Source organism: Natrix helvetica (genome assembly GCF_964273705.1).
Source record: "Natrix helvetica genome assembly, chromosome: 6".
Lineage (NCBI taxonomy): Eukaryota > Metazoa > Chordata > Lepidosauria > Squamata > Natricidae > Natrix > Natrix helvetica.
Window position 1 is genome coordinate 10,297,392 of NC_138553.1, and position 60,948 is coordinate 10,358,339.

Consider the following 60,948-nt stretch of genomic DNA (forward strand, 5'->3'; position numbering starts at 1 on the left):
CAGAATTCCCCAGCCAGCCTGGCTGGGGAATTCTGGGAGTTGAAGTCCACAAGTCTTAAAGTTCCCAAGTTTGGACACCCCTGGTCTACACCATTGAATAGGTTCACACAACACACTGAAACCATAACCTGTGATCTGCAGAGAGATTTCACCATCCTTGGCCATTATCTGAATATTAAATTGTTCTTATTGTCAAGAGGCTCCCCTAAGATTCATTTGAAATATACATTTCTGCAACTTAAATTCTTCTGATCTTTTCACATCAGCAGTTTGGGGTATTGAAAACTCCAGCAAGGTTGAATTGGAAGTTGATGCTTCCTTTCTATTGCATGTTAGTGTTTCTGAGAGGGGGAAATTGAATGGAAGGCAAGATTGTTTTAAATAGATTTCATGAGAGAAAGGAAATATATTATGGGGAAAGGCAAACCTGGAAACTTGCTAACTAGATCTTAAAAGAAGAAGGGTCCGAGATAACGTGGCCCGTGTTGTTGTGGCAAAGCTGACAGCAGAGTCAGGTAGTGAGGAGGTTGGGGAGGAGGCCGAGACCGTCTGGCAGTGATCAGGGGCCTACGTGGCTAGACAGCAGTGAGGCAGAGGAAAAGCTAGAGCATGTTCCCAATGCGCGCATGCGCAGAGTTGCCAGAAGAAAAGAACAACTCAGAAATCAGGGTAGACTTGGGAGTAAAGTCACAGGTGGAAGGTGATTGGCTCCTCCCATAGGAAATAAAATAAGAGCGAAAAGGGAGTGGGCTTTTGCAGGAAACAATTTGTTCATTCATTCGGTCGTTAGATTCGATTCAGGAGTGTGAAGATCTGTCCATGAAACTCAGAGACTCTGTGCCCAGTCTTTCCTGGCGCAGCACTTCATTTGGAAAATATTTACGTGGCAGCTTTCCAAGATAGATAAGGTCTGTAGTCACAAATATTCCTTTGAAAGACTGTTTGCCGGGCCTTTGCTGAATGTGAATGAGAGGAATTCACATTCGTTTAATAAAAGCGGTTTTGTCGGGACCAGGACTCTGCCTCGTGCTTTTTGGAGAAGCCTAGGTCAGAACACGTGAATGTCTCTCAGATACACATAGGTTGGGGATGGACAAAGAAGGGACAGGGAGAAAATCTTTCATTCTTCCTTCCTACCAGTCACCTGAACAAGTGAATGCGTAACTGTAGACCAAAAGCTCTGATATAAACCCTTATGAGAGATCAAGAATACAATCTTTCCAAATTTGGTCAGAGATCGCAAATCGGGTCCTGACCCAAAGTTCAAACCATTGCTGATGAGGTCAAAACTTCATGTACTTGCTCATTTCCTTCATATATATTATTTATAATAAGAAAGCCAAAGGCAACAAGGACTACATTTTTCCCGAGAGGTCTGCCTAAGGGCAGTATCTAAAAATCACGCATAGAGGGCAATCCACTGACAAAACAGCAGAAAGTTGAGGGAAATATCATGTTATAAAATAGCTGAAAGAAATCTGCGTGCACAACTTTCCAAGGGGCTTCTCACTAATGCTTAATTTCCTCGTTTTATCTCTTCTAGCTCTTCGAGGTAGCACAGTGGTTAGAGTGCACTACTACAGGCTACTTCTGCTGACTTCTAGCTGCAGTTCGGCAGTTCAAATCTCATCAGGTTCAAAGTTGACTCAGCCTTCCATCCTTCTGAGGTGGGTAAAATCAGGACCCGGATTGTTGGGGGCAATAGGCTGACTCTGTAAAGCACTTAGAGAGGGCTGTAAAAGCACTATAAAGTGGTATATAAGTCTAAGTGTTATTGCTAACATCATACAAACAGATATTCCATTTCACATATTTTTTTCACTGTCCTTTTCACGTATCCTTTTCCACTCAAGATTTGAGAGTCTGCACTTGATTCTTTGCCTTGAAGGCAAATGAGAGTTTTGAAGAATCTGTTTTCGCGAAGCCAATGGAATCCAGATACCAGCCTCCATTAACTGCTTTTTAAATTTTCTAAAGGCTTGTGAATAACATTCGCATGTTTAACGTTGCATGTTGACGGCCCATTTCCTCTGAGAATTTACCCTACGTTACAGTCTGCTTATATTTTATTCCAAAAATTGTGTTCTGACCTAGGCTTCCCAAGCAAACTCCTTGTCTCGACAAAAACCCCTTTTATTTACTGTGAATTCTGCTCATTCACATCCAACAAAGTCTTTCAAGGGAGGATTTATAGTCACAGACCTTATCTGGCTTGGAGAGCTGCCAGGCCAATATCTGCAAAACTTGGCAAGGTGTCTCGGAGAGTCACAAACCAATTAAGCAAACTAATTGTCTCCTGCAAACTCCCCTTTTGCTTCTCTTTTATTTCCTCTAGAAGGGGCCATTCAATGTCCACCTGTGACCTTACTCCCAAGTCGACCCCTGTTCTTTAGCTGTTCCCTTCATCTGGCAACTTTGTGCATGCGCACACTGGGAACAGGCTCCAGCTGTTCGTTTGCCTCACTGATGTCTGACTCTGAAGGCAGCTGATAACTGGCATACGGCTCTGGACCTATCTCTGCCTCTGACATAGAGCCCTCATCAGAGCCTTCCCCAGACTCCAGGACTGGCCCATGTTCCTCCCCAACCTCCTCACTGTCCGAATCTGCTGCCAGCTCTGCTGGCTGCTGGCAGGCAACAACAAATTGAACACAAAATACTGAACTTGCTTAGCCTAGCTTTGTGGACTGTAACCATTTCAGATCAGTCAATTGCAGAAGAGGTTAATTATGAATTAGTCATGTTAAGTAGGCTTCTTGTTTTTGTTGGTGGTGGCAAGAATATCAGTATTTGTTTAAACTATTTGGAGAAGTAGGGCAAGGTGGACTATTCTTGCTTAATTTTGTTGTACACGTTTCAATTCCCGATCTATCTCATTGCACCAAGCTATCTATTGTAAATCTTGATGTTATCATATATTTATTTTAGAATTTAGGATATTTAGCACACAGGCCTTTGAGTCATTGTTGACTCCTAGTGACTGGCTGCCTGAACAAATTCTTGTGGTTTGCTTGGCAAGATTGCAGAAGTGGTTTGCCACTGCTTTCTTCCTAGGACTGAGAGTGAGTGACTGTCCCATGATCATCCAGAAGATTAGGAAGAATGGTTACAGGAATCGATATGTCATTTAATTTAATAAAAAGGTCATAGTAGTAGCAGTTCCAAAATCTAAGGGGCTGCCACAAAGAAGAGCAGGTCAACTTGTTCTTAAAAGCACCTGAAGCCACAACAATAAGCAATGGTTGGAAATTAAACAAGGAGAGAACCAACCTAGAACTAAGGAGGAATTTCCTGACTGTGAGAACAATTAATCAGTGGAACGACTTGCCTCCAGAAGTTGTGATGCTCCATTACTACAGGGTTTTAAAGAAGAAATTGAACAACCGTTTGTCTGAAATAGCAATAGCACTTAAATCGATATACCATTCCACGGTGCTTTATAGGACTCTCTGAGTGGTTTACAATGTCAACATATTGCCCCCAACAATCTAGGTCCAGGGGCGTCAAACTGGCGGCTCACGGGCCACGCTCACCCCAGCTACGCGAATGGGAAAAACATCATGAAACGTTGCATGATGGCAATGTGACTCAGCGAGTTTGACACCCATGATCTAGGTCTGTGATGGTGAATCTATGGCATGAGTGCCACAGGTGGTACGTGGAGCCATATTGGTGGCACACTGAGCCAGCTGATTTTGGGGCCTTCTGGGCCCACCAGAAGTCAGGAAACAGTCCGTTTCCGGCCTCCGGAGGGCCTCCAGGGAGGTGGGGAAGGCAATTTTTGCCTCCCCGGGCTCCTAGAAAGGCTCTGGAGCCTGGGGAAGACCGAAAAATGGATCCACCATGCCATCACGTGCCAAAAGCATGGGGACCGTGGGGGGAGGGTGCATAGAATTATGGGTGTGGGCATACGCACGTACGACTCCCCGCGTTCCCCCCGCTTTTGGCACACAATGTCAAAAAGGTTAGCCATCTCTGAACTAGGTCCTTATTTTACAGGATGGAAGGCTGAGTCAACCTTGAGCTAGTCAGGATTGAATTCCTGGCTGTGGGCAGAATTAGCCTGCAATACTCCATTTGAACCCCTGTGCCACAACGGCTCTGGTACAGAGTTTCGTGCTTCAGGAAGGGGTTGGACTAGAAGATCTTTAAGGTCTCTTCCAACTCTGTTATTCTAATTCTTTTGTGTGTCCGCCTCAGGCAAGAATAGAACTCAGAGTTTCCCAGTTCCTAGCCGGAGGCCTTAACCACTACACCAAACCGGCTCTTGTGATAATATACAAATTTAATAACTTTAGAAGTTATTGAATTTAATAACGAAGAAGCTAATTACAATGACAAGGAGACAAAGTCTGCACATTATACAGATCAAGCCACTGGTTCTTTTCTTTTACTGATGAGGTGACATATGTTGGGTGAATGAAAACTCTGACATACATTACAGCTATTACCTGTTCTTTCGCCGGAATGAAATGTTTGGGAAGGACGTTACAGTACCTGTCCATGAAAAGATGTATAAAATGGATTATACACCTCAAAGGGGTGCAAAACTGGAAAATTAGTTATAAAAAGGAACTAATTTCTGTATAAAATCTTCTGCAGACCTAATAAAGTCTGCTTTCACTACTCTTCCAGAAAGAAGAATGCCAGGGTTCCAAGAAATACACCCACAGCAAACAGAACTCAGAAGCAAATAATAGTTTTATTGGATATATCATACTGGCACAATCTGGAGAAAACAGACTCTGAATGTTCCCATGGTTTTCACCTAATTAAAAGTAAAGGTTTTTCCCCCTTTCCCAGTTACATTGTCCAATCAAGGCGCCATTTGGTTGCCTGGTAATCTCACTCCTCCTCTCTCCAGCCTCTTGTGGGAACGTCCTTGGTTCCCAGGAGAAAGTATTTTGTTTTGGCTACAAAACCCCAGCTATCTCTATTCCCCCCCCCCCCTCCCAATCCCTCAGCACCAGTGTGGCAACATTGAAGCTTCAAAATGGCTTCGGTCAGGTCAGCTTCAGGGTTAACAAAGAGTCAGAGAAAACTGCTTCTGAAAATAGATCCTTGCCGAGTATTGGTTCTTGAGAATTTTCTTGCTATGGATGAGGCGCTATTGGACCCCAGCAACAGTACCGAGAACAATAATTGGATCAACCTAAAGGCAGGTGGTCAAGAGAAAGTAGCAACAGGTCTCTGCGCCTAAGGAAAAATCCAGAAAACCAACGGTTGGATGGCACCCACGTTTTATATTTCTCTTTGCTACCATTTCCCGATTTCCCAGGTATTTGCAGCCCTAAGAAAGTTAAGAAGCTAAATTTGGTTGCAAATTGAAAAAGGAGCCCAAACCTAACTGCAAGGATCGTCTGCTCTGCATACTTAACAAAATTAATAACCGCAATTGCAAATATTTTGGTTTGTTTTGAAAATGAGTCTCTTTTTAAAATTAAAAGCACAAGGGTGGAGAGATGCCATACATGTATCTGTTATTTATTTATGGTGTTATTTAATCTTCTGGGCTGGGCTGGTTTGGTGCTGACCGTTTTGTGGTTGTCGAGAACCAACTTAGAACTAAGGAGAAATTTCCTGACAGTGAGAACAATTAATCAGTGGAACAACTTGCCCCCAGAAATTGTGGGTGCTTCAGCTCCAGAGGGCTTCAAGAAGAGATTGGACAGCCCTTTGTCCTGCCAGGGGCAGTTGGACTAAAACAAGGGCCTTAAAATCCAATTATTCTCTGTTCTAGAACAGGGGTGTCAAACTCAAGGCCCGCGGGCCGTATCCAGCCCACAGGGTGCTTAGATCTGGTTTGCGGGGTTGCCCTGGAAACAGTGAAGGACCAGCCTGTGATGCCTGTCAGTGAAAACAGAGTTCGGGAGGGCCACATGCAATCCTCCCCAGCTCTGTTTTCATTGGCAGAGGGCTGCAGGAGGGCGTCACAGCCGAAAACGGAGCCCACAAGGGCTGCATGTGGTCCTCCCAAGCTGTTTTTGCTGGCAGAGGGCTGCAGGATTCCCCTAGCCCCATCCAGGCTTCCACAGGTGCCCCCGACACAAGTGATGTCAAGCTGGCCACATCCACCGTGCCCCCCCCCAACCCTGATGCAGCCCTCAATGAAATCGAGTTTGACACCTCTGTTCTAAGAAGAGCAGAGCAGACAGAAGGACAGTCCAGAGAACAACTGGGAAAGTTAGCAAGAGTTAAGTACTTCTGCTTTCATATTGAAGTGTATAAAGGCTTTTTAATTCAGTGATGACAGGCTGTTTCTTTTCATTCTCACTGGTCAGGGATCATCAATCTTGCCAAAGGAGAGAGCCTGCGTCGCAGAGAAGCACAAACAATTCATCACAGTGGAGGCAATTGTCAGATTAAATAGTTTTAATCCAGCCAAGGTTCGGCATGCAAATTGCAAGACAGTAGCAGAGCTAAGCTCAATTGTACGCCTATTTTCCCTGAATAGAAGAACGGTCCAAGATCATTCCCTCGTTGGACGATTTTGTCTCTGAAAATAAGACATTTGGGTTTTCAGGATAGAAGTCCAGGTATCACTTGAGTTTAGAGACTCTGCTTATTTATTCTTTTGAGAGAGAGTAGCTCAACCCTGCTCTATGTTGAGTGGAAACAGAGAAATTAGAGATTTGGGGGAAACGGCTTTGACTCACAAGTCGCTCCCCCAACTATTAGTAAATGGAGAAGATATTTTAGCCAAAGACACACTCTACATCAGATTAAATTACCAGGGCACTTAAAATGCATTCCTGAACACCAAACACACAACTTAGAAGTCTCTTTGGACTCTCTAAATTCCCTGTATGTCTTACCTAATTCTATTTTGTTTTCAAAGTGTTTTTCATTCAAAACTAAACAGGGAAAACATGTAATCATTACCAAGCATTTACTCGAGGTATATTCCACCTTTATTTTCAAGGCAACACACAGGACTTCCTACACCAAGTTTCGGGTTTTGAGTTGGTGTCACCTTTCATGCTTAAAGAAGGAAGACTAAAATTTCAATCTCCTACTTCCGCGATGGCGAACCTATGGCATGCGTGTCACAGGTGGCACCCAGCTCTCTCTCTGCGGGTACGCCAGCCATCGCCGTAGCCCAGCTCCACCCAGCTCCGCGCAAGGCACCCATTTTGGGCCTGAAAAGCCTCCTGCACCAACCTGGAAGCCAAAAATGGGTGAGGGGAGGTGGGGCGCATGCGCCGGGACCACTCGCATTGCATTTTGGGATTTCAGGCAAATGCAGCGCACTTCGGGAACTCGGCACCAAAAAGGTTAATCATCAATGTCCCAGTTAGTCCAATACTTTAAGCAATGAACCAAATTGGCTGTCATGATATTCTGTTCTATGTATAATGCAGAGGCATTTGGGTGTATGTTGGGGGGGGGGGTGTTAATGCTGTTGGTTACAGCCCAGTCAAACGTTGCTTAGGAAGAGAGTAGTTGGAAAGCTGCACAGGGTGATGGACAGCAATCTCATCCAATTGCCTTCTGACAACTGGGTGTTTTTGTCCTTCACAAACATCCTTCACAGGGCCACATTAGTACACTTCGGAAGAAAATGGAAGCATTCAGATGTATAACAGGTGGCAGAACTAAGCGACTTTGGCTGGTGAAGCCCAGGAAAGATGGCTAAGCTACAGCGTAGCCTGGAAAGTTGAAAAAAAAAAAGAATTATTGGAAGGCCTAAGTTTCAGATGATTTTTGTTATTGTTAAAACGCAACTCTACATGTGTCCATACAATCATTAGGATTTGAAACTGACTTGAGACTTTGTGATAGCAGAAGACATCACCTTGCCAGCTTTAACTTATCTTCAAAAAAGAAAAAGTAAATAAGCAAACTTTAAAAAAAACCACCCTGAAAAAAGACTTACCGTATTTTTCGGAGTATAAGACGCACGGGAGTATAAGATGCACCAAGATTTTGAAGAAGCAAATTTTTTAAAAAAGTTTTTGCACTCCGCAGACCTCCCAAAAGCGGTCATTTTTTTGTGGAAATGGCCCCATTTCCCCCCCCCCAAAGGGCACAAATAGCGTTTAGGCGGCTTTTAAAAATGCTCCTTGGGACTGCGGGGCAAAATTGAACAAAAAACGGCCTGTTTTCTGCTCATTTGTGTCCTCACCAACCCCCTGGAGCATTCTGGAAGCCTCCCAAAGGCTATGCACAGCCATTTTGGTGAAGGGGGCGGGATTTCAGGAAGCAAAAAATACTGTATTCAGTGTATAAGATGCACCCAGATTTTCAGCTTCTTTTTTGAGGGAAAAGGGTGCATCTTATACTCCAAAAAATATGGTATTGGGTGTTCAGGAATATATTTTAAGTGTTCTGGTAATTTAATTTTCCATTGCCAAGCAGAGTTGTTGTTAAGCGACTTGAGACGCATTTTATGACCTTTTTTACCACAGCTGTTAAACAAATCCCTGCTTCTCCCATTGACTCTGCATGTCAGAGCTGGCTGGGAAGGTTAGAAATGGCGATCACATGACCCCAGGACAGTGCAACTATCATATGTACATGCCAGTTGCCAAGCATCAGGATGTTGATCATGTGACCGTGGGAGCGTGAGGCAATGGTAGTGTGAAAACCGGTCATAAGTCACTTCTTTCAGTGCCGTTGCAACTTTGATCACTAAAGAAATGGTTGTAAGTTGAGGACCTCGCATAGTTATTTTTCAACAAATTAATTTATTCTGTTTTTTAAATCTCATTTTTATTTTGCAATCTTGCCTTGGGATCCTTTTGTCATGGAAAGTGGCATGACAATATTTTAATGCATAAAATTCTAGCTTTATTTGAACAGAAAAATACACGGTTTACATAAGTGTGCCTCCAACTTTTCCAATAGCCCATTGCAGTAAATGACATTCAGAACCTTAAAACCGTCGTTGCATTTGCTTTCTTTTATTAGAAAAAATACTCCAGCAAAGTCTACAATCATCTGTCAATTATGAATGGCATACAAGAGATTCATGAAACAATAAGATTTTAAAAAAATACAAATACAAACTATATCTGAAAACACCTATTTGGCAATGTTATACTTCTTAAAAGAAAGGGAACCCAAGCAATTAAGAGATGAACATTTAATGAAGATATAAAGCAGTAACGGAAGTGCTTAAGCAAAATTAAAAAGACAAAACAAAACGGCATCGGTTTTAAATAGTTAACATTGCCACAGATCTTTATGAAATACCATTGTCAAACAACTACAGTATTCCAGAACCATTCCATGTCAGCAGTGCTTCTAAATCTGCACAATAATAAAATTTAAATGTTTGTGAAAACATTCTAAATCCACCAGGAACCAAACAAGCATTTTACCTTCATTAAGGCAGCTTTCCTTATACAATTTGACCAAAAAAAAAAACCCCACAACCAAAAAAAACCTAACTTCCATCTCCCAAAACTTCACTTTCATTTATTTGCTGTTTAATTAAAAAAAAAAATAGTGTGTAAAAAAAAAAAGTCACTGTAGTAATGCAAAATAAAATAAAATAAAAAATCCTCCTAAACAGGAAGGGTTAACCATGCAGTTTGACTGCATATAGCTTACCTTATTAAGTCTTTTATTTTACATTTGTTCCTTCCAACAAGCAAGGAAAAAGATTTGATTTCATATCCATGTTCAGCAGTGAGGTGCTATAAACCTTCTATGGATATTATGCTTCCTTCAAAGATTTCTCAAAGGATACCTAATGTGTTTTGTTCTTATTAACAGTAGTATAGAGTCTCTTGGAAATCCAAGAGACAAAGTATTGTTAAGAAAGGTGCTTGTTTTAAACAAACTCTGGCAGCGCTAATGACGTACAATATCCTTCAATATTATTTCTACCATAATATATACATTTTAACTTCCATGCCTCTAGGAAAAAACATCTACATTTTGTGATATAAAAATATATTACAAATCTGCAAAACTATTTACAAGCAACGTCCCATTCTCTATATGCAACTCTTTTTTTTTTTTGTCTCAATACAAGACAAATAAGGTTCGCTAGTTTTCTATTCCTGTAGGGTTAAAAAAAAAAATCCCTAATTCCTTGCTTAATAAAGTGAGGAAGCAAATTTAATTCTTTTCATAGCCAACTTTGGTGCATAAACGATTGTATTTTTAAATGCTTCTTTTTAAAAAATACTTTTTTTTTTTTCTTTTTGGACAAACAGAAACATTTAGGCCAAAAGGAGGGAAAAGGGAGGCAATATAATCTTTAAAAGCAAGCTGGAGTTTTAAAAGCCAAATAGAATATAAAACCAATGCTTCTTCTTCTTCTTCTTCTTTTTTGTATAGATATTGTTAAAAGTCTGATTAATATACAGTAATATCTTATGAAGAGGATCGGATATATAGCAACACCTAACATTGATCAACCTCCAATGAAAATATATATATATAGTTCATCCAATACAAGTTTCAAAAGAGTCCACTGGAAACAAAAACATGGGTGAGCATGCCGGAGAAGCTTCACCATTGTACCGTCCCATTAAAGGTATGATAGACATTTATATGTAATATATCCCATAGATGCTTCAACTTCATTCACAGAATGGTTAGACCAATCCCAGGCTGGCAGCAGTTGGGCACAGAGGGGTTGTGTGTTGTGTGTGAGTGGATGAAGGTAAAGGACTCAAGGAATGTGCAATTCTAATTCCATGGTCAGTGACTAAGACGGTAGGTTGGGTGCTCCCACCGAGACGATTTTTACCTCTTCAACCTCTTCTGTGGCATTGTTCTGGAAGGAAAAGGAAATACAGCATTGGTGGCTTCTCAAAGGAAATTTAACTTGCCCTGGTTAACAGGTCCTTCCTGTTGGGAATTAAGACGGCATTATGGAAAAGTACTTCTACTGTCAGGAAAGAGACTGGGGTGCTTTCTGAGGGGACAACCAGGCTGAAGTCAGTGGGAAAAAAATTAAGTATTCGAAACATCTAGAAGCAGAAGGAATGACATATTTCTGTTTATTCTTCAGACATTGATATGAATTGTAGCTATGTGGATATCATCTTTCAAAAATAGGAGTAAAGGACCCCACAGAAAATATTCATACTAATCAAAAACAGACTCACATCTCTCACTTCGCCCCCCACCCCCCAAAAGGATTAATTAATAAGCTTTTCATCTTTCTCATACTTAGCAAGCCGAGGCCGGTATGGAGTTTCAAAGCTGTATTTATCACAATATTTTCCATTATTTCTAATGGGAACATCTGCCTTGCTCCCACTGTATCTCTGGACAAAGATTGCAATTGCCAAAAGGTCTTTTGTGTATATCCTCAAAGCTTCATATATTTAATTAAGAAACAGACTAAAAATGAGAGGATTTCAGAAACTAGTGCCAGGTCTCAACTATGACTTTACATTATGGCACTGTGCATAATTGAAATCCCCCAAAAAGTGTTAAAAGCCATACAGCTGGCTTATAATTAATACTGCAAATTTAGCCACTATGATTACTTCTGTTAAATAAAACGTTTAACATCATATATTTTCCCAAGACAAAATTTAAATGGATTAATCTCGAGTATGAGAAATAAAAGGTAAGCTAAAAAGTTTCTAGGACTCAAATGAGCCTATAGTATGCATTTATTTTATTTATTTTTTTAATTTTTAGACGTACAAATACAAAGACATAGAGTACATTTATACAACACACTGGAACTTCATGTTCCTTCTTAACATAGCAGTTTCAAATCGGTACATTCTTCTTTACAATGTTTTCCCTCCTAATATATTTCACTTAAATTTCACTTTTTTTTAATCCTCTTGATTCATTCTCTTTTACTTATCTATGCATTTCTCTAAACATACTGCTGGGTATGGAAGTTGTCAGGATGAGGGTAACTGGCCTCCATTCACTTGACAAAAATTCCACAATGTTTTGGGCCAATATTTTACCTATCTCTGCAACCTGAGATTGGCTATAGAGGAGGTCCTTGACTTACAACCAGAACTGGGACTAGAAATTCTGCCGCTAAGCAAGGGAGTGGCTTTTATAACTGATTACAACTGATTTTAATAAGCTTTTTTTTGCCATGGTTGCTAAGCAAATCACTGCAAGTTATTAAATGAATCATGTGGTTGTTAAACGAATTGACTTTGCTTGTTGGAAGCTGGATAGTAAGGCCACAAATGGTGATTGTGAGACCCCAGGAGGCTGCAACTGTCATAGATACATGCCAGTTGCCAAGTGGCTGAATTTTGGTCACACGATGGTGGGAAGGTTGCGATGGTTGTAAATGAAAGGACTTGTCATGTGTCATTTTTTTCAATGCTGTTCTAAGGTCAAATGGTGGCTAAATGAATGATTGTAAGTCAAGGACTACTGGTAATAACACTTGCTAGGCATTAGAACCTGGAGCTTCTAACATTTAAAAGACCCAATGGCAGCAAAATATTAGCTTTATCTTTGATGATAAATCGGTTCTTTTCAGATTACCTTTGGAGGAAAAAAGCACAGGAGATATAGTTATGGACAGATTCTCAATCATCCAAGTCACCGTTGTCCCAAAGATGCTTTTCCACAAGGCAAGTGGACTTTCTTGGGTTTTTCCCCCCTTGAAAATGTTTCCCTTCTCATCCAAGAAGCTTCTTCAGTTCTCTGAAGTTTCTTGGGTGAGAAGTCAAATGCTTACAAGGAAAAAACAAACAAACAAGAAACTTCAGTTGCCTTTTGGAAATCAACTTTGGGGTGACATTTATAGTGTTTCCACAAAATCATACCCGTGTTTCCCCCCAAATAAGACCTGGTCTTGTTTTCTTTTGGGCCCCCAAATAAGCACTAGGGCTTATTTTGGGGGGTGTCTTCCCCCCCCCCCCCATGTACGGGAGGCCCACTTCTTCTGCTGGTTTGTTGTTGGGCAGGACGCTGTGTAGTGGGGCAGTGCCATTATCATGAGAGGGGGGGAGGCTGAGCTGCCCCATGTGCCCCGCACCGGCCTTTCTCAGCCCCACAAAGCCAGGCCATCCACGTTCTGACTCCTGCTTCGCCTCACAGCCATGGCACCAACCACGCCACTTGGCTTCCTGCTCCGTTGCAGCTGTGAGAAAGCAGAAGTGGTCTGGCGCGAACATGGGGTCCTGCTGCATATGGCGGGTGAGGCGGGGCGTGGATGACCTGGCTGCGGGGCCCCAGAGGTAAACTGGTGTGGGGTGCATGGGGCAGCTCCATCCCCGCATCATCTTGTGGCCACGGCACTGTGAGCGACCAGATGCAATAGGTGGGCGCTCATCAGCGCTAGTTCTGAGGGGGTGTGTGTGTTAGGGATTCTATTAGGCGCACATGTAAAAACATGCTAGGTCTTATTTTTGGGATGGGTCTTATTTTCAGGGAAACAGAGCATTTATGAAAAAACGAAGAATTTAATTGTGTAGTAAAAGTTCAATAGTAAATTAAGATAGGTCTGTCCCATCCTAACCCCAAAATGAAAAGAAGAAAGGCATTTAATTCGTTTAAAGTGCACGGAGCACCAAGATCTTAAAGTAATACTATATGTATTACAGGCTGAACAGAATGTGATTTTTTTTTTTAAAAAAAAAAGATAAATTTGGACTTTAAAAAATTGGTATACAAACCAGCATGTGATCTTAAGAGAAGTGATCTTTCAGGATTCCATTGAATGTACCTCCTTTACTAGACTTTCTGTACACCAAGCACAAAAAAGTAAAATACACTCGGTAAATACACATTTACCAGCCAGAGTTTAAGTTCAAAAGCTGTCATGTGACCTCGTGCCTTGAAAATTAACTTCTGGATGCTGTCAAAATAGTGAAGTGTTTCTTTACACTTAACATCTGCCCAAAATATTAGCGAAGGTGAATGATCCAAGGCGGAATAGTACTGACTACTTTGGGCTATCTGCATGGATAGCAGTTCTGGTACAGCTTCAAAAAGTTACGCAAGGCATCAAGTCACATTGAGCAAAGAGAACATCCAGAAATGCAGAGATTTACCTGTATATGTTTGGGTCCAGAAGCAAAGCTGTGTCTTTTGGTAGTTTTGATAAATGAACTACTTTAGTTTTTAATTGATGCCTTTCACTTTCATTGACCCACACATCAGGAAGGCTATGAATAAAATAAAACATTGAAAAAAAAAGGTCAGTGGTTTGCTCTCCACCGTCGCTACTGGTAAAAGAGCTGCTGTCAATTTTTATGGGAAATAAAAATCCACACCAATGTTGCACTGCCAAAAAGATTGGGCTGGAAATCTACTTCTCTGTGAGCATCACAGTCAGCTTAAGTGTTATTGGAATGTAATTCCAAACCTTTTGTTATAGGACAAGGCTCTCTTCTCCCTCTACATACCAAGGGCTCCGCCGCTTTCAGGGAGCAACATTTTATTTCTACCATTTCAGCTATGATGATTGGGATAGGAAACTTGCCCAAATTAAGCATCTGTAGGCACAAATTTCTAGGCCACCTTCTGGAAGCTCTCTATCAGTGATGGCTAACCTTTTTTGGCTCCCGTGCCAAAAGTGGGGGGAGCGCAGGGGGGTCGTGCGCAGGCATGCCACACTCATAATGCTGTGCCTGCGACCAGAGTGCCCCTCCCCTCTTTTAGTGTGAGTTTTCTGCCCTCCCCAGGCTCCAGAGGCTTTCTAGGAGCCTGGGGAGGGCGAAAACAGACCCCCCCCCCGGGAAACCCTTCAGTTCGGGAATGGTGACTTCTGGTTTGTCCATAGGGCCGATGTTCAACCTCCGTAGCCTTCAGGGAAGCCTCCGGAGAGCGAAAAATGACCCTATGAGCAAACTGGAAGTCCATACCTGAACTTCCTGTTTGTCCGTAGGGCCAGTTTTTTGCGCTACAGAGGCTTCAAGGAAGCCTCCGGAGGGCGAAAAAAGCTGACGCATTATATGCATATTTAATGGAAAAAACTAAAGAAGATTCAACAATATATACTGTATTTACTGATTAAATAGTAAGGATATCTCTGCTATTGGCTGCCTTTTCTGTTTAGTTTTGGAAAAGTGCTAATTCACACGGGGCTAAGGCATATACCTTCTTTCCAATAGGTTCAAAAACCTCAAATAAAATTTAACTCGGGCAATTGATGTCTTCAGCACTGGAGTAAGAGTAAAAGTCACTTTCCATTTTATCTTCTTAATGAATATTACTTTTTCTTAATGTAGACTCAAATGCATGAATTAACTTGGTAATTTTAATTCTCCTCCAGAGCTGTATAACAGTGCTATAAATCAGTCATTGTTCACTATGTTGTAAATTCTGTGTATGCTTGTGTAAAACATAGGAAATATCCTAATTTTTGCCGGTGCCCAAATTATGTACTACTGAGTATAAATACTTACATATCTTCTGGAGTCCAGTGAAGCAGCAACTTAACTTTTCCAGAGTCCTCTTTCCTTTTAGCCATTACCTAAAAGCAAACACGAGAAAAGCGACTTGAAATATTTATGCTCTTTCTTGAATTCCCTGCCCTTAAAAAAATCTGGTCCAAATATTTTACGTCAATAAGTGTTTTTGGTTACAGGTTGTTTTTTTTTTTAATGGATTCTGACAGCCATTGAAGCAGCTTTCTTCTTCTCTAAAAGCAGTTTACTTTTGAGATGAGGTTCAAATTTATGTGAGATGATGCTAATATACACATGCATTCCCTTTTTACTGTCTGTCCTCACTTTCTGTAACAAATGTACCATGTTGACTAGGGATTTCTGGGAGTTGAAGTCCACTCATTTTTGAGGGGCCAGGATTGGGAACATTGACATGCACTGGCAACACACACTGCCATGTTGCTACCCCAAAACAGCCAGAGTGTATCCGATTGGGGAAATCTTTCACACACGATATATTTTGCATCCTGTGGGGAAAAAAGCAGTAGGTTTCTTAGCTTGACTCATGTAAGACATATCAAATTGGTTGTTTGCCTTCAACGTCATGAATGGACTGCATAAAGAGGTAGCAACGTCTTGATGTTCTGCAGAAATATTAACCACAGGATAAAAGCAACACAGACAAATAAGCTTGTAATTGCAAGTTTCAGACACGTTTCTAGAATTCTGTATCTGGTTAACAGGGACTGGAGCTGTTTTCAAAGTTAATGGGTCCCTGGGAAATTTAGAAGCATGAGAGATAAGGAGCTGTGGATAAGGCGGCTTGAAGAAATGTAGAAACAGGACTTAAATGCCATGGCGTAAGAGGGAATCGTTCAGGCAGACTCCCAACTTCTGATTGCTCAAACGTTTTCCAGTCTGGCTTTTTTCCTTCAAGTATTAAGGCCGCCTTGTTAGTGGAGTCCAACATAGGCAAGTCTGGGGGATTGAGAATGATATATGAGGTGCCTCAGATTTTCTATGTTTATTTTTAAATGTATTTTTGTGTTACATTGTTAGTTGCCCAGAGTTGTTTGGTTAAGGTGGGCAACCATATATTTTTTCTAAACGAATAGAAAAAGCAAGCCTGCCTCAAGCATGGGAGCCCTGGTAAGAAAATCAGGAAAGGAACTGATTAGAGAGAAAACAGCAAAAACTGTAAACCCCATTGTGTAAAACCAATGGAAATGTTGCATATTTACTCCTGCTTTGGGAAGGCGCCTTATGCATTAAACTCAAAAGCTACACATAAGAGGTTCTCAAAGATAATCAAGAGCTCATCCTAATCAGTTCAAGTGATTAGGGTCACAGAGGGTTTTCATAGGAGCATCCACTTTCTAAGGTATGTTTGAACATTAGCATCTAATTTGAAAAGTAACAATGATGGTACATTACTATTTTCTTACTCTGCATCCTAGCTTCTTGTATTCGCTCAAAAAGAAACCCCCAAAAGCTTTTTAATGCAGCATTATTAGCAAAGATACACGGATCTATAAAAGTGTATTTTTAAAGGCAATCTTTCAAAGAAAGTATAAGTATTGTTAAATGCTAGCCAGGTATTCTAGCCATCATCAAAAAAAAAACATATATAAAACAGAAATAAAAGGCTGATCATAAAACAATTTCTAGAAACTTGGAAATTTACAATGGATGTAAAACATGCCTGAAATAGTTTTACCTGATTCCATGTTATTTTCTGAAAATTAAGAGAGATGTAAGATGTCTGGATTTACCGTAACTCTATTTTCAGGCCTATGGAAAGCACTTGATATATAATATAAAAGTCAAAAGAGAGGGGGCCCCAACTGGCCAGATAATAGATTTTATGTATCAATCAAGATATCAAAGACAATGGTAGAAGAATTTAACTCATAGCTACATTGCAGGTAAATAGCTTGGTGTCATTTAAACCTTCTAGACTAGGCAGACATTCCAATAACAATGGAGAGTAAATAGGTCAATGGTAAGGTATTAAGAAAACTCTAGTTCAGAACATCTGGAGGGCACTAATTTCAATATCCTTTTTGGGGGATTCAGAAGATCCCTCAGAAGGGGTTTCACCACGAGCAACAATGGATCTTATGGAGGGCAATGGGGGAAAGGAACAGCTGAAATTCCTCACGAAGAGAAATCCCACGGAGGCTCTTTTCTAAACTCCTGCTGTCATCTTGATGAGAGGAAACTTTGTATGGGAAGACTTTTAGAATAGAATAGAACAGAATAACAATTGGAAGGGACCTTGGAGGTCTTCTAGTCCACCCCCCTGCCTAGGCAGGAAACCCTATACCGTTTCAGACAGATGGCTATCCAACATCTTCTTAAAGACTTCCAGTGTTGGGGCATTCACAACTTCTGGAGGCAAGCTGTTCCACTGATTAATTGTTCTAACTGTCAGGAAATTTCTCCTCAGTTCTAAGTTGCTTCTCTCCTTGATTAGTTCCCACCCATTGCTTCTTGTTCTACCCTCAGGTGCCTTGGAGAATAGCTTGACTCCCTCTTCTTTGTGGCAACCCCTGAGATATTGGAACACTGTAATCATGTCACCCCTACTCCTCCTTTTCATTAAACTAGATATATCCAGTTCCTGCAACCGTTCTTCGTGGGTTTTGCTCAAGACTTTCAAAGTATAAGCAAATAGCCAGAAATCAGCAATCAAGAGTATTGCTCGATTTGTCTTCAAAGGAGCACTCACACCACTGCGAAGATTCTGACAAAAGAAATGAAACCTTCCGCACCACACACTTTCCCATTTCTATTGCAGACTTTTTGAAAAGTCAATCATTACCAGAAATGAGGGTTGCATACATGCAAATGGAGTTCTGCTGACCTCTCGTGGAGGACCACAGAAATAACTCTTAAGATGTTAGTTACTCTTCCATATTCCACTGGTTTCAGCCACTAAATAGTTTGGAATTTGTAGCAAACTCACATAAGCACTTGCCTGCCATTGCTTAAAGCAGCTGTGCCTTCTCCCAGAATTTTATTGCAGAATGTTGCTATAATTCTCGTTCTCAAACCTGCAAAATCTTCACTTTCATATCGATCATCAGATATTGCATTTAGATCTCCAGAACCACAGACTTAAGATTTGAAAAGGCTGATGATTCGTCTGCTTCTTTCTTTTCTCAAGCTACATAAATGATCAAATTTATATAGCTGCCAATCTCACCATAAGTGACTCTTATGGATTTGGTGGCACCTAAATTAGACACGGGGTGAATAACAGGTGAATAACTTTTCACAGGAGAAAAACTTCCAAGCTTTGATTTGGATCCATGTTCTCAAGTAGAGGGGCAAGGAATTTCAAGCTAATGATAATCAGTCGGATGTCAATATCCTTAGGAGCTATTTCTCTACTGAGGGCTTCTGCTGGATCTCATCTCCTTCCCTATAACCCAGATAACCAATCCACAGTCGTTCTTAAGTTTTGCAACAGGAGACTGGAGTAGGGTTTTGAAGTACTTTGGAGCCAACTGCGAAAAAAGGTGTGTAATAACTTGTGGATGAAGAAAATTTACGTAAGTAAATTATGTAAAGTAGTTAATAAAATTAAGTAAAAAAAGGATGGGACAATGGGCCATCCCATAGGTAGACAAATGGTCAGAATCGTTCTCTCTTTCTATGACAATCTTGTAAGTGGGTTAATAAGTGAAGGTGACTAAAATTAATATAAAAATTAATCAACATCAAGTCCTTCAGATATCCTGAGCAATAACTTCCACAAGCCTCGCCAATACCCTGGGTAGTTAGGGCAAAGAGGAACATCAATTAAAATATCGGGGGAAATTCTAGTAACGCCGGAGAAACTTTTGCATAAAGATAAGTTTCCCCTTGCACATATGTGCTAGACTAGGGGGCGCTGCTCATCTCCATTTTAAAGCTGAAGAGCCAGCACTGTCCAAAGACATCTCTGTGGTCATGTGGCCAGCATGACTAAATGCTGAAGGTGCATGGAATGCTGTTACCTTCCCACCAAAGGTGGTTCCTATTTTTCTACTTCCATTTTTACGTGCTTTCGAACAGCTAGGTTGGCACAAGCTGGGACAAGTAACGGGAGCTCACTCCGTTACACGGTGCTAGGGATTCGAACCGCTGACCTTTCTGATTGACAAGCTCAGCGTCTTAGCCACTCCTTAACATTTATTTATCATGGTATATGCAAATGTTATTTATTTATTTATAACATTTGCATATAGCTTGATAAAATACACTTGGACCCTAAGTAGGGAAGAATAGCCAAATGACTGACAGAGTCATAGCACAATTTCTGTTATCTTTTCAAAACTTACAAAAAATAAAAGCTATTTTGTCTCATAACTGCTTTCAGGCAAGTTAGGGAATTCTTTCCAATCTCTTTATGAGCTCTGGCCGTTTGTATTGTCTTCTCTGCAATTACATCCTCTCATCCCAAAATCCTGCTCTGCTGCCTTATTGTGGTGATGGAAGGGGATTCCCGAGAGCGATGGGCGAATACACACCGAAAGTATGTATGTCAAACAGGGTCACCTAAACTACGAACGTCATGTATAGGACCTAACTAAAGCAAGCAGACATTTACATCAGGCAGCAGAGACAGAGGACGGTATAGAGGTAGATGATCACTTTTAATGATGGCAGCAACGGTTTATACTACGCGATAAGCCGTAAACTCCTGTGCTTTACCAAGAAACCAGATGGATAGATAAGATAATACACTGTCAGATGATGAATGCTTCACATGCCATTAAGGAACCATCTGAGGCATCTTCTGGAGCACTAATGATACTTATGACACTAAACCCTTCAGGAGATTCAATCGCTGAGGTTGCTGTAAAAGGAGAAAGAAAATCCAAAGAGGGCAAAGAGGGAATTATAATGGGGACGCAGAACATAAAAACCACAAATATGGGATGCTCCCTGCAGAAAAAGCAAGACAAAGGGATGATAGATTGACATCTTAAGCATTAGAGAATTGAAAACGGATTGGAACTGGGTGCCATTGAGTCAGAAAATCGTACTGTTTACTACTCAAGACACAAAACCGAAAAAGAAACAGTACCACTTTCAGTGAGGAAGGATAGAGAATTGGACAGGACTAGTGTATACAATGCAACTGAGGATCAAATATTATCGATTAGAATTTGCAGACAACGTTTTTTAAAAAGATGCTCATCTAAGTTTCTGCTCCAACCACTGATGCAAGATGACGTTTTTTATGGTCAAGGTCAATCTGAAAATGACAGAACATGCAAACAAGAGTGGCTGCTTATGATTAGAGACTGGAATGTCAAAGTTAGAACACACAGGAGGAAAATATAGCTATGAACGGGCCAGGAAACAGAAATTAAGAACAACTTCACCGAAGCACTTGGCCTTATTTTCGGAGTGGTCTTATTATTTTTGAGGTGCAGGTGATGAGCGTGGTCAATTCATGGCTGCTGCTGTGTTGCAATATTTTGGGGAGGGGTTATTTTAGCGCATGCGCTCAAAAGCCTGTTTAGGCTTATTATCCGGGGAGGTCTTATTTTCAGGGAAACAGGGTATCACCTTCTGGTTTCGTTAGTAACAGCACATTCTTCAAGCAGAACAATTTCCGAATACATAGATACCATCAGCTGGAGAATGCAGAAAATCACATCATCCGAATACATCGATATCATCAGTTGGAGAATGCAGAAGATTATTGGTACAAAGAATTGTAACAGATCAATTAGCCAGCAAAGACGTGGTCAGGAGCTGATTGTAAGGGGGGGGGGGGGGGAGAACTGATTATGTGCAGGCTCCATACCAAGCTAAAGAGGAAGATCAAAGCCAAAAGTTTCTACAACGTAATCTTGAATGTATACCTACCATTTTCAAGAAGAATATTAAGAATTGCTGTGAAATCTTGGACCTCCCTGAGAGAGAACTAAAGAAATTATGGAATGAAATCAGAGAGACTATAAAAGGTAAATGTAGAACAAGACAAAGACCAAGAAATAGAAGACACCTAACTGGATGTCAGAACAGATGGTAGAAATTGTTATGAAGAGGAAGCAACCAAGAAAGCCAAAGATCTCAGGAAGAACTTAACCAATAAATAGAGAGAGGGGAGAGGGAGGGAGAAGAGTTGTTAGGTGTGACAAGGAACAGCATTAGAGAGCATCTGTATCTAGATAGGAAATATAAATAAACAAACAAACAAACAAACAAATAAATAAATAGAAACAGAAGGGGAAAATGCAGATAAATTTCCAAAAGATCACAAAATTTAGGAGATTCTAATCTCAAATCAACATGATAAAAGACGCCAATGAACAGGTAGTTCATTCAGAAAAGATCGAATAGAAACAAGAGGAGTATATTGAAGTCCCGCACAATAAAGATTTCAACATCTAAGATACCTTTCAAGATATTCCCTACTTAGAAGCGTGAGCAGCACAGGTAGGATGGCTACAAGAAGTGACGGAGCATCTACAGAAATAGAAGAGAAAGCAAAAGAAGAATCTAATGATTCTAATCATGGGAGCAGCAAATCCGGAATGACCCAGTGGCTAGTTGACAGATTGGAAGAGGTCAATCTCCATGCCAATATCAAGGAAAGGAGGCTTAACAGATTGCACAAACTAATGCACTATATCCTTAATTTCACATGTTAGCAAAATTGATGTCCAGTGTCATTTAATGCAGATTATAGGCCTAAACGGAAAAATAGATGCCAGATGTTTAAGCTGGCTTTAGAAAAAGCTACAGAACAAAAGCCTTTACTGAAACACACTGGATAACTGTCACAGAATACCAAAAAGAAGGGAAAGTATTTGATTGACTAAAAAAGCCCATGTTGACCATATTTAATCTGCAAAATGTCCTTAGGGAATAACAATCCAGATCATCATTGTCCCCATTGAAAGCCACAGTCTGGATGGAACCTGGAAAGATAAAATTGGCTCCAGGTTGAAAAGGGAGTGGAACAAAGCTATACTGCCTTATTTATTTATTATGCTGGGCATATTTTGTGGAAAGATGGAGTGGAAGAAAATGATTGCGATTTTAAAATTGGACAAAGAAACATCAATGGCCTGCTCTCTGCTGATGAGACTTCTCTGATAGATGAAAATGCAAATGATCTGCAAACTCCAACAATAAATATCGAGGAGCAGCTGAAAAAATGAGACAACTCCATTAATTAAAATCAAGGAGCATGTGGGAAAAAGAGAGATTAGGATTAAAGATAAAGAGATCCAACCTAAGGCCAAAAAACACTGTCTTAGAACTGACAGTGTCAGGTGGTATGCAACTTATGTGCCACACAATAATACTTGACAGAATAGCAAGGAAGGTCTTGGAGCAGATATTCAGATGCCATCACTTCTATCTACAAAGAGTAGAATCACATTGACGAGAGTTTCCTCTGTACCACTCTGCGGGAGTAAAAGTCAGACTCTAGAGAAGGTGGACTGAAAGAGTATGGGTGGTTTTCGACTTACAACAGTTCATTTAGTGACCGTTCTAAGTTACAACGGCACTGAAAAAAGTGACTGATCACCATTTTTCACACCTATGACCATTGCAGCATCCCCCGTGGTCGTTGATTTGCATTCAGATGGTTGACAACTGGTTCATATTGTGTCCACGGTTCATGGGATCATCTTTTGTGAGCAAAATCAATGGGGAAGCCAGTTTCACTGAATAACAGTGTCACTAATTTAACAACTGCAGTGATTCACTTAAAAATGTGGCAAGAAAAGTCGCAAAGTGGAGCAAAACTCACTTAACACATTTCTCTCTTAGCAACATAAATTCTGGGCTCAATTATGATCGTAAGTCAAAGACTACGTGTATTCCTCTTTTAACGACCCCATAATCCCTTGCGGGTTGGGAGTCTGGGTAACTGAATGGAGCAGTGTTTTCTGGCCGGATGCCCATCCTATCACCAATGCAGAGTTTTTTCAGCAGGTATGTTCTCAGTGTGCCCAGAGAGAGAAATACCTGCCTCTACCTAGGATTGAACTCACAGCCTCCGGATTGTGAGGCGAGAGCTCTACCTCTAGGCCACCGCACCACTCTCAAGGGCTACATACATTAACACTTTTATATGTTGTATTGGAAAAGATTATTGAGCATATCATGACTAGCTATGAAACCAACAAATCAATCCCAGAGTTCTCACTTGCAACACAAATGACCAGGCTCAAATTATCATGTTTTGGACATGTTACACAAAGGCCTCACTGTTTTGAGAAGTTTATAATGCTAAGAAAAGTGGAAGGAAAGGGGGGGGAAACGGGTGACCACCAGCAAGGTGGATAGATTCAATTGCCAATTACTACAAACGCTGCATTAAGAGACCTAAAAGGACAGATCACCTGGAGAATATCTGCACACAGTCAATAAGAGTCAACACTGATTTGATGGCACTTAGATCTGCATCCCTTCATGCTGTGTTTGTGTGTCTGTATGAACAGGGAAACACGGGGGTAGGGTGCATTCTCTGGTTCACGTGATGGAAAGAAGGCAGGCCTAGAACAAAGGAGCCGGCAGCTTTCTGAACTATTGTTCTATTACCTACCTCTCTCACAGGGGTAGGCAGCCCCTGGCCAGATCATGACAATTTCATACCTCCATCTTTCTTGTCAATTTCTCTGCCCCGCAAGATTTGTCACCTTATGTTCTATTATGATAGGGATGTCACGTCGTCACATGATGTGTCGTGACTTTTTCCCCCTTCGCTAAATCGGGTGTGGGTGCGGCCAGCATGTGACTCACCCGACCCGCGGGCCGCAAGTTTGACACCCCCGTATTATGAGCAGTCATCATATTTATGGACAGAGTTCTGAGCCTCTTTACTTAATTTCTTTCCAACTTTCCACAAAGTTGGAAAGAATAAATATATTTAGCCCGGAGAGCTATTTGAAGTGCTGGAATAGTATTTCTGAGAGCAGAATTCAAATGGTCATTTATCCATGCTGGGACTAAGGTGCTGGATGAGCCTCTGGGAGACCAAGGTTCTCATCCTTTCACAGCCATGGATTACTTTCAGCTGGTCACTCTCAGAACAACCTGCCTCAGAATTATAACGGAGAGAAGTTGAATGCAGGAAGGCTCTTTAGACCAGAAGGTCCTGGGTGAAGGATAGGAAATAAATTTAACCAATTAAAATATGAAAATTGCTGAGTAAACTTGGAGAAATCACAGCCTTAAGCAACTTTAAAGGGCTGCTGTTGTTATTCTATGTTCTATAGCAGCGATGTCAAATTCGATATAATTGAGGGCCACATCAGGATTGTGTTTGACCTGGGGGGCGTGGCCAGCTCAATACCACTGTCGGGGGCACCTGTCGTGGCCCAAACGCTCTGCCAGTGAAAACGGGCTCCTGAGCTCCGTTTTTGGCTACAATGGCCTCCTGCAACCCTCTGCCAACAAAAACGGAGCTTGGGAGGCCACATACTGAGCTCCATTTTCACTAGCAGAGGCACCATGGGCTGGTCCTTTGCTGTTTCCAGGGCGGCCCTGCGGGCCAGAACTAAACACCCCACAGGTCGGATCCAGCCTCTGAGTTTGACACCCCTGTTCAAACATGAACTGCATATATTTTTGGAAGAAGAACACAGAAGTCTTTGCAGAAGACTTTTCAAGCAACATTGTCTATATTAAATCTGTGATAACAATGCACAATTATGTAAATTTCAGTGTAGAAAAGCTGTTTGAAAATATTGAAGATATTAGAAATATACCAAGCGTGGTAGATAATCATACTTACAGTACTGTGAAATACAACACTGTGGCCTTTTCCCAAACTTTCTATGTGAGCAGAAAGGTTAAAGCATATAGCTCGATGCCGTATGGCGTCCAAGGTCTGTGCATCAAAGAAGTCATGAGGTCTTGCTAAGGAAGGGGGGGAAAAACAAAGCAAGCCTTCAACTACAATGCAAGAGTGTATGCAACATATTTAAATGTTCAGCTTTTCTGATCCTACTTAACAAAGATTACACCTTCTGCTTTCAGGGCACAGCCTGTCAAGCTGTATATACCTACAGTGATCCGATTTTTAAAATCATCAAACTGTTCTTACTATGGGGAAGTCTTCTGCTAATGTTTCATTCAAATTTGCCTTTTGTAAGTTAAATGCAATATTCCAAAGTCTGCATTCAGGTGAGAAAAGGACAGCTTTAGCAGGGCTTTTTCTTCTGAAGAACACTTTTAAGCATTTGAAAACTGGAATCATAGTTTCCTTCCTCTTTCAAAATTAACTCTTTCCCAGTGCATTCAGGGTTAATTTTCCAGTCTCCAAATCAATGTCTTTGATCTTCCCTGGACCAATTTTTCTGATTTCTTTCTTTCTTTACAGAACTAGACATAACATTCAAGGAAGGATCTGAGAAACAGAAGATAAAGTGAAGCTATGACTTCCTGTGATTTGAAAAAAGTTACACTTTGTAATAATATTAACAAAAGTACATTTGTTTTATTTGGCAACCATATCACACTGCCATCTTACTTTCATTTGCAAGCAACGAGTATTACAAGATCATTATTGCAAAAACCTCCACTTAGCAGGTTTTGAAGCAATAGGTTTTGGACTTAATATCAGTCCCAACCTCTCCCAGATTACACAAATCCATCGTTTAGGAAATATGTTGCCTATGTGAGCATTGCCATACCTGCTTGGGCAACCGTTTCGCTGTTACTTATTTTGTTCATGCATTGTTCCTCAGAAACATATTAGTTGGTGATTTCTGGCTTCCAGCTTTTTAGTATTTAAGGATTGACACTAATTGGTAACTTGATTCAGCTTTTGGCACTGCCTTTTTTAAATAACCTTTTCTTTTTGCTGCTCACTGATTCCTTGGGTTGTTTATTTTTAGTTTCAGCTCCTTGTTAAACCCAGACCACTTGCCCACTATAGTTAGATATATCTCACACAGAAGAATAACAACAGAACAAGGATAACACTTCAGCTGATTGCGCACCAAAATCATCTGGCATCAGTAAATTAAATCCAGCAATGCTAAACTTCGGTTTTGTGAAGAATACCTTCATGCAAGATCAAGTCACTGAAGATACGGATCACTTCATAATTCTCAACCAACAACATTATATTTGAACAGGCAGTGGGAATAAGGAAAAACCTACTTGTGACATCAATCAAGTGATATGTATCAAAGTATTCATATATGACATCTGCCTCTAGCACTTAAAGATGGTTAGTCATTATCAAGTCAGAAGGCTGTGGGAAACTAGTAGAATACTCACCAAAATATGGCAAACAACAGAAGAAGAAGAAGAAAAGATTCTAACTAAGCTTATATGAGGCGATCTGGAAAGTGGCACAGTGGCAACACATTGGGAGAGGTACATATAATACAGTGCTTATTCATACAAAGGAAAAGACGCCTTAACAGAATGAACAAATAACCTTGATTTCAGAAGCTAGCAAAATGATGCTTAGGCTCACCCAATGCAGATTAGACACCTACACAGAAAAAGAGATGCCAGGTGTTCAAGCTGGCTTTATAAAAGGCCAAGGAACATGAGACCTAATTGCTGATGAATGCTAGGTAATCGAGAAAGCTAAAGAATATCAAAAAGAAGCCACTATGTGTTTCGTTTATTATAGAAAGTCTTTTGATTGGGTCCACCATGAAGGTGCTTAGAAAAATGGGGATCCCAGAATACCCCATTCTCCTTGTGAGACACCCATATACAAGTGAGGAAGCCACAATGTGGACAGAACACGGTGAAACAGAGAGCTCCAGATTGACACAGGAGTGCAACAAGGCTGTATATTCTCCCCTTATCTACATGCTGAATATATATTAAGGGAAAGCTGAACTGGAAGATGATCAATGCAATTTTAAAACTGGAGGAAGAAAAATCAATACCCTGGGCGTTATTCTCATGAGACTGCTCTGATAGCAAAAATGCAAAGGATCTGCAAGCTCTAGTAATAAAAGTTAAGGAGAAAAGTGAAACAAAATAGGGAGTAAAAGTATATATTGTCTAAAGCAGAGGTGTCCAATCTTGGCAACTTTTAAGACGTGTGGACTTCAACTCCCAGTACTCTGGGAGTTGAGGTCCATAGGGAGTTGTAGTCCACAGGTCTTAAAAGTTGCTAAGATTGGACACTCCTGGTCTAAAGTGATATTAGGAAGAACAATCACTCTTAGAATTGACAATGAAGATACTGAAGTAATGGATAATTTCTGCCTTTTAGGATCAACCATCGATAGCAAAGGAAGGAACAGTCAAGAAACACAACGCGGACTGGCACTTGATAGAGCACCTATGGAAGCCTTGGAAAATATATTCAAATGCTGAAATCCGTCCCTTACCTACAAAGATCAGAACAGTGCAAACTATGGCAATCCCTGTGAAAGCTGGAATTTGAAGAGGCAGGAAGGAACACTACTGACATTTTTGAACTTTGGGGTGGGAGAAAATATATAAGAATACTGTAGATTTCCAAGAAAACAACCAAACAGATCTCTAAGCAAATGGCCAGGCTCAAATTATCCTAGTTTGGATTCATTTTGGGAAGATTTGGCTCTCTGGAGAAGGCTCTAATGCTGGTAAAGTTGGAAGAAAAGTGGACAACCAGCAGCAAGATGGATGGATTCATTTATGGCAATGGATGTGTCATTAGAAGACTTGAAATGCGGGGGGGGGGGGGGGGGTGTCCGTGAAAAAAAATTCTACATAGCTGTTAAGAGTTGATGGCAACTTGATGGCACATAATCGAACAATATATTCAATACTTAAACCTAAAGTCACAGAGAAATGAAAATGCATTCATGAATCAGCATGCAACAATGACTTGGGTTTATGTATCAGATTCAGCTATAATGTTTTTGACTTTAGCTTAATGTGTTGCGTGAATTTAGTCCCTGTGGCTTGGAAACCATTTTTCATATACTGTATACTACTACAAATCTAGACAATAGTGTTCGTAAGATAAAACATGACTTTCAACCCAACCAGTGGAATCAAGTCAAAGTACCAGAATATCGTAGCTTGAATCAGGAGAGGTAACTACCGTATTTTTCGGAGTATAAGACACACAGGAGTATAAGACGTACCAAGATTTTGAAGAGGCAAATGTTAAAAAAATGTTTTTGCACTCTGCAGACCTCCCAAAAATGCCCCGTTTTTCACAAAAACGGGCCTGGTTTGTGTCAAAAAAGGGGCATGTATAGCCTTTAAAAGGCTTATAGAGTGCTTCTGGAGGCTGGGGGAGGGGCAAAAACGGCCCGTTTTTTGCTCATTTCTGCCCTCCCCAGTCCCCAGGAGCACCCTGGAAGCCTCCTAAAGACTACGCACGGCCATTTTTGCAAAGGAGGTGAGGTTTCAGGAGGCAAAAAAATGCTGTATTCAGTGTATAAGACGCACCCAGATTTTCACCCTTTTTTTTTTTTTGAGGGAAAAAGGTGCATCTTATACTCTGAAAATTACGGTAGATACATGAAGAAAATTCCCATCCAAACATCCCATGAAGTTCCAGAGGAGTCAATGGCTTTCAGAACATCATGAAGATGACAGGATTCCTGGAAGGGGAAGACACTTTGAGGAGCATAATTCAGCTCTACGTTCTATGACTTCAATTCCAAAGCTTATTTATGCTTTATTTTTTTGATTTAAAACCATACAAATATCTGCCAAGCATGGCAGTTTGAACCACTAAGGCTCACAATTTAGGTTCAGGAGGATTATGACTATTTTCAGTGACACAACCATTCCATGACTGACATTTTTTATTACTGTCCTGGAGAAATTTCATATTTTGATTATGGAAATTTTGATTAATTAACAGACGTGCCGGCAGGGTGAATACCACTGAGATACCAAGAATTGCAGATCCAATTCTATACTCAAGAATTAGGAATGTGTGTTTGTATTCTATTATTTTCTTCTTTAATTCAAGATGTTTACTGTATTTTTACTTCTTTTGTTTTCTTTTTCTTTTTTTACCATTTTAAGCCACCCACAATCAGTTTACAAGTTGGGTGGTCGTACCAAATAAAACCAATCAGGATCCTTCTCCCATCCAAAATATTCCAACTGAAACAGATTATCTGGATTCAGGCTTGGCCTGGACAATGCCATTGGCTGCTGTGGTGGCTGACCTTTCTGGGACCTAAATGTGGGAGTTTGGTCCTCTGGTACCTTCCAGACCTTTCAGTGGCATTTGTTACCATTGGAACCTGCATCTTTCTGGCCCACCTGCATGGATTAAGAATTAGACACTAGATCCGAATGATGAACCTATGACAAAGATGCAGTGGTGGGTCCCGGATCCCGGTGCAACCGGTACGGTGCAACGGGGTCCAGCGTCTCCCACATGCACGCACACACACGTGGCCCGGGGGTTGAGGACCCCTGACTTAGAAGCTACAGATGGTACAAAATAGAGCAGCTAAAGTGCTAACAATCCACTCCAACCAGTGCATAAACCTATTCCAAGTCTGTTTTGGTTAGGGTTCCGAGTCTAACCAATTTCGTTGTATTTAAGTACAATGACAATAAAGATTATACTTATACTATTAAAAAACCCTGAAAGTTACCTTTCAAAGCTCGACAGAGTTACCTCAAAGCAATTCTTTGCTAGGACAGAATCTGCTTACCTGGTTTGATTATTACAAGAGGATTTCAGAATTCCTCCACTTTTAGAGATAGATGGGTGTGGACAAGGGAGTACATCAATGGTAACCCCCACTTTATGGAATTCTTTTTCCAAGAGGAACACCCATCTCTGAATCTCTTGGCTTTTCAAAACCAAATGATAACACTTTCATTTCATCAAATAGAATGGGGGCATTGTGACATTTTTGTTTTTTTCTTATAAATGTTATTGTTATTCGTTGTTTGGCCCGTTGTTATTTTAATGCTTCCAACATTAGAAATGTTGTAAAACAACTATATATATATATATTTTCCCATTTAAATTGAAAAATTAAAAAAAAAATAACTAAGGGAAGGGAAGCTATCCTGCTTTAAGACGAAATATCCGCCTTTGCCATCAGCTTTCTAAAAAGTACTTTTGAGCCCAACATAGACTCCAAAGGCAATTATTTAAAAATAAAATTAATAGGCAATTTGAACAGGACTTTGTTTTGAAGTCTGTATAAGAAAAAGAAAAACCCAAACATAATCTGGGATATTAAAAAATATCCTGGAGGCTGGAAAAAGATATCCATAAAATCCTCTAATATTTATATCCTTTCTTTTGTAATAAATAAATGCACAAGAAAAAGACATTCTTGCTATCAACACATGTGAATCATCAACAAGGGCCAACATGAAGTTGTGGAATCTCCTATGATTATTTTATTGCAATGTGGGAAGCAGGAGGGTTGACTCCCCCCTCCCCCTTTGAAACTGTTGGATTCATAAGCCATGGTTTGTTCTAATCCTGGCTTGCCTGGGAAAGACAAGCCAAATAGTTTGTGTGTCACAATAAGCAAACCTCAGAAAGAGCATTCCTTGGTTTGCTTAGCAAGTCCCGCTAACAGAAGCTAAGTAGGAGCTATTGAGCAGTGTTCATTAAGCACGCTTGCTCTTTCACAGCGAGTCAGAATTCTGGCTTACCATGACGTGTGACCACTCCTATTCTCTTGTCAGTGGTTAAGAGTTCCCCAGCACAGTCTGGCACCAGCCCTATAGAGGACAGCAGAGTCAAGGCCTTTATATATCCAGTATCCTTAAAACCTTAAACGTTTTATGAAACGAGTGGCTGATTCAATATAGTGCAGCTCTCAGCTATGGAACTGCACAAGTCATTTTTGAACTCAAGACCACAGCAGCATTAACGTCCATCTTGAAAAAAATCTGGAATTTGCCAATATAGATTCCCCCTCCATTTTTTTCCCCATGGGTCTTATCTTACGGGGAGCTTCCCTCTTTGAAGCATCCCAGTTGATAATGGACGACTTGTCAAATTGTAGAACGAGAAAGCAGGAGGGCAGAAAGGGCTCTGGGCTCGAAGGGGAAAAGATTCTTTAGAGTCTGAGCACAAAGAATCTGTTAGGAGGGCAGCCATGAGAAAAGGTAGATACTTCTAGCAACAACAACAAAAATACTATTCAAATCTTTGCTAGCTGGGACAGTCTTATTTCTAAACAGCCTCCAACTGTACCTATTAATACATCCCTCACTTCATCTTTACAGCTACCTAGTAATGTAAGACTGAACTCAGAGATAGCAACCAGTTCAGTCTTTTGTGAATTCTACGGCTGAATGAGAACCGAAATAGGTTTTTCCAGTCCAGATCTATCATATGGACTCTATGCTAAGTAATCAGTTCAAGCAAGAATTTTTTTTCTAACACAGATCCTTTTAGAGAAGGGTTTCCCAACCGTAGCAACTTGAAGATGTGCGGACGTCAGCTCCCGGAATTCCCCAGCCGGGATGCTGGGAATTGAAATACACACATCTTTAAGTTGCCAAGTTTGGAAAATACTATTTTAATACTATTTTTCAACTAAACTGAAACATTAAAATCAGTCTGAATATGAAAATTCAGTTAGATTACTGAGCTTTTTAAAAAAAAATTCTGGTAGGGTTACATTAAGCTTGTTTCAAAAACTATTTTTCATTATTGTCTACAAAAATATAACTACAATACCACAATCCTCCCCCGCCCCCCTAATGTGATTTCTGAGAAGTCAAGTACAACCCTTCAAAGTATCACCCAAATTGATGCTGGGGAATGCAGAGTTCCTTGCAGATCCCTTATGCTACTCTTCAAGTAACCATTCACATCTTTGGGCTTTTGACAGTCGGGTGCAATACTAACAGCATGAGGTTTTTTTTTTTAAACTTCTTGGCCTAATACAGGATTCCAGAGAGGATGACAAAAATGACGGTAATCATTGTCCTCTGAATGTCAATGAACTAGGTATTCTGTTCAGTAAAAAAACTCCTATCGGACATCCCTCTGTTCTGCCTGCTATAATTCTGAAACCTTCAACTTCAGAGCTGGGGATAAGTTAAGAAGGTACATTCCTACTAGGTATAATGATTTATCTGACTTTTCTATGGAGCAAGATCTTAAATTCAAAGCTACTAATGAGAGGATTTGCAAGAGGGTGGTAAACAGGCAAAAAGCTACAGAGAGCAAGCAAGCCACCAAAGGTCAGCTGCAGGGTTATGAAGCTTATCCCAGAACGAAAACATGCATAAAGCTTACGTAAGGAACGCCTCCGCTTGTTCTTTAGCTTCTTTCGTTTGTTCATTCCAGCTTTAGAAGGAGACTCTTCTTTTGCCTTTGGCTGGTTGGTAACTTTTGAAGAATTCTGCTGACTGAAGTGCGTTGGTACATGCCGAGCCAGTCCACTCTGGGAAGCAAAACTAGCATTGCATCCTCCCACAACACACTAAAAGAAAAGAAAAAAGTTAGAGGTACCCCAGTGAGGCTATCACTGAACCCAGAAGGAATAGGCTGATGTGGTCTTGCTTTGCTATAATCCTTTTATGAAAAGTACAACTGAGCAATCTCAGTCAACGTATTGAGAAGTGCTCACTTCAAACAGGACATCAATTATTAAAGATTCCCTTCCCTTCGTTGTCCTTAGTGCAACACGGCAGGCAATCAAGAAATGACAGTAGACAAAAGTGATTTCTGAACACCAGAGCAGTAACTCAGTTCCAGTGATGTGAAAACATAATAATAATAATAATAATATATTTATTTCTTAGCCGCACCCTCTCCCGAAGGACTCGGGGCGGCGTACAACAAAACATACGAAATAAATATGTACACAAAACAAACATAAAGCAAAAACATACACTGAGACATACACAAGGAGGAGGTCAATGATAAAAACAATTAAAATACAAAATATAAAACCCCTAAAAATTAAATATAATTAAAATACCCGGTTAAAAACCCGTCAGGAGCGATATGGTTAGATCAAAGTTGAGCCAGGCCAGCTGCTTGGAATAGGTGGGTCTTAAGCTTAATACGGAAGGAGCGGAGGTCAGAGGTATTCCTAATATCCGGGGGGAGGTCATTCCACAGGGCTGGGCCCGCCACAGAGAAGGCTCTACTCCTAGGCGCCGCCCCACGACATTGTCTACCGGACGGCACCTGGAGGAGCCCCTCTCTGTGCGAGCGAATTGGTCGCAGGGATGTATGGGGCAGAATACATAGCCAACAATATGAAATCATACCAACTGCAACAGCTTTTTTGCATAGTTAACAGCAGATATTAATGGGTTTCTGTTTGTGTGAATGAATACATTCTTTTATACAGAAACACATCTAACAATAAGATTAAGTCAATAAGATTAGCAAAAGTCAGTTGAAATATTGCCATTTCCTCAAATATGGTGATTAAAGTAAATGTAATATTCTATGACAACAATTCCTGCTGTCAAGAAGTGACTATCTATCTATCATCCATCTATCTATCTATCTATCTATCTATCTATCTATCTATCTATCTATCTATCTATCTATCTATCTATCATCTATCTATCTATCTATCTATCTATCTATCTATCATCTATCTATCTATCTATCTATCATCTATCTATCTATCTATCATATCTATCTATCTATCTATCTTATCATCTATCTATCTATCTATCATCTATATCTATCTATCTATCATCTATCTATCTATCTATCTATCTATCTATCTATCTATCTATCTTATCATCTATCTATCTATCTATCTTATCATCTATCTATCTATCTATCTATCTATCTATCTATCTATCTATCTATCATCTATATCTATCTATCTATCTATCTATCTATCTATCTATCTATCTATCTATCTACCTACCTACCTACCTACCTACCTACCTACCTACCTACCTACCTACCTACCTATTTCTATATCTATCTATCTATCTATCTATCTATCTATCTTATCATCTATCTATCTATCTATCTATCTATCTATCTATCTATCTATCTATCATCTATATCTATCTATCTATCTATCTATCTATCTATCTATCTATCTACCTACCTACCTACCTACCTACCTACCTACCTACCTACCTACCTACCTACCTATTTCTATATCTATCTATCTATCTATCTATCTATCTATCTATCTTATCATCTATCTATCTATCTATCTTATCATCTATCTATCTATCTATCTATCTATCTATCTATCTATCTATCTATCTATCATCTATATCTATCTATCTATCTATCTATCTATCTATCTATCTATCTATCTATCTATCTATCTATCTATCTATCTATCATCTATCTATCATCTACCTACCTACCTACCTACCTACCTACCTACCTACCTACCTACCTATCATCCTTTCCTCTCTAACATCAGAAACATTAACCAAGAGGATATGTACAAAACCACACCATTACAAATTGTACAAAATGGCCTCCCACTTGATTTTTCAATTAAGTAGGATGTGAGTTCTCTCCAGCACAGAAAGCCTTTCTATAGGGCGGAGGTATAAACAAAATTAGCAAAATGTTCCAAAATCAACATTAGAACCATAAATTTTTCTGGTGAATTGCCAAGAATAAAGTATGTGTATAAAGAAATAATGTATAATTTTTCTCTCTTATCCACCTGTGTTTGGATTGCACCTATGAAGACTGCCTGGTTAATGATTTGGCCACGAGGATCTATACTGTGAAATTTTACTTTACTTTACTTTTATTTAGACTTTTATACCGCCCCCTCTCCCCAAAGGGACTCGGGGCAGTGTACAGTCAGATAAAACACATCAAGATAGAAAATACAAACATAATAGAGGAGGCAATAAGAAACTGTACAAAAAGCAAAGCAGTTAAAAACAATATTTAAATAACCCTAAAAATACCCAATTAAAATATCTGCCAGGAGGTAGAATAAGACTATGAATGGGCCAGGCCGGCTAAACGGAACAGGTGAGTCTTCAGTTTTTGTCGGAAGGAGCGGAAGTCGGTGGTGGTTCTGATATCGGGGGGGAGGTCATTCCAGAGGGTTGGGCCCATCACAGAGAAGGCTCTACTCCTAGGCGCCGCCCGTTGGCATTGCTTAGTGGACGGCACCCGGAGGAGTCCTTCCCTGTGAGAGCGAATCGGTCGCAGGGAAGTGTGTGGTAGGATGCGATCCCGCAAGTACCTAGGTCCTGAGCCATGGAGCGCTTTAAAGATGGTAATTAACACCTTGAAGCGCACCCGAAAGACCACAGGCAGCCAGTGCAGCTCGCGCAGGAGTGGTGTTACGTGGGAGTACCTAGTACTCCCCATAATAGCCCGCGCGGCTGCGTTCTGGACTAGCTGCAGTCTTCGAGCGCATCCCAAGGGAAGCCCCATGTAGAGGGCATTGCAGTAGTCCAGCCGAGACGTCACCAGTGCATGAGTGACCGTGCGTAGGGCATCCCGGTCCAGTAGGGGGCGCAATTGGCGCACCAGGCGAACCTGGTGGAACGCCCCCCTTGCCACGGCTGCCACATGGTCATCCATTGACAGCCGGGCATCTAGGAGGACGCCCAAATTGCGCGCCCGTTCCACAGGGGGCAATTGCTTGCCCCCTATGGTCAGTGATGGAATCAACTGACTGAACCGGGGTGCCGGTAGCCACAGCCACTCAGTCTTGGAGGGGTTGAGCTTGAGTCTGTTGTCCCCCATCCAGACCCCGAGTCTGGATGGGGGACAAATTCCCAAGTGTGAAGTTTTCGCTGTCATAGGAAAACATCCACTGATGCATAAACTGGCTACGGGAACATTGAGAGACGTGGCTATGTGAGATCAAATGCCAATGAAAGGTAAAGATTTCCCCCGTCCATTCGGAACTGACTCTAGGGAGCGATGTTTATCTCCATTTCTTGGCCTAGGGAACCAGCATTGTCCAAAGACCTTTCCATGGTCATGTAAGCAGCATGACTATATGCCGAGACTCACAAAACAGTTAACTTCCCCATTGAAATGGTACCTACCTATCTACTCGCATTTGCATGCTTTTGAACTGCTAGGTGGGCAGGAGCTGGGGCAAGTAACGGGAGCTCAGCCATCATGTAGTACTCGGGTCTTGAACTCAGGATGTTGGCTTTTCAGCTGACAAGCTGTGTCTTTAGTCTCTGAGTCATTGTGTCCCCTACATGGGAGCTATGCCTATTGCCTTATTTGTTTCCAGGCCCAATTCAAAGTGCTAGCCTTCCTTTGATTTAATGCAGTGGTGGGTTACGACCGGTACGTCCCGGTACGGGCATACCAGTGCCTGCCGGGAGCACCAGGTACCGTTCCGGTACGGTGCTCCGGAGGGCCCACCTGCCCTCCTTACCGGTATTTGAAATTTTTGGGGCTTCCGCGCACGGAGCATAGTGCCTGCGCGATGCTCCACCAAGCAACTGGAGTATTGGGGCAGTAAGTGGTAGATGCTCGGCCCCATTGCACAGTACTGGTTGCAACGGGATCCGGAATCAACCACTGGTTTAATGTCCCAAATGCATGAGCCTGCTTTTATAGATATGTGATGGAGAAGATTTCTCAAAGTTTCTTCTACTCGTTATGAGCCAAGCCAAAAACAAACAAACCCTTTACTTAGCTTTTCCAGAGTGATTAAGCAGGCACCAACCTTAAAGTATTATTTGTTTCTCAAATTTTTTCAAGCTACTCAGTTTGTCGTATTGTATATTTTTATTCTTTTTTGAATCTGCTAATTTAGACAGACTGTCATATTTTAAAGGCAAGTTATTTCAGGGAGAAAGGACAATGCCTTCTTTTTGGATAAATGCATAAATATTGTAATAAATATCAAATACAAAGATAAAAGAAAACAAAAATACCTTAAAAGGTTTGTCCCCACTATGTGTCAACATATGCCGCTGTAACCAACTCTGACTTGTTGATGGTGTGTTATACACTTTGCAGCCTTTCCATAAGCAAACAAACACCTAGAAAGAGAAAACACAAATTAGGCAGAAGTTCTGCTTACACATATTTTTAACATTCAACATATTATTTTAACTCAATAGATTACCCGAAAATACATATTTCTGTAAAGAACTTTTGCTTTTAGCACATTTAATGCATTTCCTGACTGGCTCTCACTATTGGTAGCAATAGCTTAGCACGTTAAGAGAAGTCATCTAGTTTTCTTCTAAACAGAATCAACTGTTCAAAAAAAGAGAAATGAAAAGGTGTTTCTAAATTGCCAATTACCATTAAACAGTAATTGCCAAAAATCATCACACAATGAATATACAACTGAAATAGTAGATTAGTTCTGTGAAGTTACTAATCTAAGAGGATCACTTGAAACGTTAAATAAATTCAGCAAGGAGGAATTGATTCATAACCATTTAAGAACCTAGCCAAAATACTTATCTCTGTCCCTAGAAAATTGTGCCAGCATCCCCAGATTGCCGCCTGTTGGCAAAGTTACTTGGGCGCTATCCAAATGATTTGACTTGGCATTTCATGTATCCTAGATACTTTGAAGAATTTAGGGACTTTTGGAGGTTGTTTTCTCTAGCATTGGTCTACTTAATCTGTCACAGATACCATGGGAAGCTGTTATCCTAATAGCTGTGCAGCTGTAGGTGGTTCCCATCAGGTGATCATCAGAAGTGTCTCTTTTGTCACTTTTCCAACTTATTCCAGAATGTAGGAAATAGTTTGCCTCGTGACTGATAATAGACCAAAACCCTAGACAATTTGTGGAAATGTATGGAAGGAGCAAATTAAATTTCACTTTACAAAATATCCATTTAAAATATGTTTAAATCAAACTTTTTGCCTTAACTTTATCAGTAGCTCAAATAATGAGATATGTTAAATTAACCATGGACATCCTCAGTGGCCTCAAATGCTGACCTCTCGCTTTCAGTTGAAGTGGTTTTGAGAGGGTAACACAGATTTCCTCCCTATATTGTAATGAAAAGAGAGGCTCACCGCTTTCCCAAGTCCTAAAAGGACACTTGGAAAGATCCAATGAAAATCTGGTTAGTAAGTCAGGATGAAGCTTGTGGGCTTATGATTAACAACGCACATTTTTCTGGTTAAGAGAGTTATTAATAAAACATATCTTTAAAATAACCTGCAAGGAATTTGCTGAATATAAATTGTGTTATATGAAAGAGAGCAAGGAAAATCTGACAAAAGGCAAATAAAATACACGAACTATTTTCCAGGTTACCTACCAGGTGGTGTTTCTCTATATATCTTTTGTTATTATTTTCAGTCTTGTACTGAATAGAAATCTTACTTATACCCTGAAAGCTTCATTTAAATGACTGAAACAATTCATTTTTAAGTGTCAATGAACACAAGGGCAAATGTGTTTCATTAATGGATCAGATATATACCTGATGTAATATGTCTACTTCAATAAAGCATACAATTCTTCTCCACATACTACATATATAATACATGAGTTAACTCCTGTATTTTTGGGAGTATAAGACGCTCCGAAGTATAAGACACATCTAGCTTTTGGGGAGGAAAACAAGGGAAAAATATCTGCCTCCCAGCAATTTGCCTCCTTGCAACAAACAGCAAACAGTACAGACAATATACACTATTTGTAGTGTTATATTTCAGATTATACTTGTACAGATGTTGTTAAAATTGATGTGCTTTCTAGAAGTATAGTTATTCTCTGCTATCTAAAAGAATAGCACTTTTTAAAACAATAGCACTGGACCTCTTCAGATCAAGCATTTATTTTAAAAAGCTTCATTTTGTTAAGTTGTCTAGAATAAAGCAGTCTTTTAAAAAAATAAGTCTAATAATTTGAACATTCTATAGGCATTTATAGTTGTTGACTTATCTCCTTGCAGCAAACAGCCTGATTAGCACAAGAAAAAAAAATCTGCCTCTGCTTCCCAGCAATTTGCCTGGAGCAAATAGCAAGTTTCACTTTCAATTTATCCCGATCCTCAGCTGTTTCAGACTGCAGGGATTGCTATAGCCCCGTGATGGCAAACCTATGGCACATGTGCCCAAAGTGGCACGCGGAGCCATGTTGCCTGGCACGTGCGATGTCACCCATTTTCTTCCGGGTTTCTGGCATGCATGCATGTGCGACCATCAGTTGGCCTTTGTGCATGTGGCAGTGCAGGAAACTGGAAGAGCTGGTTTTCCATTTTCCAATATAAGCTCACGCGGGTCAACTGATTGTTGCTTGCGTGCCAGTAACTGGAAGAATAGAGCGCCAGAAACCAGAAGTTTATTTTCCAGTGCATGCATGCCCCCTGAGCAGCTCCTCTTCCAGGTGGCAGCTGAGAGGAGTGCGTGCCCATGCTCCCTTTTCAGCACTTGGTTCGCCTTCACTGCTATAGCCTTTTGAAGCCTCAGCAAGCCCCGTTTGCTGCAAAGAGGTAAATTGCTGGGAGGCAGAGGCCAAAGGGTTGGGGCCGGTAGGAGGGTGGGGCTTCGCTCAGTGTATAAGACGCAACCAAATTTTCACCCTCTGGGGGGGGGAGGTGCATCTTATACTCCGAAAAATACGGTATCACTTAAAAAACCTCAGTAGTACTTCAGTATGAGCAAAATATTTTTGCATTGATAAAACCAATGAATTCTGCATTCCTGTTCGATTTACATGTTAGAATCCAATTTACGCCCATGTTATAATGGTGTAAGAATGCAGTTACAGGTAATCCTTGACTTACACCCTTCAAAGGAGCCCAAAATTTCTGCTGCTAAGCAAGATAGTTGTTGAGCTGTGCCCCATTTTATGACCCCCTTTCCAGTTGTTAAGAGAATCACTGCAGTTGTTAAGGGAATCTGGCTTCCTCTATTGACTTTGCTTGTGGGAAGCTGGCAGGGAAGATTACACAAGGCAATCACATGACCCCAAGACATTGCAATTGCCATAAATACATGCCAGTTGCCAAGCACCTGGATTTTGATCACATGACCATGGGGATGCTGCAACAGTGGGAAAAGTGGTCATGTCCCGAGTCCCTTTTTGGGAGAGGGGGCGGTTTAGAAATCTAAATAAATAAATAAATAATAAATAATGTCACTTTTTTCGGTGTCGTTGTACCTTCAGTCATTAAGTGAAAATCAGAACTTTTCCTCTTAGGCCGAATGGAAAAAGAACTGGAGAATAGAATTGGAACCTTGTTATTATATATGTTGACAGCAGCAAGACACAAGATTGTGTCCTTCCATTTATTCACAAAAATGGAAGGACACTTCGATTCCTACTATGGACAAATGGCTGTAGAAGTTGATGATGGAGCTGGCTGAAATGGCAAAATTGACTAGTTTGATTGAAGAAAAGAATTTGTATAAGTACTTTGGTTTCCATATGGAGACTGCGTCTGAACTTCGTGCTTGAAGTGGAAAAGAATGAAACTTTGATTTTGGGTTTTGCCAAGTAGATCTTGATAGATCTTTAGAGAAATGGCTTGTTCATATGATTATGAAAAAGCAAAAAGTTGTGATTTAGTGTTAATGCCTTATTTTATTGCAACAGAGAGTGTCACAAGTCAATGTTTCCTTTTCTTTTTCTTATCCTTCCTCGCTTCTCTTATTTTTTATTTTACAATGTTTTATAATAAAATAAAATGTTAAAGCAGTAAACAGTCACTAAGTGAATGATTGCAGGACAAGGACTTCCTCTATATGCAGCTAATGAAACTGTAATAGTTCCATTAATTAGGTGAATTGTATCATTCAGATAGAGCAATGCCGAAGGGAATCATGATGTAGCTCAGACAGACACCACCTAAATTCAATGAACTATGTAAGAAGGAAGAGGAGGTATAGCATAATCTGACTTGCAAGGTTCTCCTGTTATAGCTAACCTCAATAAAAGTAATTTTATATTTTTTTCCTAAGTACCGTATTTTTCGGAGTATAAGATGCACCAAGGTTTTGAAGAGGCAAATTGAAAAAAAAGTTTTTGCACTCTGCAGACCTCCCCAAAACAACCCATTTTTCGTAAAAATGGGCCCAGTTTTTTTTCCCCCCAAAAAAAGGGCATGAATAGCCTTTAGGAGGCTTGTAGAGTGCTTGGCGGGGGACGAGCAAAAAACGGCCCCATTTTAAAAAAAAAAAAAGGGCATGCATAGCCTTTAGGAGACTTATAGAGTGCTCCTGGGGGCTTGGGGGACAAAATTGAGCAAAAGAATTGTCCGTTTTTTACTCATTTCTGCCCTCCCCAGCCCCCAGGAGCATTCTGCAAGGCTCCTAAAGGCTATGCACGGCTATTTTGGTGAAGGGGGCGGGGTTTCAGGAGGCAAAAATCACTGTATTCAGTGTATAAGACACACCCAGATTTTCAGCCTCCTTTTTGAGGGAAAAAGGTGCGTCTTATACTCCGAAAAATACGGTAGTTACATTTCTTGGTCTGATCTTCTAAGTGGGGAGCCTGCTTCCTAGGTCCTATACTGCAATACTGATTAACTGATGGGATCCAGAGCATGTAATCTGGTCACCGCCGACACATTCTGGATCAATTCTACAGTAGTTGATCTGAATTTTAAAGTATTATTTCATTTAATTCAACCGTATGAGTCTGTTTCAATTTTTACCCTTCAGCAAATCCAATCAAGGCCTATTTTAGAGACGGCGTGCAGCGGTTAAAGCAGGGCAAGAATTCCATTTGAAACATCCCCAAAGGCAGCATCTTTACGCCTTTAAAAACAATGATTAGAAAGGGTACACATGAGATTATTTGCTAAGTCAAACAAGGACGAAGGAGGAATGGCAGAAACGGCACATTCCCACCGCTTACTCCTAGAACAGTACTTGGCATGACCATATGGTTTTGGCTGTCGTACGCCAAAACTGTAAAGAATTTTAATTTGCTTTGGAATGAACATTATTGCTTAGTAGCTGTTGCTCCAACTGAAGTACAACAAACCAAAGCAGCTCCTCATAAATTACAGACGTCTGACCGGTTCCCCCTCTTAACAAGTTGAAGGCCATTGTTAGATCCTAGTCATGGTTCTAGCTGTGTTGAACGAATCAGACATTCAAATTGATATAATGTGTATTTCCAATGAAAAAAAGTATCGCAACCAATTAGAAGAGAAAAAATACCAGGATGTCAATTCTATCCTAACTTACGGAAAACACACAATAATAAGATTAGCAATTTAAATCTGAAATGTATCAAATGAAGCCCTGACTGATAGTCATATATTACATCTTTTTAGAATTTTACTTGATTTGGGTAACTAAGTAATTCAAAAGAAAGTGTTAAATTTGGACCTATATGATGTTTGATGTAACACTATATTGCATAAGACTTCAAAAATGTGATGTGTTCTTTCACTGATGTAAGGAGAGGATCTAGAAAATCATCAGATTAGGCCTTCTTCATAACTCATTCCTTCTTCCCTAATTTTCCAACTCCTCCAAATCAATTTATTTCAAAACTTCAACTTACTCCTCCAAACCAATTACTTCAAAAACAAAAAGTACAGGTAGTCCTTCACTTACAAAATTTCCGTTGAGATAGTTGCTAAGTGAGTTTTGCCCCATTTTAGAATATTTCTCACCACAGTTAAGTGAATCTCTTACTAACATCCACTTTCATAGGCAGATGAATTGGTATCTCTAATCTTGACTCATCCTATTTTACCACTAAATCTATCTGACAGCTCCTGCTCCTCTATTTGGAAATGTCCACTAAATGTTTGTTTTGGCTTTGCTTTTATTTGGCATTATCTCAAAGCCTATTTTTTCTATCAAGTATTTAGGACAACCATGTATTTCCCAATATTCTACTAAATTAAGAACTGTATCTGTCTCTGTATTTTCACGTGTTCCGCCTATTGTTCACCCTTTCTTCTTCTTCAGCTCACTTTTTTCTATGATAGTAAATCTGTAGTACAACACATTCTTTCATACATGGGGTATCATTGTCCCATCATTCAGTATTCCTTATAATTCCCATTTCAAGACTATTTTAGTTCCCGCTCTTGAAATAACTTGGTTGTAACAGTTTTAAGCTTTTTTGATTGGTTTTAAAAGTGCAAAATTACAACGTTTCCTTTTAAACATGTTTAGTTTTGGGTTGAACACACAGATGTTCGCAAAGACAATTTAAAAAAAAAGAAAACACCAACCCCTCCTCGCTGACCATCTACATGTATGGAGCGAATGTGATCTGCTAGATCCGGACTGGAGTTGAAGCAAGAGTGGCACTGGTCCCAGCAGCAATTATAAGCAATACTTTTTGCAGATGAAGTTGTCACTCCCTGTCCATTCATCATGACTGGAGTTGAACGTCCACTGGAAATTGTGCTGTCTACATCCATTATGGTACTGCTTATGCTGCAAGAAGAGGGGGGAAAAATAATTAATATATTTTCAATAGAGGGACAATTTTGCCAAATACATGGTTAAATACATTTATATCTTGTCCAATCAGTGAGTTAGAGCGTTCAAAGCCACCAGGCTAAAAACCAGAAACCATAAATTCTACTTCTTCATTAGGCATTATGTCAGTTGGATGACTTGAGCCAGTTGCTCCCTCTGAGCCCTAGGAAAAACAAAAAAAAAGCTGCCAAGAAAATTACATGGAGCTCCAATGCACTCCTCCAAAAAGAGGTACAGAATTTTAATATCACTGATAAACTTTACAAAATAAATATTTATGAATCAATTATATTGATGTTATGTTTAAAGGAAGCAGAAACTTTCTCATGGGGCCTTTAATTGGTCTGGAAGATATTATTTAAAATCTTCGGTGCCAATGAAACTGAAGAATTCCTAAAGTACTGCATTTTTCGGAATATAAGACGCACCAGAGTATAAGATGCACTAAGATTTTGAAGAGGCAAATAAAAAAAAAAGGTTTTTGTACTCTGCAGACCTCCCAAAAACGGCCTGTTTTTCGCAAAAAAAGGGGGGGGGGGCATGAATAGCCTTTAGGAGGCTTGTAGAGTGCTCCTGAGAGCTGAAGGGGGGACAAAACCAGCAAAAAGTGGCCTGTTCTTCACGAAAACGGACCTGTTTTTTGTCCAAAAAAAAAGCACGCATGCATAGCCTTTAGGAGGCTTATAGAGTGCTCCTCAGGGCGGGGGGGGGGGGGGCAAAAACAAGCAAACCCCTCCTCATTTTTCACTCATGTTTGCCCTCCCCCGCTATGCACAGCCATTTTTGTAAAGGGGGCAGAGTTTCAGGCGGCCAAAAATGCTGTATTCAGTGTATACGAAGCACCCAGATTTTCACCCTCTTTTTTGAGGGGAAAAAGGGGCATCTTATACTCCAAAAAATACGTTAAGTAGAAAAGAAAGTATTATTATGCTTCATTCATTCCTATTCAATCTATTTGGGTGTTTATAAGTAGGGTTTAATTTACCTTTAAAATCTGCACTTTTACCTCATAATGACAATTTTTTCTCAGTAGCCTTTTACAATCCATCAAAAGATTGCAGAAGTGCATGAGGGAAAACCTTACCAAGCTTCTATATTAACATTTTATAGCTGGCCTGGTCCAACAAATTAATCACATGCTCCAAAGACCTAAAGACAGAATAAAAATAACAAACCAAACAGAGGACCTTACAGCCCTCTGTAGCAAAAAGCCAATGAAGCTACTCACTACTCTCCAGACACATGTAAACTTGAGGAAGCAATAGAAGTGCATCTGAATTAAAATTGTTCCAGCATTGGGAACACATAGCGGAATGATAGACACTCAATGATGTTGTGAAAATAAGGTTTTCTCTAGCTTGACTTAAATTATTAAAAGATATGCTAAGGTTCAAAGTTGAAGCCTCATTCAACTAAAACAAGGATTCTAAAATAAGAGTTGTGGGGTCTCCCAATGGACTTCCATTCTTTGATGGAATAAGCTGTCTTCTTCAACAGAAGTGGGGATATACACTGGTACTATATGTTTAAGCGGTTTAGAGTGTCAGCACAATCTAGGTCCTCATTTTACCAATTCAGAATCAAACTGCTGACAGTCGGCAGAATTAGCCTGTAGTATTGCATTCTAATCACTGCGCCACCATGGCTCTAGATTGTACTGTTGGACTTCTACTGGATTTAATGATGTTAAAGACAGTACTATTTCATTTACAATGCCGAATTTTAAATACCTTTTTGTAAAATGATCTTGCTATTCTAATTCTGGAAATCATGAATTTTTGAAATATATGCATTACCTTTTTAGTAAAACTGTAAGTGAAATAGACCATTGTGTATTAATCATAATTTCTAGCTGTCTCTGTTTTATCAGTATTTATGGAGATTCATCATATCTTTTGTAAAAATCAATTTTTCCTTTAACATCTCTTAAGCCCTTCTTTTAGCTGAACCTTTATGGTCATCAAATGTTTCTTTACCAAACTTCAAAGACCAGAGAAATCACATTCAATTTAAACAATGTCAAGGTTTCTTTTGAGTTGAGCTTGATTGCGTATGGCTTCATGGAAATATCTGGGTAGAGTTCTTGGCAACAATGTAGAGTATTTTGCCACTGTCTCTTTCTCATGCATCTCATAAACATATATGCATGCGCATCTATTGGGGTATGTAGGGTTGGGGTTTCCAGTCAAGGCTATGGCCCTGGTGTATTTCCTGGAGGTCTCATATCAAAGTACTAACCAGGGCCCAATTCTGTTATTACTTGATGGGTCTTTCCAATTTACAATCTTAGAAATTATTCGTGGAATTTGTGCAGTGCTTCTGAAGAATATTGGTAATTACTTAAGGTAGGACAGTAAGCAGGAAGCTAGATTCTCATCAATCAGCAAAAAATCCTGGGTGACCTTGGGGTGACTGTCAAAGGTTTTCTAATTCTTAACAATGTTAATAATGAGATGATCTTATGATATGATGCTACTGAAATGAAGGCCTAATGAGAAGAAGTTACTGCAACCTCCTTTCATTTTTGGTGTTCTAAAAGAACTGCTAGAGTGTATGTTCTCAAAAGCATGTAATTTTCCTTTACATCTAGCTCTCAATTCTATACGCTAGAAGTTTACACTTTATCAAAAGTTGTAATAAGAAACACTCTGCCATAAAATATTTTTACTATAACTTAAGCTGATATGGAAGCAATAACGCAGGAAATAGCATTTATCAGATCAGAGGCTCAGAACGTAGGCAGGTTTAACAGATTTCCAAACTGCACTTTTCTTTGATTAGGACATCAGCACAACATGCCACGCTGAACACATCTGAGACACATGTGTGCCAGTGCAGTAATAAATCAGCTGCAAAGAAAAACATCCATGTCTTTGCAGAATGGACACGATAGTTTTGAGCCAAATTTGCCACTTCACTTCTAGTCCCCAAAAGATTCTCAGATTTATGTCCGGTTAGCCTTCCTGTGGCATATTCCTATTATATTCCATGCCAATGCAAACTTTCCCATCATTTCAGAAGCAGGATTTTGGGTTAAGACGGCTGTAGTGGAAGCAAAATGCAAAGAGAGCTTCTGTTGCATTCTGAGGAAGCTTGGGCTATCTACCCTCCAATGTTAGTGTTTCTCAAAATAAACTCATAATGATTGTTTTCATCTTTAAGAAAAGCATCACTCAGTTAACGTTTATGAGCCACAATGTCACCCGTAGTTAATCTGGATACCTGTTTATTTGTTAGATTTCTAAACTCTTGTAACTCTCAGCAGTATACAAAATTAAAATAAACATAAAACAGCCACAAAATACTGATTATAATAACAACCCAAAAATTAAAACCAGCAACCTAATCAAGGCACTTTACACATTCCTATGTTCTCTCAACTAGTTGGAGGGGGAGGGGGGGGACCAACCCTTCAGAAGACCTGGGTTGGGATTGTCTGCCTAACAACTAATCTATCTGCTAATGAACATTCTTGCTTGCCAGATTAATCCTTGTGAATGCATCCCGCTCCACCCCTCCCTACCCCCCCCCCCAAAGCTCTGGGATGGTACAAGCATGCCAAGCTCAAAACAAATTTCTGCATTCCAACTTCAGAACAAAAGTTGGCTGTCTTGAGTGGCAGCATCTCAAGTTTTCCAGTCAAAGAAAGCAAACCTGAAATATGCCATTTTGCTCCTGAAAGAGGCTTTTTCAAGTGTTCTCCGCTTGAAAAAAAAATGTGCATGTTCCAAGAGATTTATTTTGAAGCGGGAAACTCTCTGAGGTACTTCAGGCTTTGTTCCAACAGACCACAGCCATCTTGATCGTCGCACGTATTTTTTTTGTTCAATTTGTTTTTGAATTCAGAATTAGTTCTCCTTACATGCATTCACTCTTTTTTTTTTAAGCAAAGGGAAAAACTTTCTGTAAAAATACATTGAATCGATTCATATCAAGAAAACTGTGTTCGAATGGCTGAAAAAAACCATGAAAAGGTCTAAAAGCAACAATTATTAATGGTATCTTTCTCACCTTATAAAATATCTTATAAGCTAGCATGCACCCATATATATGCATGTGCTCATATCCCACGTCCACTCTCTTGATCCCCATTTTCCTTTTTCCTAATGCGTGTTTATCTAAAACTGGAAAAATTTCAGGGAAGAGCTCCCAACAGCTTGAGGTTTGTATTTTTGTATTGTGCCGTGTTTGCTTTAAATGCTTGAAATAAGACTATTGCGAGACTTTTACGTTAAAAGACAACACAATAAATATACTCTTGAAAGATATGCTTTTCTCCCTTTCCTAGGGAGTCACTTTCATCACTCCTGCTCAAAATCTCTTTTAGCAAATTTAATGAATACTCCAGAAATCCACTTCAGTAAAAACTTCACAGCAAATTAAGCAGAATATACAGAAAATAATTTTGGCAGCCAATGGCTAAGACTGGTTACACAGCATAGATTTAATTTTGCCCCCAAAGATTAGCAATTACATCGATGGTTATGAAATTCAGTATATCGTACATACAATACAACCAATAGAAACATATTTCAGAGATACAAACCTTACACTAATTTACACAACACAGCATGCAAACCAGTTTTCCCCAATTCATGACTCAGCTCATCTGCTGCTAGTTCTAGAGCAGAGGTCTCCAAACTTGGCAACTTTAAAACTTGTGGACTTCAACTCCCAGAATTCCTCAGCCATATAAGTCTTTTAAAGTTGCCAGATTTGGAGACCCCTGTTTTAGGGAACCAGCATTAGGAGTCATAAAATAAATGTGTCTTTCGACAGATGTAACTGGGTTTTCAATGCTGCATGACAAACAGGTTTTTAATTTTGAAAAGTAAACATGAAATTATAAAATGTTTTTAAAGATCTCCTCTTAACTTTTCTTGCTCCATTAATTCTAACATGGAAGCTAAAAAAAAGATTTATAACCCACTAGAAAGCAATAAATCCAAGATCTTTATACGTGCACATAATTCACCATGCTGGAAGTTTCCCATAAGCTGTCAAAAAAGGAACAAGTATGTTAATTTGTCAAAAAAATAAAATTCCTATAGACAATCTATTTTCCAGAAATCTAGAAAAAAAGGAGTGTTTCTTGGAATAATTTATATTCATGCCTTTAGTAATCAAGACTGCTATCACTTAAAAAAAATAACCAAATAATAAATTGCCACCCTGAACATGCAAAAAATCATATAATCTGAGTAATAAATGATTCTTCTTTAAAAATGCCAAGAGCATCTCTATCAAATCTCAGAATATAGATGGTAGACCTTAGGACACAAGCCATTTAGCTAACACCAGCTTTAAATTATAAAGTATAAAAATGGGAAACTATAATGGGAATTTTAAACTATAATGGGAAATAGGCAAATGTTTTGAAATGAACATATATTAATATAATCCAGATGGCTATGAAAACTCTGGCTGCTGCATTTTATTACATTTCTAACCTGCAAAAATCAACAAACTTTCCGTAATATACATAAAGCATAAAAAAAATGTCCATAGTGAAACCTACCCTATGAACAATTTGAATCAAAAGAATTAGTGTTCTGTAGAATTTTTTTAAAAAAGCACATCAATTATTGTATTTTGTTTCTGTCACAGCAAGCCCAATTTGCAAGAGAAGGCTGTTCCATGGGAGCTATAATACAATAATACAACAGTAGAGTTGGAAATGACCTTGGAGGTCTTCTAGTCCAACCCCCTGCCTAGGCAGGAAACCCTATACCATTTCAGACAGATGGCCATCCAACATCTTCTTAAAGACTTCCAGTGTTCACAACTTCTGGAGGCAAGCTGTTCCACTGATTAATTGTTCTAACTGTCAGGAAATTTCTCCTCAGTTCTAAGTTGCTTCTCTTCTTGATTAGTTTCCACCCATTGCTTCTTGTTCTACCCTCAGATGCCTTGGAGAATAGACTCCCTCTTCTTTGTGGCAACCCCTGAGATATTGGAACACTGCTATCATGTCTCCCCTAGTCCTTCTTTCTATTAAACTAGACATACCCAGTTCCTGCAACCGTTCTTCCTATGTTTTAGTCTCCAGTCCCCTAATCATCTTTGTTACTCTTCTCTGCACTCTTTCTAGAGTCTCCACATCTTTTCTACAGCGTGGCGACCAGAACTGAATGCTGTATTCCAAGTGTGGCCTTATAAAGTGGTATTAACCCTTCACGTGATCTTGATTCTATCCCTCTGTTTATGCAGCCTAGAACTGTGTTGGCTTTTTTGGCAGCTGCTGCACACGGCTGGCTCATATTTAAATGGTTGTCCACTAGGACTCCAAGATCCCTTTCACATAATAGAGACACATTTCTTTCTGACCCTAGTCTTCTTGACTTTATGAAAATGGCAGTTGGCCTTACCAACTGAAGTGGTTCTTAGGGCAGCTTCATGTGAAATAATCTGGAGTACAGGTAGCCCTCAACTTCTAACCATTCATTTAGTGACCATTTAAGTTACAATAGCACTGAAAAAAAGTGACTTATGATGGTTTTTCGCCCTTCCGACCATTGCAACATCTCCCCAGTTTGGGCATTTGGCAACAAACATGTATTTAGGAAGCTGCATTGTCCCCGGGCCATATGATCAACGTTTATACTCTCCCAGCTAGCATCCAACAAGCAAAATCAATGGGGGATTTGTTTAATGATTGCATTATTCACTTAACGACTGCAGCAATTTGCTTAACAGCTGTGACAAAAGAGGTTGTAAAATGGGACAAAACTCACTTAACCAACTGCCTTGCAATGGAATGGAAATGTTAGTCAGAGGTGTGGTTGTAAATCAAGGACTACCTGTAATCCAAGTTGTGGTCATGAGAAAACCAATTTTCATTGTGAGATCCTGCAACATCTGAGATTCTGAAATGTTTCAAAGGCAGCCTTCTGTGGAGTCCATTAAATAATTGTACTTTCAGCCTATCCAGAAGTAATACCAGAGTTGCAATTAAACAATGTAACTGGAATTAGATCTCAGAAGTCAAAATGCTTTTGTTAGGGGTGATAATCCTCCCCCCCCCCCCACAAAAGAAGCAGTTAAATCTGTATTAAAAGAGGCAAACGTTCACCCAACCGAATGCGACTGCACCCTGACTGGAGCAAACTTCAATTTATTACGCTCTTATTACCCCTGAACCAAGAATACAGCATCTTCCCACAGAAACAAAGATTATTCATATATTTTTTTTCCACAACATTAGCAAAACTTCAGAAGATTCCCCACTGGTTTACATACAAGACAATAACTTGTAGAATAGTGTAGGCTGCAAGCCAAGGTATCTAACAGAAGCCTCTTGATGTCATAGCCTTCAACTAAACATCTCAGAAGGAAAGGAGCAATTGTAAGATAATGCCCTCAAGTAGCATCTCTTCAAAGACTGATTCCCAAGGCTTTAAAGCACTTGCAATGACGTTCAGAGCACAATACACAGTGAACTCTTAAAACTTGCATGGTTCCCCCCTTTAGAATCAATCACGTGTCTCCAGAGTTCTTTAACTGAAATTAAGCATAGGTAGAATTTTATACTATTTTCTTCAGCTCAATAAACCAGGAGAATCTGTTATACGCTTTATAGCTGGGGAGTGGGGTGTTTATAAAGAACATATGGAAAATGCTACTTGAAAATCCAGACCTTGAATGAAAAACAGATGACGTTTTCAAGGAGGCAATAAAATGTGCATCGAAGTAGACATTTTCACAAAGAGCAAAAGAAATGGAGTAAGGCTATTTTAGCTGAGCCCTAGAGCCCCATAAAAACTACAGTACTATTCAGCTGCATTAGGTCTACCCTTCAATGATTCTGCCAAAAGAGTTCACCGAATTTTCGATCATGCACTTTAAGCAACACTTACGCAATGTAGTTATCTGCACCGCCGTAGACAAAACAACTTTCAGAAAACCCAACCTTAACCTTAATAACCACAATCTACTCAAGCACATGCAGTCAAGCTTAATAAAACTGTGAGAAACTCAAGAGGGTTTCAAGTTAGCTGGAATGAAATATCAGAATTGATATCATGTGATTGACTAGAACAGCCAAGTATTGGGGGGGGGGGGTGGAAATATCAGCTGCATTTGCCCCAAACACTGAATTAGCTAACCCAACTTTAGGTAGCTTGCTGTGTGAATCACACCAATGGGTTTGTATTCATTTGGCAGTTAGGATAACTGAATGAATCACAAATAAATGAAGTTCGAACCTAACAATCAACCACAGTATTAGCAAAGACTACCTCAAAATACAACACTGCCACGTATGAAAAAGTAAAATTTACCATTACCTAAATAAATATTGGAACGAGATTTCTACAGTAGAGCAGTAAGAAATAAGTGATACGTTTATTAAGATGCAGAGTTGCTGAAATGCAATAAGGTCACTCTTAAAAGTCCTTGCCTGTGCTGTCTGTTTGAGATCAATAATTCAATTTAAAGCTAAAGACTGCAAGCAAAGGCAGGGAAACATTCCAAAACCAGCATTAGGAATCTCAGAGTAGCTATAGAAAATGTTACTCTTATTTTCGCCAAAAGAACAAAATACATAGAAAAGAGTGATCAAACTTTTACACCTGTCATATTCCTGGCTTTATCTTGAATCTGTATATAAATATTAAATAGATGTTCAAATCTGAAGATGTTATGCTTAACTTCAAATTATGTAGATGTCAAGCCTCACTGAAACATACAATTTGATCAAGGGTGCCTATACAATTTTTGTGCATCTGTTTATTTTTTTCACTTCGGAACGAAAGGTTAGGCATTATGTTTGAAGGAATGAAGCTGAACTGTTAAGAGAATTAAAAACATTAAGAATCATTTTTTACATTTTTAAAAAATATGCAAGTAATCAAATTACTAAAATGCACAGTATTCATGGGCGCAGTGCTTCCTACAGTCGGCATATCAAGGACTTCAGTGATACAACAGGTGTCCTCCACCTGATTTTGGAGAATTTATAAGACTTCTAAGCCAACATGGTAGTTTCCAGTCCAAAGCTGGAGAACGCCAGTGGGGACAGCTCCATAATCCCTCCCATACAATCTCCTTGCTCTCAAGTAAAGATTTTGTTAGAACATTCAATGCTTCAGAAGCATCACCCCATGTATCTCTTAGAAAGCAAAAGCTCAAAGCAATCATTCTATTCTTCCCCTATTCAGGAATTGTAAACCAATGCAAAGAAAAATATCCAAACAGACATCTATATAATAAAGTGGCTGTGGTTTTTTTAAAAAAAATACAACTAGGGGAATCTTTTTTATCCTATATTGTTAAATGCTTTATTTTTATTTTTTGGGGAGCATGTAGGAATACTTCTTGAAGATAACATCAAAAGAGCTCCCCACCATCTGTTCCTATGCATTAGCCTATATATCATAAATGCATATGGCAAATATTTGTCACTCTCAAAATTTTCAGACTGATCGATGACTCTTTAACATTTAAAACGAAGTCATATAATGCTATGATTATCGCAAGTTTGCAAACAAGAACAATCCAACCCCCCTGTTCCAAATAAGAAATTTTACCCACAATCTTTTTCCACATTCATTCTCTGGCACCTGGTATTTGGAAGCATGCTGGCTGACCCTGGAGGTAATCACAATTGACAGCTATTATAACCAATGGCGTCCATCTGCCACCTTCTCCAAAATCTCTGCTGGTAGCCTGGAGAATTCTCTTGAGCAAAGGTTTTTTGTTTTAAAGGGGGGAAGGGAGAGATTCTCTTGCATGATCAGAAAATCCTTTTGTAGAAAACTGATTCCAGCCCTCTAAATCTTCCATGAATTAGTTTAATCCTTTGCTAAAGTCATTATACCTCAAAGAAGTAAATTCTATATTTTCACTATAAGCAGTGAAAATAAAATGTCCGATCTGTCCAATTCAAGTGTCATGTGTGATTAAACTGATCTACAACTGTGAAATGCTCCTTTAAGTATATAATAACCTTCAATCTTTTAACTAACTTGTTTATAAAGGACTGATTAGCACACACTGGAATACATTTGCTTCACATAAATAATCATGACCTTACACGGCATTAAGATATATTGAAGATGTGTGTGATTTTTCTTGCTAAAAACAATCTTGATCATGTTTTTAAAAAAACCTCTGAACAAACAATCCATGTCCGTCATTAGAGAAAGCTGTGGCGCTAATTATCAAGAGAGTCTCTAGTCTAGTATCTCAGAAATCACCTTAAATGAATTGTACTGGCATATTTGAAATAATTCCTTTCACAATCTCAACTCCTGACCTTTTACATTTTATTTTCCTTTACTTGAAAAAGTGCTGAAATTTAACTGAAAGGATCTGCTCAGGTCACTAACACAGAAGATAATCAGGATCAGGAGAATGACATTCCTGTTTACATATAGCTAATGCCTTTTGTAATTACCTAGGAGTTGGGATGGACAAAAGAGCTGTCTCCTGTTCTGGCTGCACCTTGTGAAACCTGAGCATAAGGTTTGAAAGCTGAATTGAAGCTACATTTTGCATAAAGAAAATTAAGAGAAAAACTCCTTTCACAGTTCTGCCAATCTGATTTCCAAGTATTAATATACAGATTAAAGTTTCTATCCCATCTTGGTCACAAGCAATTGGGGTGTTTTTTAAAGTAAATGACACTGGCAAGTCATAGTCATTTCAGTCTCTGTTCTGCATTTTTGTAATATTTGCATCTTGTAAGAAATTACATAAGTCAAACCAAAAATTCAAGGCGGTTCCTCAGACAAAGGGACATGGTAAGAACAATCATTTCAGAGAAAATGTCCTATTCAAATGGTCCAAACTATCCTTTACTATGTTGCCATGTTGATTTCTCCAACATTAAGATATAGAGAATCATGTGAATTACTTTGGTATGAAATACTACTTCAGAGCTCCAGACCCTAACTTAGTTATGCAATCAAGACAAATCCTGGTATGAAACATCAGACCAAACAGTAACCAGCAGTTCAGATCAAACTGCATCTTCTAAGTCTATACAAAGAAAGCTTCATTTCCACTACCTACAATTTTCTTTCATCCTGCTTAAAAGCAATTAATGTTAAGGATTGACAAAGAATGAAGCTTTAGTTCTTAGCTTGTATATATGCAGTCTCATTAGTATCAAAATAGAAGAATGTCCATGATGCTGTGTCTACATGAAATATAAAAATAAAAATTGTTAGATAAAAGCAAAGCAAAGAATAGGTCATAATGGTGTTTTCTTTAGTTATAAATGTTAAGCTTTATCTAACTATCTGTTATGTTTAAAACACTTTTTAAGTAGGACATTACATGGAGTGAAGCAGGTCAGGTTATCTTGGGACAATTTCCATACATTGTATAATTTAAACATTCACCCTGTGATTTTTATCCCAGGCTTCCCTATACTCGGATGACCAGATGCAGGGGTCCTGTAATTTTCAGAATTCCTAGGAAAGTCTAAGAGACAGAACTGATAAGTGCAACACTGTGAAGGTTAGTTTGCTTTCTCTAGCACTTGTCAAAGCATTTAATCAAAAGCATATTAACTAAACCATTTTTCTCAGATCCATTGCCCATTCAGCACTTGCTCTGCATTTACAAATATTTACCTAAATTTTAATAGGTGAATCTATATAAATTCAGCATAACTGATTCCCTATCTTCCAAAAAGAATGTAACATCATATTGGTAAACAGCTTTCAATAGTAATGTAAATTGAAATGAAAAAGTAATAAAAGATATTTAACTTGGCTGTTTTTTCTCATCTAAAAACAATGATTAATAATGGCAAGAAAATGTAACAGACCTTCAAGTCACTAGTTGCATCACTCGTAAAATAATAATAGTGTCACAGACACCTGGTGCTTTAATTATCCTCTACAGAAAACTTTTACTATGCCAGAATGAACATGTTCAAAACTAATCAGGAAGATTAATCAAAGTCACTTGCAGAGATGGTCACTATAGAAATCAAATATACAAACCTTTATTTCAAAATAAAATGTAGTTCATTATTAATTCCATGATATCATATATGTGATGAAAAATTCCCAACATAGTTCCTTTAATCAAACCACCCTCTGATATGGAAAGTGAAAGCTTTCAGGTTTTTCCAGGGGCTTTTTATCTGGCCCACTAATAAACATAGAGACAGAAAAAAGCCTCTGAAGCTGAAGTCATGCAAGGAGAGGTAGGAAGAGGCTGTCAATTTACAGCCTTTTCCAAAGTATTTGAAGTTGCAAAAAAATTAGAGGACAAGATTTTATACTTCCCACCATATTATTTATACACTGCAGAAAAAATTACATTCCTGTATTTATATGGGAAAGCAATTTATATGGGAAAGTAACTTTTTTTTGGGGGGGGGGGAATCTACCTTAACTAAATTTAAATATTAAGAAATTTGGCTTACTACTTTCTCAAAACTAAGCACAATGTAGGCACACAGTATATTATCCCTGAACTTTCCCAGAAGCTACATATTCACCATGATTTTCTATATGATGATATGGGAAGACACAAAAATAGAAATAGCCTAGCAATTTTTTTAGGATGAATTACATCTATCTTTAAGTTGGATGTTTGATCCCGACCTGTATGTTACACATGCAGCAGGACAATTAAGTAGTAATTTTATATTTTGCATTGACGTTCCCCTTCTATTGAACCACTTTTGAGGAACCACAGCAGCACTAAAACGTTTGCAATTTCTGCTGAAATGAAACTCCCACTGGGTAATGTGCTATTCTTTTAGTAACAGGTTTAAGTTAAAATAGCAGTATGAATCATCCAGATGACTTTTTCCTCTAATATTTACATCAGTTCTACTCGAATACAAATACCATTAAAAACTAAGAACGTATGTACTAAAAAGACTCTGTGATACTTTTTTTAAAAAAAAGAAGAAGCTACTATTCCTGTAAAAAGCCCACAAAACCAAAAGGCTTAAACCTAAAAACATTACCTACCCTTTTGTTCAGAAACAAAACTGACACACAAACTCACTTCCATTAGTAAATCCAGCACTGATGCACACCCACTTGAAGATGTTTTAATGGGACCTCGCTGGGAAAGGAGGGCATTACCTCATTCAACTGTGATTTTTGGGTGTGTGGATTTCGACTTTCATCAAAAACCTTTCAAACCTAACAAATCCAAGTTTGAAACGGGGTGCAAGAGGAAGATCAACGAAAAGCCAATTTTTGTATGTGGGGGAGAGGGGAATATTGTATGTATTGTATGTTTGTAAAATGGGGGAGGAAGAGAATCGGGGCATTTTAAAAAAGGGGTTTTTAAAGCCTGTTGAGGGACGCCCAGTAACCCTACCGCCCCTGTCCTAATATTCCCTTATATTCGTGTCCATTTTATGTATTCATAATCATGTTCATTCCTTATATCTGTTATCTAATTCATGCTTGATGAAATAAATAAATAAAAGTAGACACCCCCCCCCCAAAAAAAGCGGGGGAAGAGACCACAATCCCGGAGGGAGAGCCAGGCTACCGACCTGTCCTCGGAGTCCATGCGGCTGAGCGGCTCCCCGTCGGAAGAGATTTCCAGGCTGCCCCTGCGGCCGCCCGACGTGGCACTGCAGGAGCTGCTGCCGCCGCCGCTCCCCGTGCCGTAGCCCTCGTCAGCCCCGGCAGATGCTCCTCCGCTGCTGCTGCCGCCCCCCGCGTCCCCCTCGGACACCGCCGCTGCTGCTGCTGCTTGTGGGGCCGCCGCCGCCACCGCAATGGAGTCCCCGCCGCCGCCGCCGGAGCCGTCAGGCCCTCCGCCCTCGCCCACGCCGGCCCCGCCCGAGCCGCCCTTGACGCCGGCCTCGCTGCCGCCGGGGCTGAGCGAGCGGGCGTCGTCGGTGCAGCAGCCGCTGGAGGAGCCGGAGCTGCTGCCGGCCTCGGCCTCTTCCTCCTCCTCGTCCTCCTCTTCGTCCTCGGCGTCGTCGCCGTCCTCCTCCTCGTCTTCCTCCTCCTCCTCGTCGTCGCCGTCCTCCTCTTCGTCGTCGCCGTCTCCGGCCTGGCTGGCGCTCTCCGGGCTGGGCTCCGACATGCTTTCCACCCCTTCGCCGTTCAGCGCCGCTGGGGGCGGCTCGGCCTCCGCTCCCGCGGAGGAGGAAGAGGAGGAGGAGGAAGAAGAGGCGGCTTCGCTCTCGGCCGCCTCTTCGGCAGCGCTTCCGCCTGAGGGCGACGCCGAGGAGGAGCAAGAGGAAGGCGGCGGCGGCGGCGGCTGTGGGACCGCGGGCGGCTCCGCCATGTCGCTCAGCTCGGCCGCCATGACGCCTGGGAGTCGCCGCGCCGCTCCTGCCCTGGGAGGCTCAGCCCAGCGCGCGCACGTGTACGTGCGGGCGGGGAGGGGAGGAGCCTGGGCCGACGGGGGGCGTGGCTTTCTCTGCGGCGGCGGTGGTGGTTTGCAGCGCTGTTTGTGTGTGTCTGTGCGGTATGGAGTCCGCCTGCAGACAAAAGGGTTAGAAAGAGACTCGCGGACCGAAAGGGAGGCAAGGCGCACGCGTGCGTTTTATCCGTTTCGCTTAAACCCCAGTGCTTTCTCAATGTCGGAAACGTCAATCGAGGGGGACTTCAGTTCCCAGAATTCCTTTAGCCAGCCGTTGGGGAGTTGAGGTCCACACCTTTTAAAGAGGCCCGGGTTGATCAACGGTGGCTTAAGCCAGGAGCCTTCAACCTTGGTCCTTTTAAGACTTGTGGACTTCAACTCCCAGAATTCCCCAGCCGATATAGGTATGCCTCGAGGGCTACCTGTCTATTAACTGTGGAATTCTGGGAAATGAGAGTCACAAGTCTTAGAATTGAAGAAAGATTGGTATAAATCAGGACAGAAGATTAAACATATCACAAATATGTCTGACATATTCTTTTGAGGTTTCTTGGTCACAAATAAAAAGCTTGGGTAGGAACTGAGATGGAGGAAACAGTGAAGCAGAATAAAAAGGGAGGGAGATAAGAGTATACTCTTATAAGAAGAGAAGACATTGGAGGCTGGAATGCTAACTGAAATATGCTGATGATACTATTTTTAACTGAAAGAAAATTCTGTAGTCGATTTCATTTTAGTAAATATGATAAAATAAAGTCTGAGAAGTAAAAGAAACAAGCATTTTTAATTTTCTTAGAACTAATAAGTAAAAAGGGACAGTGGGTGAAGAAGTAAAAAAGTAAACTTTAGCCAGGAAAACAATGACAATTTTAGAGAAGACTATGAAGGATAAAAGGCGCAGAGGCTAAGACGCTGAGCTTGTCGATCAGAAAGGTTGGCAGTTCGGTGGTTCGAATCCCTAGCGCAGTGTAACGGAGTGAGCTCCCATTCCTTGTCCCAGCTTCAGCCATCCTAGCAGTTCGAAACCATCTAAAAATGCAAGTAGAAAAATAGGAATGGTGGGAAGGTAATAGGATTCCGTGCGCCTTCGGTGTCTAGTCATGCCGGCCCCATGACCACGGAGACATCTTCGGACAGCGCTGGCTCTTTGACTTTGAAACGGAGATGAGCACTGCCCCCTAGAGTCGGGAACAACTGGCACATATGTGTTACCTGTGAAGGATAAATGGTCAAAATGGTCCTATCGCTGCTAAAATAAGGTTGTGAGGGCTCAACACTGAGAAATACCGAAAGAAAGGAAAATTCCTTTGAATTAGGAAATTAATGATGTTACCAAGAGTTTCATGGACTGGGGAAAAACCAATCAGTCAGTCTTCCAATAAATAAAAAATGATTGCTCTCTTCAAGTTATTATCACAAAGCAGAAACTCTCATGGTTTGGATATGTGATAGAAGCAGTTGATAGTTTACACCAGTGATGGCTAACCTTTTTTGGCTCCCGTGTGTGCAAGGGAGTCATGTGTGGGTGTGCCACACCCATAATGCTATGCACGTGACCCACCACCACACACACACAAACACTAGACCAAAGGACTATGCTTGGTAAAGATGAGACGAAGGAGAACATAATGGATATTTTGATGGATGTGATCAGGGTAGTTATAGGAGGTAGAGTAATTATAGGAGGGAATTATGGAAGGGAAGATCTACAATTTATTATTAGAAAAAGAGCAAGATGACAAATGTTTGACAGTGAAATCTAGCTCCCCCAAACCCATTTGGGTATCCAAGAGGTTTAAATTAGCATGAAGCACGTGAGAAGATGTGAAGAAGCAAGGACAAAAAGTAGAGGGTGGGGGAATCAAAGACAGGCAGGCTTGTATATTTGTTGGTTTACAACTTTGGTTTCTAAAGCTTCCCGACTCAACAAAGTCTAGGAAACTTATAATTAAAAACAACATCACAGTACATTAGACCAGAAAAACAGATTACGAGTAATCCGCGCCTTACAACCATTCATTTAGCAAATGTTGAAAGTTATAGTGGCACTAAAAAAAAAGAGAGACTTGCAAACAGTCCTCGCATTTACAGCTGTCACCATGATGGTTGCTTGGCAACTGACATGTATTTACGATGGATGCATCATCCCTGGGTCATGTGATCACTATGTTCAGCCTTCCCAGCTAGTTTCCAACAAGCAAAGTCAATGGAGGAAGCCAGATTCGCTTACCCGCTGCATGAGTCACTTAATAACTGTGGCAAAAACGTCCTCAAATCAGGCCTGAGTCACTTAACAATGGCCTTGCTTAGGAATGGAAATGTTGGTCCCAATTATTTCCTGTAAGCAGTGTAAATTCTCTTTTGTTCATGCCTTTTCTTTCTTTTTCTTTTTTCTTTTTGCTATTCCTACTTTTGCTTGTTTATTAAAAGTGCACTAGATTGCTGTTTTATTTTCGAAGTTTTCTAAGTTTGCTTGTGGGGCCCTTGTGGAATCCAGAGCAATTCTTGGAAATAAAGATATTAGATCCCTTCCTATGTAATATCAGGCAGAGGAAAAGGGGCCAATAAAAAAAGGTCTAAAGCCACAGTGGCACCCAGAGATACTATACTGGAGAGCGCAAAATAAGTTTTCCCCACAAATTGTCATATGTTTGCTCCTGCCAAGAGCTGGTTGTCGAGAAGGAAAAAGCACTTGTAAAAGGAACCTGGAAAATCCACATCTGATCTGATTTTCTGCACAAACCTGAAGCAACTTCTGTTGGCAGTCTTGGATGACAGTGGACCTAAATGTCTGTCTTTAGGTTCTCAGTCATCCTGGTCATGATTGTCCCAAAGATGTTTTTTTCAAGAGACAACTGGTTTTTCTGGTTTTTCTTTAAAGACGTCATGCTTCTCATCCAAGAACCTTTTTCAGCCGAGCTGAAGAAGCTTCTTGAAGGAGAAGCGAAACATCTTCAAAGAAAAACCAGAAAGTCCAGTTACCTCTTCAAAAAGCACCTTTGGGATATCTGTCTTTAGGATTTAAGAGCCAGTTTGGTCTAGTGGTTGAGGCACCATGTTAGAAAGCAGGAGACCTTGAATTCAAGTCCCACCTTAGCCATGAAAACC

General features: G+C 40.1%; 1 protein-coding gene across 5 annotated transcripts; it reads right to left on the minus strand.

The window, feature by feature from the left end:
- Positions 1-8,887: 8,887 nt before the first annotated feature.
- On the minus strand, positions 8,888-57,850 carry AEBP2 (AE binding protein 2). 5 transcript variants are annotated; one of them, XM_081958224.1, is made up of 10 exons: positions 57,017-57,848; positions 43,287-43,494; positions 37,044-37,151; positions 32,467-32,653; positions 30,867-30,935; positions 25,045-25,169; positions 15,306-15,373; positions 13,950-14,063; positions 13,572-13,638; positions 8,888-10,732 (listed from the first exon to the last, which is right to left on the minus strand). In XM_081958224.1, exons 1-9 carry the CDS (start codon positions 57,781-57,783, stop codon positions 13,584-13,586), a joined length of 1,701 nt encoding a protein of 566 aa, XP_081814350.1. In that variant the 5' UTR covers positions 57,784-57,848; the 3' UTR covers positions 8,888-10,732; positions 13,572-13,583. The 5 variants fall into 5 exon arrangements, with proteins under 5 accessions (XP_081814350.1, XP_081814353.1, XP_081814352.1 ...); XM_081958225.1 differs by lacking the exon at positions 8,888-10,732 and adding an exon at positions 10,740-12,435 and having other exon boundaries at positions 57,017-57,849; XM_081958227.1 differs by lacking the exon at positions 30,867-30,935 and having other exon boundaries at positions 57,017-57,850.
- Positions 57,851-60,948: the final 3,098 nt, after the last annotated feature.

Bases quoted from the DNA above. Each gene is read 5' to 3' on its own strand.
- AEBP2 (XM_081958224.1), bottom strand. From the start codon at position 57,783: ATGGCGGCCGAGCTGAGCGACATGGCGGAGCCGCCCGCGGTCCCACAG. The intron at 37,152-43,286 runs GTTGGTGTTTTC...TTCTCTTTCTAG, and splicing joins TAGATGGTCAGCGAGGAGGG to GTGTTTGTTTGCTTATGGAA. The intron at 25,170-30,866 runs GTAAGCCAGAAT...CCCCTTCCTTAG, and splicing joins AGGAGTGGTCACACGTCATG to CAAGACCTCATGACTTCTTT.